Here is a 72089-nt window from a genome sequence, read left to right on the forward strand (position 1 = left end):
GGCAGGATGCTACAGAAATGTCACGTTAACTTTAGAAAAAACTTACTCATCCCTTCTTCCTAGAAGGGAAACTCAACGTATCACTTTCAGCCAAACAAACCTCCTGCGGTCAGAAGCTTTATTGTATTATTCCCCCCTCCCTTTTAGACAGGGAGAATAAAAAAGGTATAGTCTTTAATCAATATCACATTGGAGCTATGTCTACCAAGGTATATTGAGGAGACCTGTAACATTATATAGCATTACACATGATAATGCACTACAATCCAAGAGTGCAGCAGCAGTGTAGTGTAACAGTGTTACTGTGTAACAAAAGAAATCTGGATTCTAGGTCATCCTCCTATCAAGCAATTAATGGGCCAAATATAACCTCCCAACCTTCACTTGGTCATGCTAAACATGGAGAAACACAGGTTTGGAGTATGATGCAGTTCAGTTCTCAAGGCAGCAGAAAGTTTTTATGACATGTAACAAAGATCTTGAGCTGTAAGGTTTTGCTTGACTACTTCATTGTAATGGGCTGTTTTTTTATAACTTATAGTAGGTTCACATACCAACTGGTCGAATTTATCTTCAGTGCAAAGCCAGTGGCTTGCATAGCTTTGCTCCAGGGATAAATTAGGAGCCCTCTGACATGTACTGTCAGCAATAGCACCACAAAATTGTTGATTAAAACGAGAAAGAAAGTGCATTCACTGTGAATAGAGCTGAAATGCAGCAAGTAAGCACAAATAATGCTTGGAAAATAAATCTTACCAGTACAATGGTCCACTGACTACATAAGTTATTCCTGAATAATTTCTTCTTCCTATCTAATAAAAAAAAAAAGCTATCTAGCACTACATATAAATATACTTTTTTTTCCTTACTTCACAATACCAGTCTCTGCAACTGAAAAGGAAAGCAATGTTTTTTCCTTTGGTGGATTACGGAGCAATATACTCTTTTATCCTTACTTGAATTTTGCTATTACTTGGATATTTAATCTGTTCATGCATATTTATCCATTTTTAAAAATCAGCTAATGAAAATTGCCTCTCACCTTGATTAAAAAGACCTTTCGGTATCTAAACTTATACTAATAAATATTAATCTGCATCCCAACAGGAAATCACACCTGCCTTCTAATATTTAATCTGGGTTCCCCCTTCTTTCTCTAATTGTTATTTTGCAGACATTTTATTCTAGGTTGTTGGTTTTTTTTTTATTAGCAGAGATAGCATAGCCCTCAAGCAGACAGCTCAACTTCTCACTGGAAACTCATAGACACTCAGTTTTGTAAACAACTCAAGTCTCACTCATAGCTTCTTAATTGATTTCATTTGTAGACTGTAAATGTTGTTTGCACGTTACTTCAAAAGGACGAATTTAAATGAAGTGACAAAAATAGGCTCAGCACTCTGCAAATTGAGGTCCTTCCTGCTTCCTAGCTAGCTTTTGTTTAAAATCCATTTCTATCCTCTGTTCTTTTTGTGAGGTGTGTATTGAGTTCAAAAGGAATTGAACACTTTTGTGTGGGCTTATAGGAAAGCTTCCGCATTATGAAAGGCTTCCCGTGGAAATACTGCCAGAGGCTAAGTTTTGAAAGAGGAGCTGCCCACTTGGGTAGGAACTATTGCATTTGGTATAATCTATTCAAAACCAAAATTTGCTCTTTGCCTTTCTCATAGGATACTATTTAAAATACAATTTGAAATTTAGAATACAATTTGCAGTGTTTAAAAACATTTAATAAGCAAGTGAACATCTAGAGAAACAAAAATCCTACATTTCCGTAAGTGCATAAAGACCAAAATAGAACAAGTATGAAGAGCAGGAAAGTTAGGCAAGATCAACTATCACCCAGAGGAAAAAAAACCTGGAGAATTAAAGAGGGCCAAGAAAGCATAAATCTCAGTTATTTTGAGCTTCTATGGAACTTTTCTAGGGCAATATTTAATAAAAGTAACCTTTTGTCTATACTAAAATAAAATCTTCAAAAGCAATAGAGTATAATTCCAACACATGAACAAAAGTGAGACCATTCTTTGATCTGATCTTTTTAGTCACCAGAAAGGAGATATATCTCATCTAACTTCTAGAGACTGAGATCCATACTAGCTTGTTTTCCTCCATTTCTAGTCAATAGAGGGAAACAAGTACCTCTAAATAGCAAAATTCACCTAACCTATTTTAGTTATCAACCTTAAAAGGCGATTAATTTCACCCTGAAAAAGTCTGGCTTTTGCCACAGTCTACAAAGAGAGCCTGGAAAACAAATGAGGTATTCAAATCTGTGTTGTTGCTGCCTGAAGTTCGGAGAAATGCATCTATCCCTACATAGAGCCAGCAAGAAACCTAAACACAACCTCCTGTTTTCATTTTTTTCCTGTCATTATCCCTATTTTATGCAGTGAAAAATACTGTTTTATTCTCATCACATCTGTACCAACAAAAAAATACAGCCTATTTGCTGACAAAAGTTATGTTACATGCATTTCTTTTCAGCAAATTTAAAGAGCTGTTCCAGGAAGGGAATGTAAATAGTGAATGATCTTGCCTTTCCCACTCCTCGGCAATGCAAGCAACATCAAAATGAGACAGGAGATTTGAAATTTCACTCAATGCATGCAGCTACTTTTTTAAGAGGCCAGGTGAAGAGGTAGAAAGAAATGAAACCTGAATCCCAGTAGTTCCAAAAAGAAAGGTCAAAATTTTTGAAAGAGGGTGAAGAATGAATGAAACCATTTCCTCTCATTTTATCTTACCAACCATATTTTTCCTTTATCAATGAGGGGGATTTTTTGAACTATATCTATATAAAACATTTTCAAAATGTTCAACATTTGAATACCTTAACAATATAAATTATAATAATCATTCCAAAATGATCAGTACGACAGATCTTTTATGTTTCCATTAATTTTTTACATTGCTGGTGGGATTTTTACCCCATTTATGGACGAGTTCCAGAGACTTCTACCTAGTGCTATGTATATCATTAGCATATTTAGCATATTGTTACACTAACACAGTGATAGTTCAGACAAAAGGTGCCTGTTAGAGATGGCTCTGATACTGATCAGAATTTTTTGTACCTACACAGAGAACAACTCAATGTAGAGAAAGAAAAGTAATAAAAAAACCTAACATTTTCTAAATTTCATTGATGTTTTGGAACATTAAATGCTTTCTAGTCATCTAAAACAACAAAGGTATTTGTTCAGAATAAAAAGAGACTAACCACAAAGCCAACAAAAACCTCTTTAGAATGGTTTAATGGTAATCACATAATTAACAAGAAATAAATAGCATCTTTAAATTAAGTTTTCAATTAATAAAAGAGTAAGTAGGTCCATAGCTCATTCTAAATATGAACAACAAAAGTGCCCTTCTTACCCAATCAATTTTTACTTGTTTCCATCAGTATTCAATATATTTCTCTTGTTTACAAGCTTTGGACTGACTTAAAGTACTTCAAAAGATAGATGAATGAATGAATGAATGAATGAATGACAGATATCAAATTCACTCTAGGATGAAACTTCACTTTCATTCTGCTAGGTAAATTTATTTATTTATTTTCTTTTTCCTCAGCAAATGAGGGTAGGGAGAGTGACAAAAGAATACAGTAGTGTTGGAAATAAAAGAAGAAATCTTAAAGTTATCCCTAGTCCCTATTCTTTTTACAGATTTTTGGACAGTGGATGTAAAAAGCTACAGTGCTTAATGTGGGATCATTTGTTAGGCTAGTCCTTTTTGTTGTTGAATCCCCAGTCAAAATGTTTTCATATTGGTTGAGTTCAGTGGTGTGGTTTCTTTGCCATATGGGTCTATGTTCTGACTGCACTATGTGCAGACTACATATTCATGGTGACATTTCTCTCTCAAGCATTAAAACAAAGGTAATCTGTTACTAGCAGAACTTCCTAACAGTAACACTAAAAGCTAGAATGCTTTAAGATAAATACTAAAGCAAAAAAAAAGAATTAGATACTTAATACTTTTAAATTATCTAATCTTCTAGTCTCACCTACTGAATTAGGATATTGTTCCTAATAATTAGAAGCAAATGGCTAAATTTTAGTATTCAGTAACCTAGAAAAAGAAGCCTACATCAAAAATGTGGGGAATGAAAATCCTGTGTACTTCATCATGAATAGAGTGCAGATTGTTGCTCATGCTGGGAAATTTTACATCATCCTATATTAAGCATCTATACCTGGCTTGAAAAGGCTCCCACGTTATGTGGAATGAACAGCAACAGCAAAACCCTACAGGAAACATATACAGTGGAGTGAGGAAGCAGCCAACAAAATGAATTAGGAAAGCTGGTATCTGATAATGAAATCTTCCCTTGGTAAAAGTTTAGTAGTATTTGCTGCTGGAGCTATTTCCAGGCTTCACAGGGAGATATAAATAATAAGGCCCAGGATGATAGTAAAACAAGGGATTTCTTAGCTGCTGGTAACTTTAGGAAATGCTGCTGACAACATGCATACTGTTCTTACAGTGCTTTACAGCAACAGCTGGTAACAAAAGGGATCAGTTCATGATAAATTTAAAATTAATAAATCAGCTGTTAAAAAATGCTACTTTATACAAAATATACTAACAAGACAATAACTGTAAAGTACATGAACTATTATTGTACATGAACAATTACTACTGTGTGCACATAAGCAATCATCTGTGCAAACAATAGAGTATCACATCTCAAAAACACCTTTATTGATAAAAAATATTTTAAAGAAACTCCTGACAAAGAAAAATGTGTGGCAGTCTTAATCTATTTATAAGGGTAGAACTTGCAATTACAGGGGAGGATGGTGATATGGCCTTTCATTATCAGTTCCAAGTACTTCTCACAAACAAAACTTTCCAATAACTAAAAACTATTTTCAATAGTTATTGAAATTATTGAAATAGTTATTGAATAATTTATTCAAATTATTCACAATATCTTTTATATCACATTGCTATTGGTGGTTGGTTTATGAAAAATACTTGCTAAAATACAACTACCATTTTTTAGAAAAAAGTTAAAGCCTTCTTCAAAAACTCAACAGGCTTCTTATGTTAGAATGTCTTTCAGACAGCCTTTGTGCTAGACAGGTCTATATCCCTTTTTCCCTTGAAAATTTATTAGCAGAATTTATTCCCATCAATTTAGAAGTGAATTTCCCAGACGCTTAACAGAGATCCAGCAAATAAGATTCCATCTGCAACAAGCATGATCCAAACTGTGCGAATTCATGACTTGTTGTCCAGCCTCATGAGCTAAGAAAAAATGGGCTGGTCAGTTGTCTCACCTGAAGTTCAAACCCTACAGAAATATTTGATTAATTGAATGGGAGGAGTAGGTAGAGAGGCCTACAATTGTAACAGGCTAAAGCAATTAGTCTGTCTAGTAACAGAAAAGAGAAGAAACTTAAGTCTGGCATGCATATGCCAGTTCTAGACTGGGAAAGGAAATCTGATCTGAGATACCAGGAAAGACACAAGGGAGAAAGCTACAATCATTCCAGCTGTTGGCTAAGTGCTGGTTAATGGCCCTGATCATCCAAACTGACTAAAATGTATAAAATTATAATCTTAGGGATAAATATGTTTGAAGTAATAGACTCTGAAAATTGATTCAAGAAATGTTTGGGACAATACAAGGAGCTTAATGTCTAATGCATTACCTTCTAAAAGCCTTGTAAAAAGACATAACTTAGGTAAAAATGGTACCTAGGTTATACAAGATGCACAACCTATACCAGGCTCTACTGAAAAGAATGTTTTAAAAATGTGTTGGTTTTTATTTTCTCTCAGGCTGTGCTTTTCTGGTCACATTAACATGTAATTAAAGGGTCACAGCTAAAGAGGTATTGCACTAAAGGGGAAGTCAACATGTGCCTCGAATATCCAAGACAGCCAGGTGCTGACAGATTCGTTAGAATATCTTCCCTTAGAATCCCTCAGAATCAGAATTCTCTCTCTTAAAGATCAAGAGAACATTGTGGGGTTTTTTTAAGGCAGAGGCACCTCTAGACATCCACTGAAGAAGAGAACAGATGATAATTGATGTGTACTGGAGAGCATTATGTGCCAGCAGAGTGATTTATTAGCAATTAAAACTAAAGCAGAAAAGCATCAACTTGATTGTTTTCCTATAGAGGTAGAAAGAAAACTCCATAAACATTAGAAATTGTTACTGCTGATCCCTAGTGGTCTGCAAGAACAAATGGTCATTTTTGTAAGCTACATTTCAATTTAAATTGAAGGAATACAGGAAAACATACAGTGGTTATATAACTGAGCAAATGCTGATCATTTAAAGCCTTTATTTAATTGCTGAAGAGCCCAGCTTGTGATGGGACTTAGAATAACCTTTTCTTTGTTCCTTTAAAAAAGGCTGAAAAAGTAGTAGCAGGCTTATAATGAAAACAACTTCAACCCAAACTACAAGGGGATGCTGCAAAAACACACTCTACAACAACAACAAAAAATTATTAATTTTTTTTCCAAAGGAAAAAAAACTTACATTTTTTTAGCAATGACAGCTTTCAGGTGCAGAATGTGAATGTCTAAATAGTGACACACAAAGCTCCCAGCTTCCTTAAACCATGAAACTGATCTTAATTACACAGATGTTTTAACTAGAAAGTAACAATGAAATTATTTATATCAGTACTAGCCACTTTCTCCCACTTCACCTCAATAAGGCCCCAGACAATTCGCTGAAAGGGATTTACAGTGGTCCATGTAGTCTGGGTTAGATACACAGGGACAATACAATATTCTCCAGAGGTCTAAGCAAGCCAAAAGTATACTGGCAAGCTATAGAAAATCAGGGAACTTTGGTAAAAGGTTTAGTACAACATTCGAGCAACATAAGCACTTCTCACAGTATTAATCTGGACAATTCAACTCAGAAAACTTCAAACCTACATGATCTTACTCAAAGTGTTCCAAGAAGAGGGAATTAGAAGAAGAAAGAAAAACAGAAAACACAAAGAAAAACACATATATCGCTACCAACTCCTGGGTTCCAGAAGGCCCAAGACCAAGGTAGGATCAAGACATATGGGACTCATGTTCAGCCTTTAAAATCCCTGGGCCTTTGCAGGCCCTCCCCCCAGGTGACATTTCTGGTCATTTGGCCACTGAGGAGCTGGGTTAGGAGGGAGTGGAGCCCTGCCTCTGGAGTGCCATGGCTGGCGGCTCTGCTAGGCTGGGATACAGGCCAGGATACAGGCCTGGACACAGGCTCTTGGGGGCTGCTGGGTCAAGGACCGGGCCTGACCCACCCCTGCCCGCCCACACGCTCACACTCATCCCAAAAGTCTGGAGACATCAATCCCTGCAGGCTCTGGCAACCTCCTCCTTCTACCTTCCTATTTAGTACAGCACCCTTCAGTGGCATGTATTTAGAAGTCATAGCTGCCTTCCAGTAGGACACAGGTGAACAGAATTACATTGTCAAAGAAACTCTGAAGACACAGGTAGATATTTTGGTGTTCTCCAAACCAAAGAAAAAATTCCATATGAACTTCATATTGTGGAGGCTGAGGAGCTGTGGTAAGAGTCAACAATGACCTCATATATTCCACTAAACATGACACAATATTATATACTTTTCTAGACTTCACCAACACGATTGCACTAAATTTCTGAGCTAAGGTTCACAGCCCTTGGAGGATGCATGAGATCTTTCTACTGGATCTGCTAGAGTGTTCAGGAAAACAGGGCAACATATAAGTCTCTCAAGGTCCAGCATATCTGTAGAAATAGTTACAATTTTAATCACACATGATAAACAAAAAAAAAAAAAAAAAAAAAAAAAAAAAAAAAAAAAAAAAAGGAAAGAAAAAAAAGAAAAATATAGCAACATACCTTGTTAACTTAAAGCTCCCTTCAGGTATGATTGTCTATGAACAAACTGATAGAGGTTAAAATAGATGGCAAGAAATGCAGTGCTCACTGTAAAACAGGGACAATGAACAACAGCTAAATTGCTGCCCAAAAGGACAATTCTATTCCCATTTCCTCATCAGGTGCTCCAGGACAGCCCCACTCTGTGGCTGTCAGCTGTTTGATTAGCTCATCTATCTCTAGTCCAGATTTGATGAGCTCATCTATCAGTACACTGCTGCTGGGAAACGGCTGCTCTTACCTCTTTGTGTCCTTCCTCCTTTTTTCCTTCAGCCACCTTTTGAACCATCCTTCACATCTTGTAGCAGCCGTAGTGCGTGCTGGATCCTTCGCTGGAATCACTGCATCTACCAACCCAACAGTAAAAGTACTGCATGATTGCTGTTGATCTTGGATCCCCAGATCATTTATCACTGGAGTTTAATGGAAATGCATGGTGAGGAATAGGGAAAATGGATATTGCATTTTTAGTAAAAATGGTCTGTTTAACTTTGGATTTACGTAATGATGATTTTAACTGTACATTCCTTATTAGTGGAGGTGTTTTCTGAAAGTCTGTTTGAGTTGTTGACCTTTGGGATTTTTCTTTCTACTTTAAATATTTTAGTTGAGTGTTTGAGTCTGAAGTTTGATGCATGAATGATAACTTTGCCTCTTCTTCCCTGTTTTGTTATGTTGATATTTGTTTCATTTATGACTAATTAAATTTGAGAAGCACATGTAGCTTGATGTTTCCGGCATGGTTTTTACACAGTCATCTATTGGCTGATCTTTTACCACCAATGACAAGTCATGTTCTGCTGTGAATGTTCATTTGCATTGTAGATTAACTCAGCCTTCATTTTCATTAAACACAAACAACATCCAAATTTTTTAACGTATTTTAGAGATAGATCTTCATGGTTTTGTCAGTTCACAAAGCTTGTTTTCCACTGTTGTCCTAGACCTACATCTTACTTTCATCAGCTTTCTCATTGTGTTGCACCACATACTCAAGTAAATGTAACCATGTCACGTTATCTTGAAGTCCTTGATATTTTCGATAACATACAGCAGAAATCTCTCCAAATTGAAAATCTTACATTATTCCACACTGCTGAATTTGTCTCCTTCTAGAGCTCCTCTACTCACTCTGTCCTGTTAATTATTGATTGTTATTCCTCTGCTTGCTGCTGCACTAGTGATTCTTCAATAGTGTGTTGAAAGAAACATTCAGAAGCCTCATCCTCACAGGCAGCCAGTAGCAGACTGCCAGCCTGTTATATATTTGTATTCACGTTACCACCTGTTCATAGAACTTTCATATTCATTTACTTTCTTGGACATTATCACTTCACCCATTCCTGTACCTTCTGTTCTTTCTGTAGTCTGGATATGAACCATGCATTTCATGCAATTACATTTTGCTGTACTGAACACTCCTTGAAAGGCAGAACAAGAGGTCACAGAAGAAAGAATTGCTCAGTCCTGTCTCCCTTACAGTCATTATCAGTTTGAGATGTTTCTTCCTTAATGTTTTGGCACTAGAAAAGGCCAAATACACATAGTTTCTGGAGATTATTTGGATTCAGAATATGAGAGTAAAGACACCTTTAGCATATACTATTGCTTCTAGGCAGCTAAATGAAAATATTTTAGACCTATGGAATTTGTATAAACTGAAATTCAGAAGCCCCAGAAATCAGTTCTCATGTGAAACAATACAACCAGTGCAGATTTTATTTCCTTGTCGTTTTTACATCTTTCCCATATTTTAATGATTTATATGCTTTATTCAGCATAATCAATAAAAAAAAATCTCGTCTTAAATCCGTATAAAATTTTGCTGCTATAGCAGTTACTGTACTATGTAGACAGTCAGTGGAAGAGCTCACCAGAAAACTGGAGGGAAAATAGTCTGTTTTCTCTTGATATCAGTTAAATATAATGATTAGTGTTAGCAGGTTTTATATGAGGCACATAGTTCAGATAAGCATAATCAATGCCTTCATAAAGAAAAGTATTTCAACCTGTGGTAGCAATGCACCTTCAGCAGGTTTTGGGTGAAATAATATTTAAAGTTTTGTATCAGCCTTGCTTTATCTTCATTTTAATTTGTCCCACATATCCACTCTAAAAGTTTAATAACTTTAAAATACTTATCTGAGAACTAAAGAAAAACAAAGAATTATATGGGGTTTATTCTCAGATCTAGAACTGAAGAGCTCAGATTCACTTATGAGGTGTCCCAAATCTTGTGTGCTTTAAAGAAATCACTTGATCTGTGTATGCAATGTTCCACTTTAGATTATGCGGCTTTCAATCCACTAATATTGTGGGATGGTGTGTTGCAGACATCTTTTGTGAAAAATCCTTTCTTAGGATTTTTCCTTCTGGGAAGCTGCAGTTTCAGCAACAAATGTAAACAATGGTTGTCTGCTGCTGTGGAATGCAACAGGTCCGTCTGTGATTGGCCCATCTTGAATGTTTACAATTAATGGCCAACCACAGACCAGATAGCTTGGACTCTCTGTCCGAGACACAGATCTTTGTTATTCATTCTTTTCTATTCTTAGCTTAGCTTAGTTAGCTTCTAAAAAACCTGTCCTTCTTTTTCTTTTTAGTATAGTGATAATGTAATATATACGTATATCATAAAATAATAAATCAAGACTTCTGATCATGGAGTCAACATTCTTGTCTCTTCCCTCATCCAAGAACCCCTGTGAACACGGTCACAATGGTGAACTTCACTGTCTCATCTAAATACAAACAATAATAAACAAATACACATAATGAACAAAAATATTTTTGGTGTAAGAACTTCTACTGATCTGTAAGGAATGGACAGCAAAAATTAGCCAGCATAAATCCACAACACTGGTGAATTTAGAAGAATTTGTAATGTCTAATATGCAGGTTATAAGACACTTTGGAGATGAAATTGTGTATTTCATGTAAACCTAATTCCCTTTTAATAATGAATACAAGACTCACTGCCTCAGAAGGGTGACAAGAAATTATGTCCCACATGCAGAACAATTTTATCTCAACTCGAACAAGAAAACATCACATTATATATAGGGCTGTATCTCCAATTTATTTTAAATTCTTTCCTCTTGCTCAAGTAACAGGATTCCTCTGACCTGTACATAACAGACAGAGATAATTTTACACAATAGTTTTGGGTAGTGCCACAGAGAGAAGCAAAGAAAATAACACAAAAAATGAATAGTAACCTTTTCTCCAAGAATGAAACTGGGAAGAAAAAAAAAGAGGATTATTTTCCTCACTTGGGAGGGGAAAGAAGGATAGGAAAGCTCAGTTAGCAAGTATACAGTATACTTAATTTGCTAATAAATTTTCTCTTGGGAAAGGAAGTTTCACCTAACTATTGTGTTCATGGAGGTGGGGTATGAATTTCTGTGAAATGTTCTTGAACAGTTACAGTTTTATCTACTATCACAGAGAGTTCTATCTACCAGCTTCATTTTTCCAGTTTAATTTCTGGCACAAAAGAATGTTTTAAAAAGTATTTACCCATTTAACTTTAACTACAAACTCTTTGATTTAAATATTTAATTGTGTGGTATGGAACCCCAGAAGACTGGGATAAAAAAGCAGCATCAGCCTTCAGGGTAAGATCCTGCATATTTATATACAATATGTGTTTTGGCTTATGACTGGAGATGACAGCAAACATCAGCTCAGAAAAATCTATGGAATGACCCACAAGGAGATTTAATCTCCAGTTTTTGGAAGAATAAGCCCCTAGTTTATCCACAAATAATTTGTATCCATTTGGTAATTCACAAGTAGTTCAAAAGTGTTTTGTTTACTGCTAGCTTATTTTATCCCTTATTTTTATCCACCTTGTGTTTTCTTTCAATGAAAACCTGCAGGATGGCTCTGCAGAGGCATCTGGACAGGCTGGATCAATAGGATGAGAACAGCTGCATGAAGTTCAAACAAGGAGGAGCGTTGGGTCCTACACTTGGAATACCACAACCCCAGGCATCGCTGCAGGCTTGGGAAAGAGTGTCTGTTTCTGCTCAGCAGAAAGGGATTTGGAGTGCTAGCTCACAGATGGCTGGATATGAGCCAGCAATGTGTCCGGGTGGCCAAGAAGGCCCAAGAAGGCATCGTGGCCTGTATCAGCAATAGTGTGTCCATCAGGGCAGTGATTGGTGCAGGTTAGGCTGCACCTCAAATCCTGTTTGTAAACCCTCATTGCAAATCAGTTTTGGGCTCCTCATTGCTCTCTGCAGCTACCTGAAAGGAGGTTGTAGGAAGGTGGGAGTCAGTCTCTTCTGCCATGTCTCAAGTGAAAGGGCAAAAAGAAATGGCCTTAAGATGCGCAATGAGAGGTTTAGATTAGTTATTAGGGAAAAAAAAATATTCACAAAAAGACATTGGGCACTGGAATAGGTTGCCCAGGGCAGAGGTGTAGGGTCTCTGGAATTGCTCTAGAGGCAATTGAGGAATTGCTCTAGAGGCAATTGAGAAATTGTTGAGGAATTCATCCAGCGCAGGTGGCTGGGTGAGCAGCTGCAGTGCCAGCTGCAGGTTGAGCCCTGGGTGGCAGGACCCCCAGGCAGGAGGCCATGAACTGGCACCAGCCCTTTGCATAACAAAGGACATGGGGACCTGTGGTGCTGTCTAGGTGACAGAGCACTCAGACACACAGCAAGAGCCAAGGACTACAGACTTTCATATGCTTAGACTGTGAGGGTATAAAAGAACAGGATTTCCTTTGTTCCTTTTTTGTATTAATGATTTCACAAAGCATGAAGAAGAATTCTAAAATTTTGTTGAGAAACATGAGCAACTGAAATTCTCTGTCAATTACTCTCCTTTTCTGCATCTAAGAAGGTTCTTTAACATTAAAGTGATATCTTTAAGTTAGTTTCCTAGCTTATGCTTTAGGATTTCTGAGTTTTAAAAGTTATGTATTGTTAAAATTAAAAAAAAATTATGAGTGAGTAGGAAAAAAGATATTAATTACAGGTTGAACATTCATACAACCGATAAAGATAATATTTAGCATTATTAGTTCAGAGTAAACCTAAGAAGAAAAAAATAAGTTTCTGTAAAGTTAAGTAAGCTTTAAGCATAACAATAAATAAATAAATAAATAAATAAAGTAAAATCTTTACTGTCAAATTTGAAAGCATGAATTTCATATGAACAATTTACAGAGCATCTTGAGATAAAGTGACAAGACAAGTAACCAGTATGATTCTTGGGGCTGTCCTGTGACTGACCAGGAGCTGTACTTTGATAGTCCCTGATGGTCCCTTCCAGCTTGGGCTAGTCAATGGGTCTATGATCTGATCTTTGCCAGTTAATAAATCTCTGCCTATGTAGTCAATTGCCTTATGTGCACATCAACATAATTTTGTGTACAAAAAACAATGATTTTTCTTCTTCCTTGCATCAATTTGCACTTTATAAAAATGAAGCCTAAGGAAAGCATTCTTATAGATTGTAAAGAACAAGAGAAATTACTAATATTACTCATTGAAAAAATTAAATGTCTGAAAATTGAGGAAAATATATCCAGTCTCCTAATATTTTCTATTTCATTTTTGAAGTGGAGGATATTTTCTCACAGTAAATGTCAGTGCAAGTTTTGAGAAAATATTTCATGTAATTATTTGGACTTTTTAATTGAGTCTGATTTACTTACAGACATTTTTCCACTCAAATGGACAAGCAAGATGTTGCTAGCTCAAATATATTTCAAACCAACGGATTTAAAGCAAATGCTGTAGATGATTGATTTAGAACAATCCCAATCTGAAAGCAAAAATATGTGTGATCTTTCAAATCAAATAGGCTTAAGTTTCATATATCTAAAAAGTTCCAAAGGAATTGTTTACAAGAGTTTTTTGCAGAAATTACATTGGAGAAGAAAGCAGAATAATATCATTAGAACAATATTTTTGGAAACAAAACTTGCAAAGAAAATAAGGCAAGATATTCAGTATGAATATTTCATTACATTCAACAGAAAATTCAGTTTTAAAATAAACTGAAACATCAAGATTTTCAGTATTTTCGGGAGGCTGAGTGGAACATGTCCTTTTTGTTTGTGAAAGTTTACAATCAAACAAAGAATATCCATGTACACACAAAGATCCTACCAAAGCCCCAGCCTGGAAAGCTTAACATCAGCTTCAGCTACACTCTGTAAGAATTCACATTTCACAGACATTTTCTTGCCTAAATGTCAGCGGTATGCACACTTATTAAACAAACTGTCAACAACTGAAAAGGGTTTGCTCTCGCTGAATGTCATCTGCAAGTTGTTAGGAGTCTAATCTCACCATCTGACAAATGCTAATGGTTTAGCAAGGCAGCAGATTCGTTCAAAAAAGAAATGTTGCTCATGAACAGAGAAAGCACAAATGACACCTTACAGTAATAACTGTTAATATGACTTGCTTATGCAACAGCAATTTCAATCAGTCTTTATAAATCTGCGTCTGATGCAGACATTTACATTTCCGTTATTTTGCACATCCACCTGTATGAAGATTCCTCAATCATTCATATTCATGTGCACTGAAGAAATAAAGCTTAAAAAAAACCAACAAAAAAAATTATAGTTCCTGAGCTGGAGAAATTAAATCAGTGGGTTTGCTTTTCAACTTTATTTCACATCTTCAGGCAAACAGAAATAAATGACGATTGCTGTCCACTGAAGGGTGAAGAAGGCAAAACACAGCTTTTCACAGCTCCTATTAAATTCAATGTAAATCCCTTGTTATTTTTCTGAGGAAGTCTTGGTAGTTCTCTAACACCTTGGTTCTTTACTTTCCTTCTTCACGGAAGTTTTTTTAAATGAAGGGCTATTTCTTACAAATCTTATGGATAAAACAAACTTGAATGGATTATTATTATTGGAAGAGAGACCCATTACCTGGGGAAGGGATGAAATGGAAGAAAAGGTTATTAGAATCATAAAATAATAAAATGGTTTTTGTTGGAAGGAGCCTTCACAGATAATCTAGTTCCAAGTCACCTGTCATGGGCAGGGATCTCTTTCACTAGATCAGGTTGCTCAAAGCCCCATCAAACCTCACCTGCAACATTTCCGGGAACTGGACATCCACAGCTATATTGGACAACTTGTTCCAGTATCTTACAACCTTACCAGTAGAGAATTTCTTCCTTCAAGTTAAAAATTGTTAGCCCCTTTTCCTATCACTAGTGTTCCTGATAAAAATTCTTCCCCATCTTTCCAGTATTTCCCTTTTGAGTTTGATGTGTAAGGAGTGAAAGTTGAGTCATCTCTGTAGAGCAGTTACAGAAAACTCTGGTTAATTGGTATACATTCTTAATGATACCACTGTGATGGTCAAAAAACACTAAGATCATAAAACTATCTTTAATATGGCAAAAAATGTATTTTCATGAGGAAGAGGAAGTCAGGATAAACTTAGTCACACACAGTTTTACCCTTGAACTCTTTATGATTATTCTATAAGGACATAGGTCACATTCTGGTAGTTTAATTAGGAGAGGGGTAATAAATGCTTTTCATTTTCTGTGGATTGCCAAGTACAGAAATAATTATTTTAAACAGGACTTTGCTATAAATGGAATTCAGTTTTTAACAGATCTTATCCAGGTGGAAGTTAAGGTTCTTACTTAAGCTTTAGAGAGGCATTTATATGCTTAAAATATCATAAGCTTTGCTAATAAAATTTCTATCTGTAACTTATCTTTTCCCATTTTCCTTCATCTACAAATGATCCTACTTTTTTCTTTGCTTTATTGAAATTTTATAGCTTAATTCCACCTGTTTAGGTTGTTTTGCTATTAGCCATCTACCTCCTATATTTTCTATTTTCACTTCTTTGGTTGGTGGATGTTTTTTTCCTTTTTTAAAATAACACTGGAGAGACACAGAAGAGTGTTTTATTTGCTCCCTATGGAGTTAAGAAGACACTTCGCTTGAACAACCAGTAGCCTTTGACCTAGAATCCCTTCTGGCAATTTTCATTTTTTCTTTCTATACTATTAGTCATTTTATAGGCTCAGACTAATCCAAATCAAAACTAAACTGTTTATATTAGCTGAGCAGAGATCACTATAAACTTCCCATCAGAATTTTTCAGTGTGTGCTGTCATCACTGTACCTGCGGACAAGCCTACTAAAGTGTTGCAGAGATGTTCTCTCAGACACAGGGGATTTTTTTCCTATGTTAAAATTTAGTAGCTCCTTGCACTATTTTAGTAAATGGTCAAAGTTGGAAGATGAAGAATAGATTTATTTAACCAAGCAAATGCTATTATTATCTTAGAAAGAGAATTGTTGCAATAAATGAAAGTCTAAGAATAAAATAAAAAATATTTTCATAATTAAATTAAAAGGATTTGTTCATTAAAGAATTAGTGTCTCTAGAATGAGAGAGAATACTAAAATGCAAGTTTCATTTCATGCAAATAACCACAGGCTGTGATCAGGATTACTTTCAGACATTTTAAGTATTTCAAGGTAGTTGTCAGTTTAACAAAATGTATTGAATTTGACAAAAATAACTTCCCAAATTTTATTATTGGTCACAGGATCTTGCTTATTTGTTCCTACAGTTTTTCTGTGAATTTGTTGTCTTTATCGTAAAATAGGTTAGGATCTGTTTTATTTTATTTTAAAAGCTATTTTAGAATTTCACTTCTCTGACAGTCAGAAAATTTCTGATCTATATAACCATGCCACAGATCTTCAATGCATTCATAAAAGTAGTCCTATCCTTCATGACATTCAGGTTAGGAGAGGGATTCAGAATTCTCTTAACTGAAGATAGAAAATTGTAATGGTGTAACTGATAATGTAATGCAAACACTTTCCACTGCAGAAGTCTCTGAGGAATGACAGCTGATAGATTTCTCCACCAAATACTCACTTAGATGATATTTTGGATACATTACAGGAACTAGCAAAAAACCTCACAAAAGTTCAGCTTGAGAAAGCCTCTCAGATCAAGATACCTTGAACTGATTGAATTAATTTTAAGTAACAAGATAGACAAAATTGGAGTTAAACATATGGTTTCATTATTCTTATTCCCATAAAAATATGTAAAAGCATGTATTTTATTAAAATAAGTAAATAATCTTTTCAGAATGACTGCACTGAAAAGTTTAATCTTGAACTGGAGAGTTCTAGAGATTTAACGGTAAAGAAGAATGAAATTATAAACAGTATAGAAGCTTCTGTCCTAAGGAAGGAAGGGGAACATTAAGCAAGGAGGGGCTACCTAGATGAATCATCCCTTTGTAAACACTAGAAAGAAGAGGTGGATGCTTTAGGAAATAATATCTGACAGCAACGAAACTATAAAAAAGGCCTTTCCAACTATATCTGTCCAATAACATTTTTTTAATGTAAGAAATGGTAAAAAAAAATAAACCAAAGGGAAAAACTGAAACTGGTCCATACCGACATACAGACTAAAAACAAGATCAAAAAATAATGTACATTTTCATTAAGTAGGTAAGATATGACAATAATTATTGCCCTAGTAGGAACTATGAAAAAAAAATATGTCCACAGCTGAGTTGGAAGTAATTTATACCTTGCTCCTGAGGGAATGAGGTAGGGGAGAGGGAAAGAGGATCACATTACCACTATTGCAAAATAGTGGTGGCTAAAAAATCCCAGCTCATGTTATGACATCTTAAAAAGCTATGGAACAATCTCTTCTGGAGCATCCAAGAACTGTAAAACAGCAAACATGTTATCTATTCACACAACCAGAAAAAGCGGTAGGCAACTATAGATCTCTGATTGAATGCAAATCTGCGCAGTTTTGCAAGAGTTTGTGAAGCCAGTAATCAAGGGCATGGAGAAAGAAAATGTTATAAAATAAAACACTATTTTTATCAGAGGTTAGAGTTTATGATATCAGACTAACCTAACATCTCTTTTTCATAAGATAATTCACCTCTTAATCAATAAGAATGCAGTAAACATCTAGCTAGATACAAGTAAATCTTTTCATTCAGCACCTCAGGAGAATTTATCCTGTAAAGTGATGAAATGCAGTTATTAATTCAGAACCAGTAAGATGGTGCATTGTGTGTCCTTGGACATGTGCTGGAAGCTGGGGGCTGCAGGGCCAGCCTCAGTGAGGCAAGGCTGGAGCCACAGCCTGCCAGCCAGTGCAGACAGTTCTGTCAGACCCACTGCAGCACACAGCTGAGCCCTCAGACAAGCTGATGGCACCTGTGGGAAAGCATATTTAAGAAGGGATAAAAACACTTCACAGCAGCTGTGAGAGAGGGGGAGAAGAGTGAGGGGGAAAAAAAAAAGAAAAAAAAAGGTGAGAGACTACCCTGCAGACACCAAGGTCACTGAAGGAAGGAGAGGAGATGCTTCAGACACATGTGGACACGTCAGAGGAATCTCTGCTCTTGGAGCAGAGATTCCTCTGCAGCCCCTGGTGAAGACCATGGTGAGGCAGACCAGGGAGTTCCGCAAGGTGGCAGGTATCCATCTGCAGCCTGTGGAGAACCCTCTGCCAAAGCTGGTGGGCATGCCCTGAGGAAGGTACCTGTGGAAAACCCTCACCAGCACAGGTTTTCTGATAGAAACTGTGGCCCTTGGAAGACCCATGCTGGAGCAGGATGAAAAGGACGAAAATGCAGCAGCGGGGAGCTGTTAAGATTCTATTCCTGTTTCCCTGAGCCAGGGAAATAGAGGACATGAGAGTATAGAAATGAAACAGAGTTTGAGAAGAATGGGATGTGGCAAGGGCATTTTAGTTTTTGTTCTTTTTTGCTCAGCATTCCTCTCAGTTTTTCATTGGTGATATATGAAATTAATTGTTCCAAATTGAGATTATTTTGCTTGTGATGGTAATTGATGAATGAACTCTGCTTATATCTCAACAATCTTCTCCATCTAAACTGACAAAGCATAATGGGTAATATCAAAAGGCTAGTTATTACAGTAATGGAGTTGGGAGGCCCAGCTTGACACATACAGCCCTCACCCACCACACCCATTTTCACTAGTTACTTCCTCGTGGTATGCACCTATGACATTGTAGATGAAAAGGTCAGAATATGCAGCCTCTGTTGAAGAGATGATTCAAGTGATATTGTCCTGCACCATAGTATAACAGAGTGGGAGTAAGTAGTAGACATACAGTTTTAAATTGGGTTATTGGGGACCAGTGAAAAGACAGACCTTTTGGTCCTGTTACTTTATTTCCTGCTTTTACTTTCTCCTCTCTCAATGCGCCTTGTTCCTTCTCTGTGATTAATTTCCATCCTCTTTATCCTATTGAGCAGAAAGATTCATGCTAGGGGACAGCACCTTGTCGGAAGACCAAGTTTTCATTATTGAACAGAAAATCTGGGCTTCTATCCGAGTTGTTGTAGTAGCAGTTGCTATGGTGACACATAGGTTGCAAGAGTGGCTCTGATTCTCCCTCACAATTTTTGACTCTATGATAAAGCAGTTGTTGCATCTGTGAATGTTTTTTGATTAGTTTTCTTTAGTGAATCTCTGTGAGGCCTTAAGCTCTTCATTTTCCCTTACCCATTTGTGTGAATAGATTATGTCAGTCCCGACTGAAGCTAAAAATCAAGGCGTGAAGCAGAGGGACTTACTAATTCCTCTCAGATGATTGCTATTGGTAGATTTGGCTGCCAGATAATCAAGGAAAAGGGGAAGTTCAAGAGTAGGTGTGAACAGTCTCCAAACTAAGCTTCATTTTAATTCCCAGCTAACCTTGTTTTATTTGCTTTACACTGAAGGCAGGCAACGGTGACTTCTAAATTTGCCACTTTGGCACTGCATATATGAAAAGGAATCTCAAACTGTTAGTATTTAGAATAACATAAGAAAAGACCAGATGATTATGAAAGTGGTTACTGTATAACCCCATATTAGGTCCCTTGAAAAGCAAGGGGAAAATAGCTATTTCTATCCTTCCCCATTAATACCCCACTATGTTCACACCCACTTTTAGGTTAAGCAGCAGACAAGGGATTTGATCTCCTGTTTGCAACAACTTCATTGTTCAGACATGACAGCCTCACATACTAGAGTGCAGAAAAGAAGTTAATTCCTGTACAAACCAGGTACATGCTCATAGGTGCAGTCCTGAGTAATTATCAAACTAAAAAGCGAAGATAACAGACTTGGTTTTTAATCCCTGTTTATCCTGCTTAGCAATCACGAAAGTAAAAGCAAGTTGTTACATTGCTGCAATGTTTCCAGCCTCATCTAGAACATTTTAAATGCCAGTTTATTACTTCTGTCAACCCTTTTTTCCCTGTAACAGCCAATAAATAGAGCAATGTATTTCCTCAAGTATCTTGTCTAAATAACCTTTACTTAAATACATAAGGAGACACTTTCTCTCTCATTCTCCCATCTCTCTGATTTCTGGCACAATCAGACAACCTGATTTACCCTTTATGTGCTCCTTTTTGCCAGCTTTCAAGCTGTCCTCAACAGGTTATGCAGCCAGTGTCCAAAGGAACTTCTATTTTATGATGCACCAGCTACTCTAAGATCTACTGTACAGTTGAAGAGGTCCACTCTTCTTCCCAAGCCATGTGGTTTTTTTCCAGGGTGCATCAGCCAATGCCTCAATCTTGATCATGAACCAGAAAAACTGGTGAGCGCTTTATTCAAATTCCTGATGATTTCTCTGAGTAGTTAATTTATTTTTATGCATGTCTCAGCATGATCCAGATTGTTCTTTACTTACCTACTTCTTCCTACAGCTCTCCTAACTGCTTACTGAGCAGTTTTATTGATAAGACTTACAAAATCCAATTTAATTTTAATAAGAATTAAACAATTCACAGTGAAAGAAGAAGGGGAAGTCAGATTTTTGTTAAAGCATTTTTTGTCCCATTTTGTGGGACAAAAAATCTGCTCTTACCCTTTATTTTTGTTCTGGTTAAATTACAAAAATACAAAAGATCAAGTTAGAAATGCCATATTTGTATTTGAAAATTAATTTTTCAAATGTTGTTAGCTTTTGTTTTATCTGTTCCTCTGTACATAGATATGGCTCCTGCAAAGTGCTATGATTTCTGTAGAAGAGTTTTGCAGTGGCTAACTTTCTAACAAAGTTTTTCTGACTAGATCATTATATTACACATATTCGTCCTACACCTCCGACTGAAACAAAATAGCAGCTCTAGGTAGAATTGCTTAATTAAATTGCTATTATTTTCTTGTTCTTACTTCCTTTTATAATTCCAAATCATAGTCTTGTGTTAATCTGAATGCTCTTGAAAGTGAAAAATACATAATTGTTCTATAAACCTATTTTCTTTTCTCCACTTAGGTAGTTGTATAGCCTTTAGATTGATGATATGACAGCATCTTTCTAGCTCTACACAGTTATTAGAAAGGAAATTTAACTATAATCTCAGTCAACTTCAGGCTACCACTGAATAGAAATGTGGTCTTGTGTAAAACATGCCTTGCAACAAATTGGATGTGACAAGCAGGGAAGATCAGTAGATTACAGTTCTGAAATTGTAAGAAGAATGGTTATACTCTAACCTATGTTTATTATAGACTCTGCCAGGACAATAGAAAAGTCAAGTGTAATTTTCTATTCTCTTCACTGTCTTTGTCCAGTAGAGGCATTGTTAAAAATATAATTTCTAACAGCATCATGTCAAGTAAATCAGAATATTGTAATAGAAAAGTACCTTGGCCTTTTCACTTCTTTGCAATTTGATTGGCTTGTCATTATGCTCCTTCCTAATATTTGAGTGAAGCCGTAAACAGGTAAAGAGCTGCAGTGCCAGCTAACCATGAAATTGAACAGGTCAATGCATCATGACACTTAACATCCTATTCATTTGTTTTTCTCTTGCAGTACAAGTGCTGAAACAGAAACTGAGAGAGACAGATATTTTTCCCTTTTGTCATTAATTGGAAATAGATAAAATTGTGATTTAGCTTTGCTTCAGATTCAGAACAGTTGATCCCTGATTTCTTTTCACCAAGGAAACTAAATGAATGCAGCAAAACTAAGTATTACTTTTGTTGACCTCTGTGATTAAAAAGTGGACACGCTAAGTTTAGTCAATATTTCTGTCTTCATATAGCACACACAAATTTTATTTATAAACAAAATAGCATTCTATGTAGCACAATCTTCTCTGTGCTCTTCAAAACCAGAGGATTCTTCTTTAATCCATGCTACAGAGTGATTTAATGTACTTCTACTATCTACCCTAATTTTTCATTATCACTTCCAAAGGTGTGATAGGGGTGCTCTAAGAGCATCTCTATAAGATGGAGAGAGCTAATAGACTCTTGATCTCTGAATTTTCACTGATTTAAACATTTAAGCACTGATTTAAGCATGCAGCTTCAATCACAAAGGTGATTACTATTGTTGCCAAAGAATATGAAAGCTTAATCATGGTATATGTTTCATATGTAACAGAAAGCAAGGAATAATGAAAGCTACAAAATGCCTTAGCTAGATATGACTGTGATTGTCTATTGATAAATGTAGATTTGTATATACCTCTTTGATTCGAAGTACAACTTTTAACTGTGTGGGATGATAGAACATAATGAGTTTTCCTCCTCAAATTAGCCAAGGCACAAAACTTAATATTTGTGTTTCCTTTATGTTAGAGAAGAATAAACAATATGGGATCCCTTGTAAAGTGTTCTGGGACAAAGTTAACACTTGAAAAATTTTCAATAAATATCAGTCAGGACAGTGAATTTTTGCTGTTTCAATACTCTGCATCATGTGAAAACACTGAGCCTTTGCCTCTACTAAGTACAGATTTCAAAATGCATGAGAAAACCACAGAAATGTGTTCCACATGTTAAACTATTAATACTTTCAAAATTTAATAAAATATTTTCAAATATATCTTTTCAAGGTTAAGAGAACTGCAATGAACATTTATTTTTCTTATTCCCAGTACTTAATATAATAAGAATGGCTAAGAATGCCTAAATAATCACACATTCCATAAAAGACAGGGTTCTGCTCCTTCCCTTTCAAAATAATTGCAAAATGCTTTTTGACTGAAACAGGCACAGGTACAAATAGAACTCTGGCTAGTTGGAAAGTAGAATTCAATTTACGTTGAGAATTTAGTGAACAGTCTTATGATATTCTAGGTCTACTGCCTTAGTAAACTAAGCTTGCTGCATGAATTGATGCAGACTAATGTGATTCCACAAAAAAAAAAAAAAGGACATTAAAGTAGCCAATGACATTGTTATGAATTTGGTTTAAAATATTGCTCCCAGGAATAGAGCCAGATTTGAAGCTAGAGTGGACTTTTACCTTCTGCTAAATTAGAATATCTTATGTGTGTTCTAAGCAGAATTGCTGACACAACCTAGATCAAAACAGGCTGAAATGCATGGCTTTAATAGAGTTGTGCAATCGCTTCCATTAGCATAAATGCCTTCTGCAACACAAGTAAAACAAAACTCTCCATTTACTGAACACAGCACAGTTTTGTGTGTTTTTATCATCTGTGATTTATGAAAGAATGGATCACATTAAAACCAGCAGGCTTTCAGAAAGAAATGTTTCAGCAAATGACTTCTAAAAATTAAAACCTCTACTCAAACTCAGATTACCAACTCATAGTCATGATTTAATCAAGAACTTAAAAATGCATCTAACAACTTTCACATGATTGGCTATAAAGCACCAACTTTCTTCTGTCTTCTCTTCTATGGACCTTATTCCTTGTGAAGGACTGAAAATGCTTGGCTCATTAAAGCCTACTTAGCAGAGATATGGATGCAGACACAGAGCAGTACCACAAACTTAACCTAACTGGGACTTCAGGTATCATAACTGTAGCCTGAGGGAAGAAAAATAAATGTTCAGCGGTGGAGGTACAAAGGCATATCACTAGGTTGCCACTGCAACCTAAACTAAGGCCCCTTTCCAAAAGCCCAGTTTTGAGAGATGGTAAAAAAATCTAAAACCATTGCTGTTATCCTGGACTCATGGATTGTTATTTGTTCCAGGTAGATTAATTTATTTCTTCTATGAGTCCACCAGCTTTTCCTTCATCTGAAAGCAGGCAGGCTGTGAACCTCTTAATGGTCCCAGAGTTCCCTGAAAGCTGCTTTTGCACTTTGGAGGTTTCATTCTAGCCCCATGTTTCTTTTCCGTAAAGCAAATTTTTTCCTTGCCTCCAACCCTTGCTGCCTGCAAGATGGCTGCAATCTTTTGGACAGAAATACAACTTCAGTAATATATATAGACTGCATTCACTCTTCAAGGCATTTCTGCTCATATTTCTGAGCTTCCAAGACAAGTAACAAATTGAATCTTCCACATGTGGCATAAGGGATACTGTGTTATATCCTTTCAGAAGGAGGACTTTGTTTTCCGACGGGATATTTAAATATCTAAATCTTTTTTCCAGACCTGTCTCTTAATTTATGTCTTCCTTCTCCTCTCTCCCCTTCTCCCCCACTCTTTCCCCTTCTTCTTTCTTTCTTTTGGAGACTAGAAAAATTAACTTTGCTTGTACTGTGCCTTGAACCCAAGTATGCCACCATGTAAACAGCATCTATTATGTTGTTTACAAATAGCATAGCTGTTGTAAAACAGCTGTTGTTTCTACTACCACTATTGATACAGGACAAGAAAACAAATGGATAAAAAAGTACCATATAAGGTAGAAAGAGAAAATTAGCTCATTTGGGCTTTTTCAGTTCCACTGTAGAATAAATATCTACTAAAGAGATTTTACTGATTCTCTTAAAATAATATTTTAAAGCTCCTTATCTGTCTTTTTACTGTGACATGAAAGTTCCAGTGGCACTCCCAGTGTTTTAAGGAGAAGCTGTTTAGTCCAAACTGAATCAAAAAATATTTGTCTTAGAATGCCAGGAAAAAAAAATCATAATCTCTTTTATGTGATACACTGTTGGCTGTTGTTATGTGAAAGAGTTTGCTGTTCCTTTAAAAGGCAGCATCTGCAATTTCTGCAAGTGTTTCAATTCAACTTAATATACTGAAAAACTGTAGCCTTTCTTATAAAAATGAGCTTTGTGATATAACCAGTCTCTTAGGTAACACAAAAGACAAAATTAGCCAATGTCAAAAATTTTACATTGCACATTTTGTGGCATTGATTGCAGAAGACACTACCTTAAGGCAGAAACTGATTACCAGTTTAGAAAGGCAGGACAGTTGTTTTAAGCCTTGATCTTCAGGAAGGTGCAGTGGTGAAAACTGGCATGGTTCTCAGATATGATAACAATGACTTCTAGGACAAATTACAAGATTAGAGTTGAAAATAATTATTTGCGCAACATGGTTAAACTCATTCTGTTTTTCTAAAAATATTTTTAACAGTGAAAAATATGCTCTTGTGGGATATTTGGTTTGTCTGATTTTGGGAATCATATGCCTTTCATCTTCCAGCAATGGTCTATATTTTCAGCTAGCATGATAGTAAAATAAGGAGGATGCCCTTCCTATAAAGACAGCAAGCAAGAAGCAGGGTGTGGAGAAAGTAATGGATAAAGCAGATTTCATAATATAAATTTAATTTTAGCTGTTCATAATAACTCGTCCTTGGCAAATTTAAATGAATTGAGATTAAATGAGGAGTAGCAACTCTCTTCTTCTCTTTTCTTCTGGACAAATTCAGAAAAAAAGTCTGTAAATAAGAACTATACTCATGTTGAGAGTCATGGTGACTTTTCTCAATCACTCTAGGACTTTGAAGGATGGATGTGGAGTTTGGCAGTGCATTGGTTGTAGTGGAAGGAATTATGCTTTTAATCATGCTTAGGAAAAGGAATCTGTATTTAGAAAAGTGGATAAGTTACCTTAAGCCAGCTTTTCACACCTTTTCATTATATTCTGTAGTACAATCCTTCAATTTCTCTTTCTACTTGTGCTTTCTTTTCCTTTCTTACTGTCACTTAGGCTCTGTTAACAACAGAACTGGATCACTGAACACGGTGTAGTGCAAATACAAATGAGACTACCTTCTTAGGATCCTTTCACAAAATCCAGTAGAACTGGCCTGAAGAACTATAAATGGGAGGTCCCCCATCCTTTGCTGATACAAGCCGCTTTCTGAAAAATATCTGGCAAGATGGAAAGCAGAAAGAGAAGTAGACCAATTGAGACATTTGGCTGAGTGACAGATGAGCACAAAGAACAAAAGACTGGGGACAGTTCTGGTGCTCCCAAACCCAGCTGGTCCAGCCTGGGACTGGAGGGATAGGAGAATGTAAGGAAGCAGAGGCTGGTGGCTACAGATCTGTTTGAGATTCCAGAACTGGGAGCTCTGAACACAAAATGTTGCAGCTAGTTTCAAAGTGAAGAGGTTGGTCTCACATAGAGAGGCAGTGGCCGATGAGAGCCTAGGTTCAGGCCAAGTATCCAGCACTTACTTGACTAGAAGTCTGGCAAGACTGTGATTGGTTAGGCAAAGAGTATGCAATGATGATATGTGATGGTTAGAGAATTAATGGATTCTGGCAGGGGGAATTTCAAATCTCCACTGGAAAGAAAAGTATAATAAAACCCCAGCAGTAAGAAGCCCATTTGAATGAACAAGCAGACTAAGGAAAAGGAGCAGAAATAGCTGAGGGGCACTGTGTTGGCTTAACAAAACTACAGGGATGAAAATGGGAAGAAAAAGAATATATAGAGTAAGAGAAAAGACTGGGCCTTTAACAGCAGATAAGACACTTATAGCTGCAGCAGAGATTTTGCCTGAAGAATAGAAACTGGAAAAGAGAAGACAAAAGCAACATGACTCAGAGAAGAAAATTGGTTTGGGAAGGAAGATGATTGGAAGAGGAGAAGAGAAAACAGTAATAGTGTGTCTTTATGGCTGCACATTGTCAGATACAGGATTAGATTAGACACAGGAATTAAAGTGGAAACTTTTAAAAATTTTGTTATAATTCTATTATCATCAAATACATAAAAAACCAGTGACCATTGACAAATTGACCACTGCTGCTGTATCAGCTCCAAAGGTACACTCTAGTGCAACAGATCCAGTGACACTGATAACCAGTGCAGGTGAACAGATATTAAAAGACGTGCACTTACCCATAGCATGGCTGACCTTACATTTGATCCCCTTTGTCTAGAATAATAATGAGCTCAAAAGGAAATAACCCACAGAAATTAAAGATATTTTAAGGTTACTAAATAGGGCAAAAATTGTTGAGATAGTATTTTGAATAACTGTTCATTGCAGTCACTAGGTAGAGGCTGCAATGGGAAAAAATACCAGGAAATGAAATATCTTGTCATAGCTTATATGTTGTAGAGTTAGATTAAGCTTATTAAAACTACATTTAGCTCTGATTTTTACTAAGTTTTAATTGTTCTTCACCAAAATTAAGTCATTTTAATGTAGCTTTCTGAGCAAAATATTTTTTAAAGCAGCTTTTTCTCAAAGTTCTTGATTCTCTTCTTTTTTTAATTTAAATAATCAGGTCATATACCAGCTCTGTTTCTGACGTAGAGAGGTGTCTGGAAAAGCTGAAAGAATCAGATATTTTAGACAGTTCTCTGCTTGTAGGTACCAAGCAGCTGTAAACTCTTGACAGATCCAGCAGAGTCTTTGCCCCTACTGAGAGGATGCAGCATCATCCTGCTGCATCCCCTTTTCAGCTGGATCCTGCATATTGATATCTGCTTGTCGTATTCAAAATAGGAATGGAAAAAGTAATTATGAATAATATATAATACAGTATTAGCCATAACTGCCTGTCAGGGTTTTAAAATATCTACGGAGTGCAAAAGATAATCCTGAAAAACAGGCAGTTCAAGAAAACAGAGAATAAAACCCCAGAGTTTTATTTCATGACTTTTGTCACTTGACCCCGGTTTATAGCTTGGCTGCAAAGATGCTCAGATTACACAGAAGTGAAGAGTACCAATGCATAGATAAGCAGACTGACAAGCAGAGAGAGGCTTTTGCCAGTTTAAAAGGTTACAATGTTTTTGTCACAAACTTAAATATATTCGTACCTGCAACACATGCATATGGACAATTCATTGACTAATCCTCGTTACCACTATGCCATGAAGATGACTGTCATTTAAACATTCTCTTTGATATACTAAATAGAAAATATCACAACTACAAACAATAGTATTCAGGATAATTACTGCAGAACTAGATATTTTTGCATTTTGGTTTTTCTGCAGTGGCCATATATACAAAAATTGCTGAGCTGTGGATGCACATTGATTTTAGTCACGCCAGGTGAAAATTAAAGTATATATCACCCTCTGGAGGCTCTCGTGACTAAAAGAAAAACTTAACCCTTCTTTCTTCCTTTGATGACAGAAACCTATTGGGCAAATTAAGTAGAGTGTAATATATGAAATAATGTATTCATCAATTCATCCAAGAGGACACTGAAGCAAGTAAAATATTACTGGTTTTGTTGTCTTCAGTCAGAATGATGGAGTGGCAATAAGTCATTTTTGTGCATGGACTAGCAAATTTTGTGCGTATTTGCAAGGTGGATATATGATGGGTTTCTTCTTCTGCTTAGACCAAAGTGATTATTTTTGTCCATCTTCAACTGAGGTTATTGCATACAGACGTGCTGGTACTTTCAGCTGTTAATATTTACATACAGTTTTTAGAGCAGCAGAAATACTGTGCTTAGCACTTGCAAAAAGTTCCATTAAAAGGTACATAAAAATAAGATCAAGCAGCCTCTGCTGGTGAGATTGGGAATTAGAACAATAAGACACCTTGCATCTTAACACTGTACTTAACAAAGTAAAATATAAATAAATAGACATGGAGGAATCAACACATTCACAGCTTGTCAACAGCTGACTTCTTTGATAGCATCAATTTACACTTGTAAAATTATTGTAGTCAAAAAAGCCATTCAATGTTCCTATCCGATATGCTGGATATATTGCGTTTCGGACTTTGCTCCTTCCACATCACAAATGAAATAACTAATTTTTGCTTAAGAACCTGAAACTGTGCAGTGGCAAGGGTTGCTGTTGGGGTTTGACAGTGGCTGAAAGCCAAGCACCCAAAAAAAAATAAAATAAAATAAACAAAACCAAACAAAAAAAAAATATCACTCAATCATTCCTCCTCTGCTATAATTGTGTGGAGGAGGTGGGAAAAAATTCTGAAGGGCATACAAATTGGGATAAAAATTAGGAGAAAATATTAAAGGTAAAACAGGCTTAAATTTAAACTATATAAAGAAAATTTAATTACAGAATTAAAAGAGGATAACACAGTTGTCTGCATTCACAATATGGTTTCTGTCACACAGAATTTGACCCACTCATAATCTTTAAAGTATGGCATCCAAGATTTTCATTGCCACTAGATCACAAATATATAAGGAAGGTTCCAGGTCAATCTTTCCAAGACACCCAGAAGTGTTAATACGGTGCCTTAAAAAAACATGCTTTAAAAAGTACATATCTCACCTGTTGAACTTCTGCAGGACTTTAAAATTCAAATAAGGAACAAGGCTGAAAGGTACTAGAGTATCTCAAAATCAAAGAATCATAAAATGGTTTGGGTTGGAAGGGACTTTACAAAACATGTCGTTCCAACCCCACTACCATGGAGAGAGACACCATCCTCTAAAGCAAGAAAAACCCCATACTGCCTGGTCTTGAACAGTTCCAGGGATGGGGAGTCCACAACCTCACTAGACAACCTCTTCCATGCCCCACCACCTCCACAGTAATGAATTTCTTCCTAATATCAAAACTAAACCTACCATCCTTCAGCTAAAGGCCATCACTGCTTATACTGTCACTTCTCACCTCTGTAAGTCCCTGTCCCTCTCTAAGTAGTGGAAGGTACTGTAAGATATCCCCAGAGCCTTCTCTTCTCCAGGCTGAACAGCCCAAATTTTCATCCTGTCTTCAAAGGGGGACTGTTCCTCTGAGCCCTCTGATCACTTTTGTGGCCCTCCTCTGGACTTGTTTCAACAGCTCTATGTCTTTCTTTTGTTAGGTGCCCTGGAGCTGGACACAGTATTCTGGGTGAGGTTTTACAAGAGCTTCCTTCCTTAAAGATAGCTTGTTATGTGCAACTGAAGTGAACTTTTTTTGTACTAACAAAGAGGCTTTATTTTTCAGTGTTGCAAAACATAATGTTATTATACTTCCTTGGCCTTCCCCTTGATATCCAAATGGGTCATTCTTTTATTTCTTCGACTTCGATGAATTTATTCTGAGCTGGCTGTGTTTCAGACCACATCTAACAAAAAAAAGTCTGCAACCATAAACTGTCTAAATTTTATTCCAGTTTTCTCTAAACTGACATTTAAGCTTCTTTTTCATCCTGTGTAATATAAAGGATAGATATGACTGTGAGAAATTATAACCTTTTCCTGATTACGTCCTAAACTAAGCCAAAGCTTTTCTGACAGCTGTTCTAATTTCAAGCAAGAATATAGATTAAAAAATACAGCTTCCACTGTATTTCCTCCTACTTACCAGTCTGTTTTCCAGCACTAGACTGGTCAATCATAAATGACAAGATATTTAAATAATTTCAAAATTCAAAACATATCTCAATGCTTTAGCATGTTATTATTTCAACAGAATGCAAAACCAAGTGAAATAAAAAATAAAAAAATCCCAGAACTACCATAGAAGAAGAAGTAATTCAGTCTGGTTTCCCCTGCTAGGTAAAACTAATCCATTTTTCTGCCTTTCTTAATTTTTTTATATCTCCCATGGATTTCTTTTTGCTCTACTTGTTGTTCTGTATCTTTTGTAAGTACACCTGGAAAATATAGTTCTATGTGTTATCAAAGATTCTTGGAGCAGAAGTATAACTTGAGTCCCAAAATATATGTCAGTGTTTTGGCAACCAAGATCCATGTACCAACTCAGAACTATAGGTCATATCAGATCACATGATGAAATCAGAGGAAAACCACAGAATGACAGTTTCATACCAATTGTTCAATCAGTTCACAAAGGCAAAACTGGAGATGCTAATATTCCAGGTATGGAGAGAAGCAGAGTTGCAAATATTCATAAAGTGTCTTCTTTCTAAAATTATATTTTTTAAAAAGCCAAAAGAGAAAAACAAGTTCTCCAAGTCTACCATGCTGTTTTACCCTTCCTCCTTCTAAAACTGTTTTTTAAATGTAGATATAAATTATGGCAAGATTTTGGATCCAAGCACAATTGTGGTGTTTCAGAGCTATGTTAACAGTGGATCATTTCCTCAAAGATCTCAAGTCCATTTTACCGTTTGGTACATATATCAGCTCCTGAGTGCTTGAATGTAATTTATTCCTTGCAGACACCCTACCAGCATTTTTATTCATATGAATTTTGCTTATGGAGCCATTCTGCATTTTCTGTCCAGCTATCTTTGAAAGCCAAAACTAAAAGAGCAATTTCAGCTAAATGAAAAATTCCCTTGCTGTACAAACAGAAGTTACATTTATTTCCATACTCATTAAAAGGTGAATGTATTATTGCATGGATACATACACTTTTTTTTTTTTGCATTCCACAATACTTAGATCAAAAGTTGGTGAAATATGTGTATGCACTTTGATGTAACCAGAAAAAGTCCATCCTATCTCACCAGATCACACCAAAGCTCTGAGACCAAGTCTTTCACAGCTCTGGTCAAAAGCAAGATTTGGTTTCATCCAAAAGCAAAATTATTGATACAAAACTATCAATACAAATCATAACAGAAATATCTATTGTTCCGTGTTCAGGAAAAAATAATGGATTCTAAAGCATTTAAACATCACTTGAATACTCATTTTCTCTTACATGTATATGGAAAATTTTAAAATAGCTCTTTCCAATTTATTTACACTTGTTGGGATATACTAAGTTTAGGAAATTTTTGGGCCAAGTGACCTCTTCCTATAGCATGTAACCACCTACAAAATATTATTTGGTACCAAAAACATTATAAAATGGTTCTTTTTCATTCCAAATGGAACAAGAAGTAATAGCTGGATTAGGATGAAATTGGATTTTGGAGATGGAAAAAGGAGATTGCCCTTTCTTCCATTCAACCACTGAAACTTCAAGGCTGGTTACTTGTGTAGCTCTGCTTTACACTGAATGCAGCCTCTGCCTGACAAGATTTCAAGCACTCTCTGCAGCAGTAGCAACTCAAGCTGCTGCTGCCTCCTCAAATTTATGTTTCGACTTGGAATAATGCCAAAAGAATGAAATGAAAGTTCATCAGATAAGAACACTTAAACAGAGATAAGCTACATTTTCAGCTTTAAAATCCCTCTCAATCTATTTAGTTTTCCAGAGATGTAACAGAAAAAGAACTTTTCACAGGCAAGGAACAAAGAAAAAATAAAAGTTGGGAATGTCATTCCTCCTCCTCCAGGTAGAAAGGAGAACTTTTCTCTATCAACAGCTCTGTGTACTTCCAAATAAAGAGGCAGTTATCAGTTGTAGGGAAATATTTAGTCTAGCATTGTTGAAAATAGAGATTTTTAAGTTTTTGCTTCTGAAATTGGCACAACCAACATCATTTTATTTGGAAGTTTATAAAATACTTATGCTGTTTATACTGCACTGTTCTATCAGTTCATGATAGAACAGTGCAGTATAAACAGCATAAGTAACTCAGTAGAAAAAAGCATCTTTCATTGTTTGATTCAAAGTTTTTTAAAACAATTTTTGACCTTACAAAGGCTATAATTTGTTTTACTGCTATTCTCAAAGATATTCCCTCAAAGGGAAGAGAATGCATGAATGCATTTGCATGGAGCAATGGAGTTTTATGCTCCAGAAAGAAAACATATTCCTCCATACTCTGAAGGAAAGATATAAAGATCAGTGGATGAGGATAATGATTCCAGTAAGTCTCCTTGAATATTATTACTGGTAGAAATACATCCAGGAATATCTTCTAATTAAGTAATTGCTATTGGAGTCTCAGCCAGCCACTGGAATTAATTCTGAGTACTTAGTAGCCATTAGATAGACCTACAGACAATAGGTTAGCAATTAATAAAATAGAGGATAGAATAATTGCTTTGCCAATAGAAATTACGGGCTTGCTCTTGCTTTATTACGTTTAGTTATCCTTTGCTGTGGTTTCCATTTGCTTTAAGAGAAACGACAAATATCTAAGCTTCTTTTTTCATATGAGAAAATAATTCAAAACAGACTGTATTAGAAAAAGTCTTTGGAGGTATAATTTATATGGAAATGGATTTACTTAGCAACCCAAATATTGAGTCCATAACATCAAAGTGTTAGCATTTAGAAGTATTCAAGGCCAGAATGTAGCCCTAATGAACCTTATCTGGTGAGTGCCATCCCTGCATATGGCAGGGGGCTTGAAATTAGGTGATCTTTAAGGTACTTTCCAACCTAAACCATTCTATGGTTCTATGAGTCCATGAGGTTATGATTTTATTAAATTAATTCTCAAATGATTCAATTTCTACACTTTGACATTTGAGATAACAGTCTATGGTAATTTATCTACACTGTCTAGAGTCAATTTAAACTCTAATCCTGCACCAGTTTATGTGCAATCATATTCAGTACCATGAGCTTTCAGAGAAAATTCAAGGTACAAAGATGTTAAAAGCCTAATATATGATGTACTACCCTGTATTCCTAAAGGCACTGTCCATATACATTAGTATTCCTCTACCAGGGAAAATATTTTCCTCCATCCGCTGTGATATATATGTAAGTTTAATATGATGTCATAAAGAATGAGTGGTCCAATGTTCTTTTCTTTCACAACTCTACAGAAAAAATATGATGAGTCTGGACACAAAAAAATTTCCAGAACAATGTTGACAGGAGAATCAATCAGAATACACTGAACTCTACAACCCTGACCTAGCAAAGCATTTCTGTACCTGCTGTATACGGAACAAACAAGTGATCTCATGGGTTCTACAGGACCTACCAACACTTTAACTCAGAATTTTTTTGCTTGAGTTTTTTTTAGTATGGTATACCACATTTCAACATTAGACAAGAGGTAATGCAAAGCATACCTGCTAAGGCCCTGGAGGCTATTGAACCTAAGCCTGGAAAGGCACGCTTAAATCAGACATATCAAAAGCCATTTTAATTTTAGAATATGTGCAGCAAATATAATGGTTAATTTGGGGAATTTTTTTCTTCATTAAAAAGTATAATAAATTTTTTGTAGGTAGGAACTTGATTTTTTTCCATACAAGATTTCTATGGACAAAATCACTTTATGGAAAGGGAGTTCTAAAGTTTGCTTGAAAACTTGAACTTTTCCAGCCTTCTAATGCTTGCTTGAGTGACAGAATGATATTATTCTGAAGGTTGCACAGTGACTCTTTGATCTTAAAGCTTGTAAAGGCCGTCTCACATGTGCGTGTTCTAATATTCGCTGATAATCTGACTTGAACTTCAAGGCTATAAGACCTTGGATCAGTGATTTGCAATTTAAGTGCCTCAAAAAAAAAAGGAAAAAGAAAAAGAAAACCAGCTTAGACTTATTAAGTGCTGTTGTAAAGCTATTGAAAGCAATTTTTTCTTAAGCAGCTCTGAAGTTCTGGGCAGAAATTTTGCCTACATAAATACATAGAGAATGTCACAAATAACAGTGTGGGCTCCCTTGAGTCACCTTTTCCCTCTGCAAATCCCTAAGAAATCCACACAAAATTTTAAGTTAGACTTAATCAAAAAAATGAAACACTCAAGCAGGTATGACAGAAAAATAGGACAGAAAAAAAAATTTTTTAAGCTGCAACCTTAAGCTCTGCCCCTTTATTGCTATATATGTTTTTACTGCAATACAAATTGTGAACCTTCTGGATGGGATTGTCATAATGCAGTATGCTGTGCAGAGATGTAAAAGGGAAAATACTATTAAAAACTTTTATAGGAAAATGAGATGCTAATACTAAATCCTGGACAAAATATAAATTGTAAAGACACAGCCTGAAATGAGCTGTCATTTGTCTATGTAAATTCCTCTGCCTCAGAAGCCCAGCCTGACTGACAAGGGACCCTCCAAGGCTTGATTGGTCCAACCTGTCATGAGAAATGTCCTCAGTGGAAGGTGACTGCACTAGGGGCCAAGACTGTACCAAGTCATAGGAACAGTATCTTCCACTGAAGAAAATGGAAAATATAGTCTACAATTTGTGCCCTTTACAAATCAATTCATGCCAAAGTTCACTCAGACTGAAGTACTGTTCTATTTTTTTCTCTGATTTTCCATCTCCCTGCTCCGTCTCCTTTGGCCTTCTTCACATTTTACATTCTTTTTCAGTAACTACATGAAATAATTATGCCACTTGATCAGTTTTCATGTAATCACTGTTCCATCTTTATTTCAAAATACAGAGTTTGCATCAGTGATTTTCTCAATTTCTATCATAGGTGTGAGATAAAATACACTTATTTCTTTTCATTCAAGTTTGTGTTTCCTAAAGAGCCACAATATACATATTTGAAGATTGGGCTTGAAAGTACATTATGGAATACAGAAAACAGTATTGGGTTTGCCCAAGGGAAAAGACAAATTATTGCTATCTGGAGATTCGCAGCCTTCAACAACTTTGGTTTCGTTTACCTATATTTCATAGTAACAGTTACCTGTGCAGTGAATGTATATAGCAGTCTTCCAAAAGATACGGATATGCAAAGAAAAATAATTTGGTAATCCTTGTGGACATAATTTAAAACAAATAAACAAACAAACAAAGCTACTACAACCCTTAGAATAATGTGTAACAGAAATCATTACCAATTTAAAACATTTCTGAAACATCAAAAATAGTAGACTAATGTTACAACCTCCAGTTAGCTGGACTGAAAGGATGAATGTTACAAGTGAAAGACATACAATAATGATTTAGTAACTAAATCCATTCTGTGTTTCACTAACACAGAATTAATCAGAAGTTAAAGCCTTGCAATAACAGGATATAACAAAAACAAATTAAAAAAAAAAAAAAAAAAAAGATGTTGAAACTGTGGTTTGGCCTTGAACTATAAGAAGACTTTATGATATGAGATGATTATTTGGCTCCCTCTCACACAAAGCCAACCAACAAGCAAGATACTTTAAGTTTCTAAAGGTACAACTCACACATACCTTTATCTAGTTTTCTTGGATAGCTATACATGGCCTTAAATTATTTTTAGGAACAATAACATCTTGTGATATGCATTTTTCCCGGCAGAAAATCACCTCGGGCCCCAATAGTACCCCAACAAATTAATCCAGAAGTTCAGCCCTGAAACTTGGCCTAGTGCCCCATACTTTTCTTCAGTGGATCTGCAGAGCCAATTCTTCATCCAGAGATCTAAGAAACATAGTCTGTGAGGTTCCCTACATTACTTAAAGTACCATCTAGATTAAAATATCTACTTCATTGAGAAAAATAGGCCCAGATTTGAAGTAACAGAAGAACTGTCCATTTTCTATGCATTTTTTTTAAGGAGACCACACACAAAAAAGACTCCTTGCAGTAAGTAATTGTTGCTGAAAAATATGGTAGGAATGCATTAAATTTAAGGGTACATGACTGAAAATTTTTCAAGTTCATTATAATATGTGGAACTCGACCTTAATTTGTGTTCTCTAGCTAGAAATTACTGTATTGTTCCATCATTGCAGTTTTACAGGCTTCATATAATCTTATAAGCGTGGATGCACCCTTAAATTTTTTTCTTACTTGACTGTCAGTTCCAAGAGATAGTTGCTGGGTTTTGTACTATATTTCTCTTCTTTTTGTTTCCTCCAGCTGTTTGATCTGTCAGTCAAAATTGCACCTTCCATAGGATAAGAAAGGAACGGCTTAAATATGATGAATCTTCACTTCAGAAGAGTTAACAACACACTAGGGAAACAAGATAGATAGATAGATAGATAGATAGATAGATAGATACACAGAAAGACTGGCCTAAGAAAAGAAAAAGGAAAAGGAAAAAAAGGGAAGCAAATGTGGCATTATAATTAACAACCACAAGTCTTCAAAATCTCTGTAAAAACAATAGGAATACGGCATGTGATTAAATGTAGAATTGTACCATAAACTCAGAATGTAATCTCATATTTCAAAATCCATCTAATTTCATTCAGAAATTCATAGATTCAAGTTTAATTTAATTTTATTTACTCATCGTGACACAATAGGAAACAAGCATTTTGCTCTTTTAATAGAGACTTTGCTAATGGGAATAACAGCTGTCTTCCAAGTTTCTGTACTCCAAGGCATCTTAAAAAGATCATACATCTTTTTATGTGTAAAAACAGTTGAAAGCTGTATGTGTAATTAATTTGTGCAGTCAGGTGAAATTAAAATTCAAATGTAATCAAGTGGTTTATACCACTTAATGTTTTGTTATACTATTTTTTGTAGTTTAAAAGCTTAATTTTTATGACAAAGTGCTAGTATAGAAGTGAAATTTTATTATTATAAAATAAATTTATTTTTATCAAAAATTACTTAATAAAAATTATATACATACATGCTTATATCATTTATATGCATACCTATATTTGTTTTGTACCATAGAACTTTACAACATATATGTTAGCCCTCATTTCTAGTTAATGCATTTAAGAAAAGGTCACATTAGACATGGGCTAATTAATTATTCAACACTTGGTTCTATTCTATTTGCTAAGCAAACCAGTGTACAGCACCATAAAGCAAGTGATTAGAAAGGGTTTGTAAAGCATATCCATTGCTAGGTATTTAAACAAATATGTGATACAGGAGATACACTCTAGAAGCAATAGAAAAAAATATACAATACAAGCCATTATGTGTGTCATGTTACCCATACCTAAATTTTGACCTATACCATCCCATTTTTGCATTTTGGTGAAAGACTGGTATCAAAATTGGCATTTATGGGTTACTTTCCCTATATGTCAATCAAGGAAAATAAATTTCTCTGGAAGACATTTGTTAATGTAAACACCTATGCTGTGCTGCTAAGGTTAGCAAACGTGAATATGATGTGCTTCTAGTGACTTCCTAAGAAGTTTTTATGACATTCAGTTTTGCAACTCACTCAGATCAAACTTATGTAGAAAAAATTCTGGGTAGCTCTTTACTAAAAGCAGGCAACTTGCATCTATGGCTCATAAGGCAATATGCTTTAAAATAGACCATACAATTGGTAAGCAGATAGTAGACCTACTTTGATTTCTCTGGTACTACATTTTTCACCATTTATTTTTCATTTCTGTACTTTTTATTTAGCAGAAAAGGCATAAAATAACATCAAACTGACCTAGAGACTTTAATTTTGCAGGTAAGGAAAAGAAAAATATGAAAGCAAAGGAAGAAATGGCAAGTGAATAAAAATGCTTATTTAGTTAATATAGGTTAGGTGATTTAATTTGTAACCATATTTCCTCATTGAAGCATTTTCTTCTTTTTCTATCTAATAAGCTTTCATAAAGCATGTGATATGGCTTTCCATAGCATAATTGCAAAGTTTAATGTACTTCCCAACTGAGCATGACCATTGACAAACTCTTAGATCGTTTTTCTTTTGGAGGCTACATGTGATAATCATCTAACAACATGAAAGAGAAGGCTTATAAGGCATGAAAGACAAGCACTATTAGGGGAAGTTATATACCTTAAATGTCTTGATGATGTGTGAAGGTCATATATGAAACAAATTTACTTAAAACAAATGTGTAACATAGAATCATGGAATGTTAAGGGGTTGGAATGGGCTTTAAAGATCATCTAGTCCCAGCATCCCATCTCAGAGCCTCATCCACTCTGTCTTGGACACTGCCAAGGATGGGACATCCACAGCCTCCCTGGGCAACCCTCACAGTACATTTCTTCTTAATATCAAACCTAAATTTCCCCTCTTTCACTTTGTACCCATTACTCCTTGTCCTATCACTAATGTTCCTTATGAAGTCTCCCACTTCAGCTTCCCTGTGGGCCCCTTCAGATACTTTGAGGTTGCTATGAATTCTCCACATAGGATAAAGGATGTATGGTCTCAGTTTTCTCAGCCTGTCTCTGTAGGGGAGATGCTCCAGTCCTCATCAATTTCCTGGCCTCCTCTTGATTTGCTCCAAGAGTTCCATGTCCTTCTTATTTTGGGAACACCAGAGCTGGAGGCAGCACTCCAGAGCAGAGGGCCAGAATCCCCTCCCTTGACCTGTTGGTCATACCTCTTTTGATGCAGCATGAGATGTTAATACCTCCCCCACCCATATTTCTTTTCCCTATCTCTCTTTCTCTACTCTGTACTGCTGAAGAAAAATCTGTGCTACTGACTTGAGAATTTGTACCTTAATTTGGGCAGTGACATCTCTCTAATAATTTTAATAATCAGATCTTAACACAATCAAATCCATGTCTCTTCAATTTGGAGACAAGGATGTTTTGTAGGACAGTGTCAAATATGTCCACAACTGTTTTGTCACATACATGCACAAAGTGATTTTTTAATTGACGATTCATATTTTTCCAATTCTCATAATTTATTGTTTTCTGAATTCTTATCTTTGTAGATAAATTCTGGGGTTTGGGTGAGCAAAATAATTACAACACAGAATACCCCAGAGTAATAACATTTTTTAATATGAAGAAACATTATCCCTATTTTATAAGAACTAAGAATGAGAGGATAAGAGCCAAATCCACAACAGGCCCATAAAAATTCTGGAACTTCAATTCACATACAAATCTTCACTTCCAGTCAGCTCCAACTCTCTAAAGAACAGATGAACTCTAGTACCTTCGTGTTTACCTTAGGGTTTTCCATGTATTAAAAGTTGTGTCTGTGACCAGTATCTACTTCACCTCAACAGGTTTTGGTTTCTAGCTCCTATGACCAGAAAATATAAACTAGGCTCTGAATCAGTGCTTGTAAAGCAGAGTCTCTGAGGTCTGAAGTCATTAGCCGAGACACATGAGCTATCATTTTTGAGATCACTGCTATTGCAACCTAATTTAAGACAATTAATTGTGAGAAAGCCATTTGCAGAGACTCTCAGACAGAGCTAACAACTCAGTAGGTAGGCATCTTTCAGTCTCCCTCATTTTCTTCCAACACCTAAAGAACTGTAACAAGAAAGTACAATCAAGCTGTATAAAGATGAAACCACAAGAACAGATATCTCTTCAAATACAGCAAATGACTACCAACAGCTATTTATCTGTATATCATTAAATACTTCTAAAGCACCTGAAAATAAAATGAGGTGTAGATTGGACTAGCAGTCTAGTCTTATTTTGTAAAAAGTGTGTTATATTTCTGTCTCCATTTTGATTACCTCCTTCAGAACAAATTGTAACCTGCTATTGGTCTGTATCTTTATTGTTGAGTGCTTGGCTTTTAATTAAGGAAAAATGAACTTTGAAAGTGTCCTGTTTAAGTGAAAGCTTAAAGGATGCTTGTGTTCCCACACTCTGTTTACTCTCAACTGGTGAAATATCAATACATGAGTTACAAGATGAAGAAAAGTCTCTTCACAGGCAAAGCCTTGACCTAACATTCAGACACATAAATTTTGTTGATAGAAGGCAGAGTACACAGATGTTTACTGCTTCCACACTGAGCCAGAAAGGAAATAGTTGATGTGGGTATACCTCCCTGTAACACGTTTCTTTAGGAAAAGAAGTTTCTGCATTTTTTACATTATCTGTCACATTTTCAAAAGCAGCTGTTTGACAGATTTCTAATAAGAGCAGAGCTCTGCAAAAAGAATACATAATATATCGTGCATGCTTACCAAGATTCAGTATTAATCCCAAACTGCTAGCATGGCTTTTCATATATGCAAGGAGGTGTATAAAAGAATACCATACACTCTTGTATGTTCCTAAAAGGCTGCACTTGAACAGATGGTCCAGACTGCATTAAACTCAGTAGGTCTGGAAGGAAAAATGGGATCCATTATCACAGTAGAATGATCATCTACAAAGTGTCTCTGTAGGGTTACCATAGGTTGCACCTTTATTCATTATTTCAACATGGTAGTATGATACATTGATTTTTGAACATGTTCAGTGCTCCCCAAACATCTGTGTAGCTCAGTACTTTTTAATAATAATATACCTTATCACCAGTATAATTAACAGTATTGATGCATAATTTCTAAATTAGTTTTTTCTTTAAATATCAGTAAAGACTGCAGCTGAAATTCCTTTAGGCATAGCTATCAATATTGGATACACCTAGTTAAAGCTGCTTTTTTCTGCAGAGTAGACTGTACATTGTCATTGTGAGAGGGCCTTAAATCCCTTGCTGTTCATGGGAGGGAGAGTTTTTCCTGACATGGCATACCCATCTTCTTCAACTGCTACACATCTTCCCACACAGGCATGAAATCTGCTATATTCATGTGACAGTTGTAGAAAGAATATGATCTATTCACTGGAATATGATAGAAAAATCATCATCTAAAAAGCAATGGATTTCTGCTGGACCTTAATCTGTTCCTTTGTGAGTAGACTTCCATGAGATTTATGGAGAAACATGAATATTTGTGGATTCTTGATTAGATTTGAAAATGTATGATGCTTATACTCCACCTAAAATATCCATGTCACTAAATGTCCCATGGGTCCCAGATTTTCAATAAGGTCACCTCAGAACTGTGTCTTTGTACTGCAGAGCAATCTTTTTAAGTGAAGCCTAGAGCTTATTTTCTTAAGAATTGTAATATCATGGTCTTCCAAAACACAAACTGACATTGCTGAAATATTTATCAGATCTCAAAAATATTAAAAGTCAAAAGCTGCCCACCACTCATCTGTACATAGAGATTCCTACACTGAGTCAGCTTCAGTACTTTGAATGGTGTATGGCTATAAGTAAATACCACTTTGAATATAGTGGCAGTGATTTATGTTTTCTTATAGGGAATCTTATTATTTATTTAAACATATCTTAGGATTCAGGAATTGTACTGAAACTGTTTTAGTTGTATTCATTGTCCTTACAGCACTGAGTACTTCTTATCTATCCAACTCTTCTGTTCTGTAATTAGCCACTCATGGTGAGAAATGACGCGCTTCAATTTAATTAGCTTGAAAAACATTCACATTAATCTGCAGATATTTTTCCAAGCAGGATGCCCACACAGTCTCAGAGATGTTTCAAAGATATATTTTTTCCTTTTTTTTTGTTTGTTTATTTTGTTTCTTTGTTTACTGCATCACAAGGCTGACACAGAATCACAACGGCTAATAGGTATTATTCACTGCAAAAGGATTGTGTTTAATTACTTAATGTCTTTCTGATTTAAGGAATCCATATCAATTATTTAATTAGCATCCTGCTACAATTATTTGAATGCTCGCAAATTAATTAAGAGCTTCTTACCTTTTGTTAGTTCAGCTACATCAAAGGAACATTCTGAGAAAACACAATATTTACATAGTAAAGGCAATCCTATCCTATCTTCAAAATCCATGTTGGAAAGAGAGTAGCGTGTCCTAGACGCTGCCCTGCTGGGTAGTACAGTAGACAGCTTTCTGGCATTCTGAATTGACAGGTTCTCCTTTACAAAACCAGTATTCACAGCAAATTCACTTGGCATTCAGGCGGACATTCTCTGTTTTTCCATGTTTATGCCATAAAAATTAGTCCCCCTGAAAAAAAGAGAGGACTCTGGCATTGTTTGCCAGCAACGGCAACTTATTAATGTACCATGGATTATCATTTCAAACTCTCTGCTTTTCTCTATAAATCTGAACGCAGGTGGTTTTCAGCATCTGACGCACCAAGCTTAAAAGCCAACTAGGAGCAATTTGCAGCAATTCTGTAGCAAAATGGCTCCTACTTTTCTTCAAATGGAGTTGATCTGCTTAACTCTCTGATCCTGCATCATGCAATCTTTAAAACTGCAGACAGTGAACCAGCCATGTCACTGAACACAAATATTACAGAAAATTGGGATTTTGCACTATAAAACTTTCACAAAACTGTACATAAAACCTCTTTCTGTTATTTAGGCTTTCACCATCTGTGTCTGCAGGGGAAGAATTCATACTTAACCATTTCCAAATTTTTGAAATTTTATCTTTTTTCATGAGCTTCCTGGGAAAAAGTACTTAGGATTTGCCAAATCTGCTTTGTGCTATTGTAGTCCAGAAACAACGAGAAGTGGCTTGCTGCCTAAATGCCAGATAAAATTTTTCTTTTCAGTTTAGTGGTACTGACACTTAAAAAGATTTGGCCATTCATTTTGAGCTTTATTTTGGAGATAAATAAATTGTAAATACAAAATTTTAAGTGACCATATTCTTAAATTTTGATTAATCACTGCTGCTGAGAAAGGTCAAGGATAAGGCAAAAATTTTCATTAAAGTGGATTGGGTGATTGAAACCACAGGCTTGATCCCATGGAATGTTTCATTTGAGCTCCTATGGAACCAGTAAAAGGAGAGGACATCTACATTTCTTGAGCACTGCATAAAGAGTTTTACAAAACAATAATCTACATAACAAAAGAGTGTACCTCCTAGAGATGGGAGTTTTGTCACATTTGGTATGAAGACTTTATGACAGACACTAGCTAAGGAATTGTATCCTACATTTATAAGCTTATATAAACATCCCGAACCTGATATTATCCCAGCTTTTTACTCGTCTCATCCATGCCTAAAATTGCTCTGATATCCAGGGAGAACTGCAGTCTCAAGGATTTCCTCCTATTGGTCCTTATTTGGCATAAATTCCATTGTACAGATTGAGTATCTCAGTTTCTCCTAAAGAGAAAGAAATAATTAGGTTATCATTTTTGCTTGGGTTCTTTCAGTTAGAACTGGATCCCTTGGATAGGAAGAAATATGCTGAATGCAGTTTCTCAAACATCACACAGCAGCCAATATACTAACACAGCAGCACAACAAATTGCTTTCCCCCTCCATGTTTCTTTTGTATTTGATGAATATGAGAGCATATTGTGACTGGAAAATAAATATCTCCTGTGAAACACAAGGGATCCCTTTAGCATGTCAGTGGACCATTTCTACTTAAATGAAAGTGAAGGAGATACATACAAGCTAGAAACATACTGTTTATATAAATAGGTAGTACCGTGTGTGGTTAGGTAATTTGTTACAGCTTGACAGGAAAGAGCGGGCTGCTTTGTCTCTAAGTTGATCTAGAACTGTTCTCCACTGTTCAGATACTGGAATCAGGTCAAACATTGTGAAAAGTGATAAGCAGAGGAAAAAACCTGAAATAAGCTATACTGCTGATTAGATGTGATAGTATATCAGAGAGAAGAAATAGCAGCAAAACCAGTGCAGAGTTAATAGAATGAGAAACAGTTTTGAGAATGTATCCCAAGTGTGCAACACTACTAAAAGTAAAAAGAAAAGTTTGGAATAGGGTCAACATTTCTGGTATTTAAATCTTTTGGGGGTTAAGGAAACACACCTTTCCTTTTTGAATAAATGATGTTGTGAAAAGTACTAAGAAAATTTCATTTTTCTAACAGTCATCCAGGATCATCCTTGTGTAAGCTTAGAGACCCTGTTGGTGTACTGAACATAGATCACCATATCAGAGACTTTCAGACTGAATTATCTACAGCTTAAAGATGTTTGTCTTTTTCCCTCAGTCATTCCATTGCTTGGTTTGTTTGGGTTTTTTTTCCTAACAATCGTATATTTCCAGGACACATTTATTTCAGGTTTCTGCTAATGTTACCCTTTCACCACAAAAGCTCTTCTTCCTCTTTCATGGTGAAAGGGTAACATTATCTTTGTCCTTATCTTTAGACATATTTATTTGTATCTGTCACGTGCCTCCCAATCTTTAATTTATAATACAGTACAAACTGAGCTCTTTAAACCTCTGTCATGAACAAGCTCTCCATTCACTTTATCTTTTCTGTAGCTCTTTTCAGGTAATGTTCTAGGCTGAAATCCATTTTTCCTGAATATGACCTGAAATATGCAGTACTCCAGATTTAAGTCTTATCAATACCCTTTTCAAAAACATTGACTTTATTTCATGTCTTCCAGAAGTACCTTTTCTGACTCATTCTAAGGGTGCATTACAGGTTTTATAGTCCCATCACACTGACAATCAGAGATAAGTCTGAACTAGGCTAGACAGTCAGGTTGTTCTCTACAGACATCATTTCTAACTCATCAGGTTACAGCTGAAATGACTGTGATTAGATTGTCAGCACATAATTTTGCACTGTTGCATTTTGTGCCCTATATACTTACAGCACTCTTCTTCATCATTTAGTTTCTATAGCTAAATTACTCTCTGCTACTAGTTATAACAACTTTTAAAGTCTAATTCCGCTGACCTGTAATATGTTCCCATGTGAAGGCTTATCTCTAAGTTTCAGATCTCTAAAAAATGCTTTTTTGGTGATTAAGTAAAACTCAAAGTGAGTAAAAAAACTTAAAAACTTAAGTAAAACTGAGAGGGGGTTTTTTCTAGTTCAGCATTTTAAATGCTTCTTGAGAAGGCGATTTTCTCATATTTTAGCAAATCCTTTCCTACATGTTTTTTTCATCTTTTAGGGAATAGATTTCTGAGAGCTTCAGCACTTATTTGTACAGAAACTCCACTGTTTATGTCTTCCAGTTCCCAAACTCCTAGTCTAGAGCACTTCTTCCAGCTAGTTCCTTTACCTGAGTGATCAGTTTTAATGATAGTTTTTCACTGGTCCTTACCATTTCACTTAAATTGAATCTGTTTTTGATGACTTCATCTAGAATATGTTAGCCAAAGCTCATTCTTCTCTAATACTCTAATTTCATACCAAAAACTAAACCTGGAGTAATAACACTTTTTTGCTGATTATTTGCAAATATTTGGTGAAGAAAGTTGCTAGCAATCTCATCCAGGAATCTCAAACACTATCAATATCAAAATAATATTCTTTCAAACATCTTTCTGGGCAAAAAAGGACATTAACATGACAATTGGTAGCATTTATTCCTGGTGATAGGGCATATCGTGATCAATATCTCTTTCTGAGATCTAGAGCATTTCAAACATCATTCACCATAAATAATCTTGTCACCCTTCCACAATCATGACCAAAAGTGGTTATTTCCTCTGCTCCATCTATCTTCATTTTAATACAGTCTATCACAGCACAAAATTCCAGTGAGTCCTATTTTTCTGATACTCACCTTAGTATTAGTATTTCCTGGCAAATGCCTACCTACCTTATTGTTCCTGCCATCATTTTTGTCTACGTTAGTTCTGCTTACTATGTCACTGTCAACTATAGCTGGCCTGAGTGGTAACATCTCTGTAGAAATATATCCATTATTTCTGATTTCTTCAGCTACTTAACTTCTATACTTTACAGTTCATAGGAGCATATATGCTATCTTTTTGCTTCTTATAACTGCTAGTAGACTCCTATCACAAATATTGAAGCAAATCAATCGTACTGTATCTCAAGATTTGTCAGCCCAACCTCCCAGGTGTCTATAGTCAGGTCTGAGGCACTTGGTTTTCTTCAGGAATGTTTTCAACAGCTCAGCAGCCCAATCCTCCTTACAATAATAATCAATATAATCAAAACAACGTGTGTATTTAAATAAGTAGATGATAATCAATTTTTAAAAGACAGCACCATCCATGTTGTAAGTTGCTGTTAAGTCAAATTCTTAAGATATTTCACTCTTTTAGTCCAGAAACTGTTATGTTGAATGGTCACACAGATTTTTTGCTTCAGCCACCAATCTGAAATAACATTCTTCATTTGTGTTTTTTTTATTCAGGTAAATCTTTTACTGATGAAGAATAGAGTAATTCAGGAGTTTCCCTATACAATAATATATATATATATATATATATATAGACATATAGGTCCTGATTCATTCCATATAACATAAGACTTTGCCTATATCAGCAAATTCTCCATACTGGTTATTGCTATTTACTGTAAGGACTCTGTGCAAGGCCTGATATGGAAGCCATACATGATACAAGGCACTAATTTTCTTGTATTCTTTACAGTGAACACACAGCACTTCACTGGATGGCCAGTGAATCAAACCCAGCCAACATGGAGGGGGTAGGTCATGTTTGACGGACCTGATCTGTTTTTATGACTGGGTGACCTGCCTGGTGGGTGCAGGAAAGGCTGTGGATGTTGTGTACCTGGACTTCAGCAAGGCCTTTGACACTGTCTCCCAGAGCACACTCCTGGGAAAGCTGGCAGCACGGCTTGGACAGGAGCACTCCTTGCTGGGTTAGGAAATGGCTGGATGGCCGGGCCCAGAGAGTTCTGGTGAATGGTGCTGCATCCAGCTGGGGCCAGTCACAGGGGTGTCCCTCAGGGGTCTGTGCTGGGGCCAGTTCTGTTCAATACTTTTATTGATAAAATGGATGAGGGTGTTGAGACTTTCATGGTAAATTTGCAGACAACATTAAGCTGGGAGCTTGTGTTGATCTGTTGGAAGGTAGGAGGGCTCTGCAGAGAGACCTGGAATGGTTGGATGGATGGGTAGAGTCCAATAAGTTGACTTTTAATAAGTCCAAGTGCCGAGTCCTGCATTTTGGCCACAATAACCCCCTGCAGCGTTATAGGCTGGGGATGGTGTGGCTGGACAGTGCCCAGGCAGAAAGGGACCCAGGGGTGCTGGTTCACAGCCAGCTGAACATGAGCCAGCAGTGTGCCCTGGGGGCCAAGAAGGCCAAGGGCATCCTGGCCTGTGTCAGGAATAGTGTGGCCAGCAGGAGCAGGGAGGTGATTCTTCCCCTGTACTGGCACTGGTGAGGCCACACCTTGAGTGCTGTGTCCAACTCTGGGCCCTCAGTTTGGGAAGGACATTGAGACAGTTGAGTGCATCCAGAGGAGGCAACGAGGCTGGTGAGGGGCTTGGAACACAAACCCTGTGAGGAATGACTGAGGGAGCTGGGGGTGTTTAGCCTGGAGAAAAGGAGACTCGGGGGTGACCTTATCGCTCTCTACAACTCCCTGAAAGGTGGCTGTAGTCAGGTGGGGTTGGTCTCTTTCTCCAGACAGCAACTGACAGAACCAGGGGACACAGTCTCAAGCTGCACCAAGGGAAATATAGGTTGGATATTAGGAAAAAGATTTTTACAGAAAGGACGATAAAGTATTGGAATGGCCTGCCCAGGGAGGTGGTGGAGTCACCATCCCTGCATGTGTTTAAAAAAAGACTGGATGTGGCACTCAGTGACTCAGTGCCATGGTCTAGCTGAGATGTTAGGGCATGGGTTGGGCTCGATGGTCTTGAAGGTCTCTTCCAACCTAGTAATTCTGTGTGACTCTGTGACTCTGTGATTTGTGTCCCTCACAAATCATGTAACTGACTACTGATTTTAGTACGTTTTGTTAGTCTTTATAAAATTACATAAATAGCCATCCATTTTTCCTTATATTTCTGGTATTTTAAAATTTTGCTTAATAATTCCAAATGTGTTGTAGAACAGAACCTGTAAAGTAGAAAACATTCAAGTACAGTCAGTAGCAAGAGGTACTTATCTACAAAATTCTAGCAGGTATAAAATGGAACTAACAGTAGGTGAACTCTATATACTAAATAAATACATACATATATAGTAACCTGGTTTCCTAAAACTTTTGATTACTTTGGTATTTATGTACAGATGTTCAGTATTGTTCTTCCTGAAATTTCAAAGCAGTATATTCCAAAAAGTAAAACGTACAATAGAGAGAAAAGCAGATATCAATTCCAGTGCAATGTGACACTGTCCAATAATTTTCCTAATGGTCATGGGAAAATGGCATCCAATATATATTTACTACACTGATAGTGAAAATTTATCCTTTTAGCTGCCCTGATCATTTTTCATAGAGACAACCCTCATCTTTAAGACAGGATTTTCAAATAACTTATGTTAAATACTTATGTCCATTTCCAATAAGTATATATTTCAGTAGAGGTTATATTCTTTTTAAGAGTTCTTAACACTGACTTTCTAAAGGGCTTCTGTTTTCTTCCAGTAGAATTTGTAAAGAATTATGTATTCATTATTTGTAAGATAATCATGCATATTGGCCATTGACGCAGGAAAGAATCCCAATGTGCTAACACTGAACATAGATATCATTAATTAACCACCACAATGGCTTACAACTGAATAAGAAAGTCAGCTGTCTCAATAGTTTCAAGTACACAAGGACTATATACAAAAGGGAGGCTGTTCTCATTTCTGTATTTCTTTCATTATTCACGTGGGCTGAGAAAAAACTACTATAAGCTCGCCACAGGAAAATATTTTGAAACAAATCGACAAACAACTAAATTCAGTAGTTTGTGATGTTAAAATTTTTACCTTTTTATTTTTACTTATATTTTCTTACTTATATTAGCAAGAAGGCATGACAAACAGTTTAAAATTTATGAAAATTATGACTTTTGTTCCATAATAGGTTAGCTGTGAAGTAACACAGACAAAAATGAATGAATCATCCTTTATCAAAATGGTTTTGTGTATACCTACATGAACTATTCAACATAAAGTATTTTTCCACTTGTTTCCCCTGAAGAAAAAGTGTGCTATTTCTAAGCTCCTAGCTTTACAATTTCTAGTATATAATAACATCATAACAAATGGCAATGCTATCCATTCAATTAGGCACTCAAAAAGTGTAGAAGAACTATTATAAAATAAGTAATCAAATTCATTGGTAACAATCACACAAATAAATATAGTCAATTTTATGCTGAGAATAATGTCCTGCCTAGTGAGAAGGGTCACAAGGGAAATTTCCACAGCTGGAAATGCAGCTATTTTGAATTTCATTAATTGATATCAGATTAAAGTAACTTTATTGTGCCAAACCAGATGATGCCAAGATAATAATGAATGTCAAGGAAGAGAAGTGATGGCAGCAAATCCTAATGAAGAATCACAGTCAAACATGTTTTCAGTATCCTAGATAGGAACACAAAATAGCATAGAAACTATATGAAATACAATTATTCAGAGCACATTGTTACAGTAAATGCACTTTTAAACCATCACATAAGAGATCTTTCAAAGAAAATGCAGTATTCACTGGAGGAAGAAACAGGATAAATAATGAACTGAACTGCTTTTTTTGCCCTGTGCACTGCATGTTTTGAAGTCCTCTGATAAACATTTTGCTCAGCTGCTGTGCCAATAGCAATGCCAAAATAGTCAGAAGTGGTTGTAGTCCCTCCCTCTCTCTTGGTAGGTAACTCTTTGTTCTTCTTTTCTAATGGAATGACACGGAAGACTTACAGATCTTCTTATTGGCAGAACATCAAAGATAATGATTTTGAGATCCAGATCTCACTGGACAGATGTCACAGTGCATGATTTTTTATTTTTCATCTCTTCATTTCCATACAACTGCTGTTGTGTTCCACAGGACTCTATAACACACACACCAAAATGTGTTACTGAAGGTTGAGAAGCTTTGTGTTAGTTGATTTAGGCAATTACCACCATGATTCAGAAATATGTCTAGCTGTTAAAAGAGTGTAGCACATCACTGAAAGAATCCTTACATGACATACCTAGGACTTCATGCATGTCCCATGCTTGAAATAGATGGGTTTTGGATCATTTGTCCACCTAGTCATCTACATTTCTGCAATCTTGTTTATGCATCAGAACTGGATATAATAGCTCAAGTTAATTCTGAAAGAATGCAAGCTAATTTCAATAGCAGTGGTAAAATACCTTTTAATAGAATATTGCTGCTAATTTATACAGCCATAAAACTATGGTTGTCATACAATGGTGATAACAATTGTCATTACCATGCCACTTGTAACAACCAGTTATATCACAGCTGGCCTTCTTCACTGACTTCCAACATACTGTGTTCCACCATGTTTCAATGTGAGTGGTCTTTGCAGCAGCAGCTGCATTTAAATCTAGAAATAACCATATCCAAGTGCAAATCCTGAGCCATTGAAATTCAGTCCTTCCTGTCCAAAAGCCTGATTTCAACACATTTTTTGTATCTACCAACTTGTCTAGAGATGCTTCTGATAGTTTGCTAATTCACCACTTAATTTTATGAAGCCAAGATTTTTCATGAATACCCATTGCCAACAGTAATTATGACAACTCTTTGACCAAATATCAAGTTCACATTTGCTCTTACACTCAACCAAAGCTTCTCCTTTTATGTTGATACCCAGGGAGCTCTTACTAATGTGATCATTTTTCTGCTCCAGTGGTTCCAGAACTGGACACAGAACTTAGATGCACTCTCACCAGACCTGAGTTGAATGACTGGATAATTTCCTGTATATTGCACTGGCAACGTTCTTCTGGATGCAGCCCAGAACAACATTGGCCTTTTTGGCCACCAGGGCACACTGCTGGCTCTTGGACAGCTCCTTGTCCACCAGGACCCCCAGGTCCTTCCCCGCAGAGCTGCTTTCCAGCAGCTCAACCCCCAGCCTGCATTGGTGCGTTGTAACTGGCATTATTCCTCCCCAGGCACAGACCTTGCAGACTTGCTTTTGTTGAACTTCAGCCTGTCCAGCTCATGCTGACAGTCAACACAGACATCTGCTGTAGCAGACACTGCTTCAGGTTTTGAATCATCAGCAAGTTTGGTGATTACACTCAGGTGACCATTAGCCAGGTCACTGACCACCTGGGAATACAGCTGTAGGCCTTCAATTTATCACAACCCCCTGAGCCTTGCCATGCAGCTAGTTCTCAAGCCACCTCTCTGTCACTCCTTTAACCCACATTTCCTGAGCTCACCTGTGGGATGTTATGGAAGACAAGTGTCCAAAGCTTTGCTGAAGTTAAGACAACATCCTACTGCTCTTCCCCCATCTACACAGTCATTCTAGCCTAGAAGTCTATCAGGTTGGTCAAGCAAGTTTTCCCCTTGGTGAATCCACATTGACTACTCCTGATAATCTCCTTTTTCTCCCTAAGTAAATGACATCCAGGATAAGCTGTCCCATCACATTTTGAGGGATGCAGGTGAGACTGGCCTGTAATTTTCTGGATTCTTCTTCTTGCCATTTTTGAATACTAGAATGACATAACTCCAATCTGCAGGCAGCTCTCCTGTTCTCCGGACCTTTAAAAACTTATGGAAAATGGCTTGTCAATAACATCCGCCAGCTTCCTCAGCCCTTGTGTGTGCATCCCATCAGGGCCCATGGATTTGTGGCTGTCAGGTTTGCCTGTATGATCTCCCAGTTGATCCTTCTTCATCACGGGAAGGTCTTCCTTTCTCCAGACTCTCTCTTGTATCTAGGGGCTGAGGTTCCTACAGGCCAGACTTAGCAGAAAAGGTTGAAGCAAAGAAGGCATTTAGTAACACTCTCTCTGTTTGTCACTAGGGCACACACCTCATTCAGCACTGAGCCACATCTTCCTGATTCTTTCATTTGCTACTGATGTACTTGAAGACAACTTGTGATCGCTGACATCCCTTGCCAGATTTAATTCCAAATGGACCTTCACCCCTTTTATCACATCCCTGCATACTCTAAAAACATTCCTATATTTTTCTCAAGTGGCCTGTCTCTTTTTCCATATTTTGTAAAATTGCTTCTTCAGTTTGAGTTTTGTCAGAACCTCCTTGCTCATCCATGCAGATCTCTTGCCTTCTTCACTTGATTTCTTGCTCACAAGGGTGCAGTGATCTTGAGCTTGGAGGAAATTATGTTTGAATACTCACTATCATAGGCGCTCCTGCCCTCTATATCCCTAAGGACTAGGGATCTTACAAATAGGTTCTTGAGGAGGCCAAATTAAGTTCTTCCCAAGTCCAGGATTGTAATCCTACTTATTATCCTGTTTCCACTGAGTAAGATCCTGAAGTCACTATATCATAATCACTTCAGCCAAGGCTGTCCCAGTCTCCACATCCCACACCAGTCCTTCTTTGTCTGCTGTTTCAAGGTTCAGCAGCACCTCTTTTGTTGCTGGCTTCTACACCACCAAATGCTCTGGATGTATATATAAATATATATATGTGCTCTCAAATGTATATAAGCATACAGAATGCCTTAAGACAGGAAGAAATTAAGATATAAAACTAATTGCCAAAAAGTCACCATGAATATGCCAAGCAAGTTTTTGAATGCTTGGCTTGTACTCAAGCATTCAATCACAGACTATTTTCTAGTCTTGTTTATATTTTTTTTTTTTTTAATTCTGGCTATCGCACAGATTTGCAGGTATTTCTAAATCTTGTTTTATCCCTCAAAATTATTTTTGTCACCTTTATGCTTGAAATTAATCTGAAACTATCAAAATCTTTCCCAAAAGGAGTTTTAAATTCAGTTATTACATTATGAAAACACCGTATCTTTGCAGCAATAATCATTGCCTCAGCAATAAAAGAAGACACACCAGAGACGCCAAAGGTTGTACACATGCAGCAATACTCTTTCATATCACTTAAAAAAACCACCAAACAAACAAAATCCCCAAAAACACAGACAATAGACTTAATTTAGGGTCAGTGAGTCTTTTTAGAATTTTTTTAAGATTCTTTCAAATTTTTTAATTGTTGTTTGAGTTTTTTAAGAAGTCTTGAAAAATAGATGTGACTGGATTAACCCAACTTGAAAACAGTGAACGTGATGACTTCGATCAGGGGGACAAAAATGAGCTACTTCACACACAAAACACATATTAAAAACAGCTGCTATCATGTAAAGCATCCACTTACAGTCAGCAAGCAGTTTTTACCATAATTAATTTGAATGAGTGTTATGACTATGTAAAAATGTAGCTTGGTAACTCTTTTACTTTTATCAAGCATTTCAGGAGAAGTGAGAAGAGAATGTAAAACTTTTCCTATAAATTTATAAAAGACAGCTTCCTGTTGCTTTGTCTATCACTGTTGTGTATTTAGAGTTACAATATATGAAGTGTATATATTATTTGGAATCATCAGGGTTCTCCTGCACATGTTCTATTTTTCTAAGTAGGTCAAATCTGGTTTTTGCAGTTTAAACACTTTCCCTTTATATGGAAAAATCAATATTGATTTTAAATCAGGAAAAATAATATTTCTATGCACAAAATAGTGCTGAACATAGACATTTTGATTTAAAAAGAAAAAAAACCTGCCTAAATGAAAATAGCCAGTAAGTGAAGTATTTTATCCAAAATTATGTACTTAAATTTACCATTAGCCTTAGGTCTTGAGCAATATAGTACTAATGATAGAATACTGATTGTCTATAACGCACTTTAAATAAGTGGAGCAAGACCTTTACCAAATCCAAGTCTTGCAGAGTAATAGGGAGAAAAGTGCATTTTTCTAGCCTGTAGAAAAGAAAAAATTCCTTTCTTTGAGGTTTCAAACCTTTCCAAAAGGGGAGTGAGTGTCAAAGACTTGGATTTATACAGCCACCAGCTCACACCTCTATTTGCTTGCACTCATACTAACACATTAGAGGATTTAACTGGCAACACCAAATAGCTTTCTAACCATAGCATTGCTCATCTCTCCCAAATTGGAAAAACAATCCCAGAAAACATGCTTATAGATTTCCCTGAGGAAAAAAGCATAGATGGGGAAAACAGAGAAATCAAGGCACTCCTTTGATTCCTGCCTATTGCACACAACTGAGAATCATGTTGAACAAACATTGAGCGTTGTTTTTGTTTGGCTTTTTGCTTGTTTGTTTTTAATGGAAGTTCAAATGTGTGCAGTGATCTCTGCCTGAAGCAGTTACTCATTTGTATTCCTGTCCAATAAAAGAGTAGCAATACCTCTAGAGGCAAATGTAACTGAAGTTGCTAGAATGGTCCAGGATGAGAACAAAAAATTAGATGCAAGCCCAAATAAAGACTCAAAACAACAGCACAGTCATTCAATTTTTCTTTTTCTGACTGTGCACAGCAGTGTAGCCAAAGAAGCTCGATCCAAAACCATTTCAAGCAGAGCTGTTTCAGAAGAAAAAAAGGCTATCAGAAGGAAAGGCCGCAGCCACAAATGTAAAGTATGCTAGCTCTCTTTCATTTCCGAAAGGTCTCTGTGGAGTTTCTTACCCAAGTGTTTCTGTGTCAAGACTTGCTCCTTTCTGGCTGGAATCCTGCTGCATTTGTGTTTTTAAAATAATTTTGGATGAAAAGTTTTTGAGACACAGGATGTTGTCTTTCACTGTTTTCCAATCAGATTGTCAATAATAAATTTTCTGAATAAATTTTTCAAGCCAGAGCACTCCCAGCAATAACAAAGGTGAGGTGTGAACACATTTGTTACACTCCTGCTTTTCAAACTTCAAAACCTTTGCACCAATTTCAGTACCATGAACAATTTTTTTAAAAAAAAATTAAATAAATAAAATAAAACAAAGTAAAATTAAATACACCAAAAAAACCCCACTCCACACTAAAAGAATTTTTATTGAAACATCTCATTGTTCCTTTTTTAAACTGAAAAAAATGCAACAAGGCAAGACCAAAGTAAGCCTCTTACTAAAAGTATTGTGCTAATAGCAGTGAGTTACAAAATCAATTTCTGGTCAAGAAAAAAAATTGAAATAATGGGTTGAAAAATAGACATTGGTACAATGAACAGAATTATTCTGTCTTCGTTAATAAAAATTGTGTCCCTGCATTCCTGACTCTGCCAGTTGCAGTCCACACATAACCTAGAAAAACACAGAAGTAAAACAGAAAAAAGGCAAAAAGTAAGTCAGGGAATAGCTGAACAGGGAAGCCTATTTATACATAGATTCTACCCCTATTTCTTCTCTGACACAATCTGTCTTCCAACTTCATAAAACCTTTAGAGGATTAATTCCAGCAGTACCTACCATGCCACAAATGTATTCCTCAGCAGGCTGCACTGTCCTAGAATGATCAGCCCTGCCAGAGAAGTTAATTTTTTTGCATATACCTCTGTCATAAAAATCAGAAACTGAGTTGTTCCAGACCATGGAACTCTGTAGTGAATATGTTGCAGGAGATATCTGATCTGCAAGATTTCAACAAAGAAAAGTAAATATTCTTATTAAAGAAAATGAAAAAGATATGCCTGTTAGGCTGCTGTGGGCATGCTATGCCTGAGATACCCACAAAATCCCTCCTCTGCTCCAGGGATGTGCCCGGACTTCATTGATTCATTGATTCTCAAGTATTTCAATCTACAGTAGCTATTGATGGACGGAATGATGGGGAAATCTAAAGGTCTCCATAGTTTCTTCCCTCTGCAGAAAATGTGAAGTCAGTTGCTTGTAAACTCAGTGTCTTTGGGTGCACAAAGATTTTGTATGGGTCATAAAATGGGAAATAATAATGTTTTTCCTTTTTCTCTGTTACCTCTAGTTATCTAAAGGCTGGCATATTTTTCTTATGTTCCACCCACACCTGGGGAGGATTTTAGACGTACCCTGCTCTCTGCACTGCCAAAGCCCTCTCTTTAAATGTAAGATGGCTTGCTAGCAGAACAGAGTATTAGAAGTTGAGTTTGAGGGCAACTAATAATGCTTGTAATAGACATGATCTCTAAAGTGAGTAAAATGGCAATTAAGTTTATGAAATGTGTAAAGCGCCAAATACATTTTAGCACAAAAAGACATTCAGAAAGATAACTTTTATTACTGTGCAGATCTCTAACGGGTCCATCAATTATAGTTTTTGAATATTGTTGAGTGATAAATCACCATAAATGAGGGAAAACCTTTGTGGCATTTTTATCATGAATGATTACACAAGGAATGCTCTTGGGTTTACCTCCTGCCTGTGGTTTCACAGCTGAATTCTGCACTCTAAATTAACCTCTGAGCTAGTTTCTGACACCTTGCTTCACCTTCTGCTGCCCAGGGAGGAAAAATAACAAAAAACCGCAATCAAATAATGCTGGTTGAGGACAAACTGGTATGTCTCCAGTACAAAGGAGATCTGAAATAATTTCCACCATGTGTGTGTGGTTTCCATTCCTCATATTAGACTGCTTCCTCAGGTGCAACTGGCATAGCACTCAGCCCCTCAAAGACCTGTCTTTTTCTTAAACTCAAAGCAACAGTGCCAAGCTACTCTGCATTGGAAAAATAACATCAGCCTATTACAGGATGAGACTGGTCACCTCACATACATGGACAAAGCAGAGGGGTTAATGCCTTCTCTGCCTCTGTCTTCAACACAGATGACAGACCAGTGGCCTCAGCTGAAGGACCCTGACTACAAGCATGATCATTCCCCAGCTGACTCTGAAATTGTGGGATATTTGCTGGTCCAGCTGGATCCTATATGGTTAAGGGCATTGATGGGATTCTCAAAGAGCTGGCTAATGCCATTGCAAAACCTCTCTCAAAGATTTTTGAGTTGCCTTGGGAATCCAGACAGGTCTCTGAAGCTAACTCAAAGCTAGCAAACATTTTCCTGATTTTCAAGAAGGGCAAGAAGGAGGAGCTCAGAAATGGAAGGCCTGTCAGCCTTGCTCCAGTGGAGAAGATTATTCTGGGGATGCTGAAAAACACCTGAAAGACAACATAGTCATTGGTCACAGCCAGCACAGCTCATGAGAGGGAAGTCCTGCTTATCAATCTGGTTTCCTTTCATGACTAGGTAACCCACCCAGCTGACCAAGGGAAGCCAGTAAAGTTTTTGATACTGTCTCTCACAGGATCCTTCTGGACCTAATGTGCAGCCCACAGCTGGATAAACACATCATGGGATGGGTGAGCAGCTGGTCAGGCACAAAGGGTTACAGTGAATGGGGTGACATCAGACTGGGGACCTGTCACTGCTGGGGTTCCACAGGGCCCCATCCTCAGCCCTCTGCTCTTCAACATCTTCATAAGTGACCTGGACACGGAACTGGAAGGGATACTGAGCAAGTTTGCAGATGATACAAAAATGGGAGGAGCTGCTGACTCCCTCCAGGGCAGGGAGAGGCCCTGCAGAGAGACCTTCACAAATTGGGGGTCTGGGCAATCACCAGCCATATGAAGCTCAGCAGGGGAAAGTGCTGGAATCTGCATCTGGGATGGGGCAACCCTGGATGTATGGACAGACTGGGAATGAGGTGCTGTAAGCAGAGCCATGGAAAGGGACCTGGGGGTCCTGGCAAGTTGAACATGGGTCAGCAGCGCCCTGGCAGCCAGGAGGGCCAACCCTGTCCTGGGGGGCATCAGGCACAGCATCACAGCTGGGCAAGGGAGGGGATTGTCCTGCTCTGCTCTGAGCTGGGGCAGCCTCACCTCAAGTGCTGGGGGCTGGTTTAGGCACCACAATATGGGATAGATATTAAGCTATTAGAAAGGGTCAAAAAAGATGGAGGGGAAGCTATATGAAGAATGGCTGAGGTCACTTGGTCTGTTCTGCATGAAGACTGAGGACAGACCTCACTGCAGTTACAACTTCCTCATGAGTGGAAGAGGAGGGGCAGGCACCAATTTCTTCTTTGTGGTGGCCTGTGACAGAACCCCAGAAAATGGTCTGAAGTTCTCTTGGGGGAGGTTTAGGTTGGATATTAGAAAAAGGTTCTTCACTCAGAGGGTGGTTAAGCACTAGAACAAGATCCCTAAGAAAAAAGTCACAGCACCAAGTCTGACAGAGTTCAAGAAGGATTTGGGAAATTACCTCAGGCACATGGTGTGACCCTTGAGTATGGTGCTGTGCATGAGCAGAAGCTGGACTCGATCACCCTTGCAGATTTCTTTCAACTCATCTTATTCTGTGATTCTGTGATTCTGCATTTTGCCTGGGAAAATTAGAATCTGGATTGAGCCAAAGATTGTGAGTGGAAGACTGTTTAGAAATTTTTCCTTGCTTCCACTTATATCTTTCTTCTACTTTGTATACTTTGTGTACTAAAAGCAACCAATAACAAGTCCACCAAGAAAGTAATGTAGTAGCACCAAGTAGTTCTTTTCATCCTCAGGACAGAATTCAAAAGATTCTTTTTATTACCAGACTTTACCACCTGACTAGGCCATTTTGCAGTCTTGAAGAGAACCCTAACACTGAAACATTAAAGCTATATGGTGGTTTTTCAATGCCTGAAACTGATTCACAGAAGAGATCAGCATTCCTGTATACCTCTGCCACCAGAGACTCAGCCATTTGGACAAACATAGACTATTGTTATTGCTTTCTTTAAAAACAGACTTTTCCTTCTTGCACTGTACACAGCGGTTGCTGTACTTCAGATTCACTGTCTGACTAGAAACAATCCTCTGATTTTACATGACACATTAATCCCAGAAAGTCCTTGTACCACTGCAGGGCATATTCACTGAGTTGTCTTGGGCAGGGTCTGAAGTCAGGGCAGCAATGAGTGTACCCCAGTTTCCATGTGGACACACAAACTGCCTCTCTCCGAAGCTCTCTGCAAATGCTGGCTGTGAGCTGCAGAGCCTTCACCAAACGTGGGTACTGGGAGCAATGTACCCAGTGCCTGCCCGGGGGGAGCACACTGGAATCATTCCAGAGACACAATAATGCTTACAAACAATGACTCCAGCATTTCCAGGAAAACGATTCCCAGGTTTCTTGAACACTTATCACATTGTTTCTATCTGTTTGGGGGAATATATGCAAACATTGTACTCTGATTTGGTAACCTGTTTTTCCTCATATTTCCTGAAATCAAAATTCTGATTATTTTTTCCCGACTAGAATCTGAAGGCAATTTCACAAATATTAGAGCACTTTTGAGGAAATTAGGAACTTCCAGCTGTGGGAAGGGGAGAGGCAAATGTAGACTTTTTCCCATGACATCAGAATACTTGGGGATAAAAAAAAAAAATTCATTACCCCAGTATAAATTAAAAACAGAAATTGACTGTTCAGGTGATCAGAAAAAGGATACACTTGTAGAGTAAATCCTCTCATATTTACCATGCTTAGTTCGAAGTTTAGAGTTTCAACCAAAACTTGGATTTTAGCAGCTATGGTACAGGCAATAGCCTGCTTTTATTAAATGTTTCCACCAGTTCTCAAAACAGAATTTGGGGTGTTAGTGCTTCAGGATGACTAAAGCACATGAAAGCCAGAGCAACCCTGTTAGGTAGAAAAGCAAATTACTCTTTTTGGAAGGCGTAAAAACTGACTTTATATGCACATGTGCGCGCACACACACACATAAAGTGTTTTATTTATATATTCATTAATGTATATATTTATCTATCTAATTGCAAGTCTTTGTCATTTTGTTCTGAATTTAATAGAGACAAAGACAGAATTTTAAAAAGTAAGCAAAATACAATGTGAAGACATTTTTACTGAAGAGAAACAGCAAAGTTCTTTCTAGTCCTAGAGCTGCTGCAAGTGCCATATGGGAACCTTTATTGTTCTTAGCATCCTCAGTTAAAGTGTGGATTGCAGTAATAAGTAACAGCTGCATGGGAGGTGAATCGGGAAGTCGGAGAGGAAGTTTTTAATATTTTCTGGGAATGTTGACTGTACCAGAGAAGGCTAAAGCAATGCTCCTAGATGCTGGGAGGCCTGCAGTGGCTGCAGTGGGAGGATACTTGCTCTTGTAATTAAAAAGGTGTAGCAGAGGGAATCTTTCTATCATTCCCCCATGGAGAAATATTGCCTTTGAAAGATGTATGGTTGCCAGGAGCCAGGGCTCCAGCAGTACAAAAATTTTCCTTTCCCAGCGTGACTCAGCATTAAGAGCATCATAATTGAGTACTCACAGTATTAAAAGGCAAGAAAAAAGTTCATCTGTGATCTGATCCAAAGCACATTGATGTTAATGGAAAAAATCCCACTGATTCCAATGAGATTATGGTCAGACAACAGCATATTTAGACAAAATTTTAAAAAAATCTTTAGTTGTGGAATTGCTATTTTCAACAACCAAAGGCAGGTCAGGGAATTATGTAAGGGTGAATTTGTGTATAAATTACCTTCTCAGTCCAGAGACAGTAAGAGTAATAGAATATTTTAGTTTTCTAGTGTTTATATTTTCCTAGTGTTTACGTTCATTCAAATACAAGCTAATGGAAAAAATAGCAGAGTCTTGTAAAAGTGATCTCTTTAGCTGATAAGAGAACCATCAAGTGACTTAAAAGCACAGAACTCTTGTAGAGGGAAGTAGAGAATCTCTCATGGGACAAAGAGTGGGAAGCAAAAAAGGACTGTTGATATACAGACACAGAAATGAGAGGTCAATGAGTATACAGGAAGATGAGAGTAGATAAGTTTTTATTAGAGAAAGAAAAAAGAGAAAAGAAAGAAAATTCTACAGAAATAAAAGTCCATTTGACATGCTTAGAGGGGAAAAAACAAAGATACCATGGGATTTTTTCCTTACATATACTTAGACTGTATAGGAGAGAAAAAAGGAGAGAAAACAGTGTCAGCTGAAGCAGCTGCACAACACTTTCATCAGAGCAGTGAGATCACCAAATCTGGGAAAAAACTTAGCAGGGAAAACACCTCTAGATGATGTGCTATGGATAAGATTATAGGAAGATTTTGTAATATTAAAGCAAAACCTCTGGTGATAAACAAGAACATGGGATGAGCCATTATACTCAAAACTGGGTTTAGATTCCCTCATAATAAAGGGTATAGTATACCTGAAGTTACTGTCAAAGGTTTGTTGTGCAGTGAGATTTTGCATTGCTTTATTACAGTTATTAATTATCTATCTAATATGTTTTCTTCCTCAAATACAAAGGGCACAAGGCTGAATCTTGAGTCAAACCTGGTGACATAGTTTTCAAAACCAAAGGCCTTGGCTGGGTCTATTCTAAATGGTTTAAGTATATGTCTTGCAGTTTACAATATTTTCACCTATTCTTGACTTGGTTTGACGGAATTTTTTAGAAGGTGAGAGTTTAATCACTCAGCCTTACTTAAGAGCAGTGCAAGAATGCAGCTAGTGATATCTCAGCAGGATTTCCTAAGGGGAAGTCAAAACTTCATATCTTTGCTAAAAGGAAACTGTAGGTTGATCTGTCAGCAGAATGTACTAGATCTAAGCCTTTGATGGACCTCAATTTCTAAGATCTATGAGCTTGATCTACAGTAACTACACCCACCAAACCACCAACACAACTTTGACAAATGCAAACAACCGACCCCTCCACACTCAATTTCCCATCTGGTGCTCAGAAAGGAAGTTATCATTAGATCACGGTTACTGGGTCGCTGCAGATCTGTCTGATAATACACTCTACAGAAGCTTTCCAGCCTTAGTGCAGGCCAAATTTATTCCCTTTACACTAACTCTTGCCTACTTTTCATTGTCAAAGAAACATTAGATGGCATAGAAAGAGTACCATAATAAATGAAAGCATGCTGTACGTATACTATATCTGTATCATCACATTTGCATTTACGTCCCTATGCTGAAGAATAAGAATAAAAATATCATATCTCACTTTTGAGAAATAGTCATTTCTCATTAAGACTCCAATGGTGATAATGATTACCAGAAAGTTCAACAGATTCACGACTGAACTGACAGTGGATCTTCTAAAAAGGAAGACTATTGCATACTGAACCATCTCTTTTTCCAGGTGAACTACAAGTAGTAGGATGAAGTGCAGTTGTCCAATATGGAGGTGAAAAATATGTGAATGACCATTACCAGACCTGCATCCAAGTGATGAGTACAGCTAAGAGAGGGAAGTTTATATTTTGGTTATGTTCTGAGAATAGAATTTTAAAAAGCTTCATGTATGTTTACAGCACCCTCTCTCTTTCCATTTATAACAAAGTGCTGATGCTCCCAGAAACACCACTCAAATGTAGACCACCTTATTAATTATGGGTGGTCCATATCCATTATTATAATTTTCCTTTTGGAAAACTAGAAACAGCATAAGAGCAGATAATCACTCATGAAATTAAGGATGTAAAGATCAGCATGCATACATTTTTTCTGGGAGGTGGTAACACTGGCTAGAGTTCTTACACAAGTTTGTAGCGCATCTTCAATATTTCCTGAGTTAAAGGGCAGATCAGCACTCCAGCAGAGGAGGAGTTTTCTAAACAATAAATAGCAGGAAAAATCCTTATTAAACATGCTTTTGTATCATGGGTAATTATAATAAGAGTTTTCACTGTTAGTCTCTCAGAGTCTTTGTTGTGTGAATGGGAAAAGAAAAAATCTTAAGGATTTCTACACATGTAATCATAAAGGAACAGAATTTATTCTAGTGCAATTACTAAATGGTTGCCTTGTTTACCCTTAATATTCTCTCTTCCTCTTCAATCAAGACAGAGCAAAGAAATTTAGTCCTGAAGTAACATCTCTTTTTTTGTGGAAGTTTGATTTCCTCCTATGAGCAGGTTTCCCCGTGTCTAACAGAGCAAAGTGGAGAAAACAACTGTTTCAACTTTAACCCAAATACCATCCCAGAGATATTGCAGCAGCTTATACTTAAGTCATAACTTCCCAGTGCAAGAATCTCCCCTCAAATTCTTTATAAAATTTAAGGACTAGAATAATATTACCTTAAAAAATCCAATCTTTAATCTGTTCCTTGATCTGTGTTCTCATTCTTACATTAGCCTGTATTTAACTTCTGGCTTCAAGTTTGTGATTTATTTATGTATTCTGAGAAAAAATTGATATCATTCTAAAATTGGCTCATTGAAAATAGTAAGCATATTATTTTTATTATTATTCAGGAAGGCTTAAAGAGCTAGATAACGTGAAATTTTAAAGTTTCTCTCTATTATTTAGAGAGTGTATGAAAACAAATCTTCAGCTTATATTAGTTCTGTTATATTCATTAAGTTTTCCTACATTTGGTTCTTTATAAAAGTAATATTCATTTTAAAAAAAAATTAAAGCAAAACCTAAGGATCTGTATGGAAAGAGTTGTAATAGTTTGACATGACAGATAAAAAATTATTTTTCTAAATAAAATAAAGACTGTATGTACCAAGATTTTTTAATGCCCTCATACAATAATCTAAAAGCCTCTATTTTTTTCTCCTTAGACAAACCAAATACACCAAAGGAGACCCCACAATATTATATTTATGCTGTGAAATATACTCAGCATAACTAGGTAGAGCCACTACAGAATTTTCCTAATGGCTGAGATCTCAAAAAAATCACAATTGCAACTGACACTAATTGGGGCCCTTACTGGCAGCCTGAACAAAGAGACCATGGCTTAGTCAAACATAGCTACTGATCCTTAACCCTGGAGGAAGTCTCTCTGGGTCATTGTTCCTATACATCATTTGAACTGCATGGTCAGGCTTGTTTTACAAGACAACCAGTGCCTGTTTTACATCTGTACTTTCAGTATGTTTCTGTCTTTCCCTTGCTTCTTAAAAAGCATCTGTTTACTACACTGATAATGTAGGTGTGCCCTAATCACCAAATTGTACAGAAAGGGGAAAAGAATGGGAATTTTGATAGCACAGCATATGGAAACTTTTAATACTGTGCATACTCTAAAAAGCAAACAAATACTTTGCTATAAATTAGAAGATGAAGAGGAGATTAGTGTGGTGCAATAAATCATAGATGACAGAGAGCCAAGGGGAGAAAACTCTTCACCGGCTGACTGGGAGATACCTGTCAAGTTACTGAAGTCTGATTCTGTCAAATGATCTGCAAAGCCCTGTTATCCTTTAAGTCTCTGTAACTGTAATTTAGGATGGAACACATCAGCCCCAAGGATGCAAATTATGTTCTCTTTCAAACACTAGGATGCCACCCACAAGTGATTGCACAATTCTATCAGTAAAATGCTTTAATCTAATTCAGAGCATCTTTGTGGATATTTTTCCCCACCTTCTTCTAAATCCAGGTAAAGAGAACAATCTTAGGAAACAAATTCCTCACATTAAATACAGCCCACTGAAATAAATCTGTTTGAGAGAGCTGGAAGAATATGATCTGGCATAGCAAATCTCATAATTTGCTATGTCACAGTGAGATCAGATGTTGTTTGAGATAAATCAACATAGACTCTACCAAATTAAGCCTGCTTCTGATCAACAAGAAGGATAAGGTTTACCTCCTCAGACTCTGTATTCCCCAGCTATACAGGGGATCCTGCTGTGGACCAGCTCTGTGGGTCAGTACAAAACCCACATCACCCTGAGATGAGTCCACCATTCCTTATCCTACAGACAAGTCTCAAGTTTCAAGGTCAACCTAAATTTCTGTGCCCAAGTTCAAAGCAATTGATAAAACATTTACTTAATACAGTGAGAAATGTGCTAATAAGTACATTCTGCTTCTCATTATCTAAAAATATTTAATGATGTCATCACAATTATCTTAGATATGCAATGGATTCTACAAGGAATTTCAAATAATTGCTTTTGCAGTTATCCTTGTATTGGAGTTCATTTAAGCATAATTTCTCTTAAAATATTTACAAAAAAGTGGAAAGAATTTTCTTGGTTCAGCAGCTTAAAAATACATTAAACCTTCATAGATTAGCACATAACTTTAAATAACAAAAATGTTGCATCTGTAAATGATGTGTGTTCTTATCCTTCTCAGGTTTTAGGGCAGGGCTTCAGTATCCTTGGTTTAGGTTTTTTCTGTTATGTTTTCGTTTTCTTTTTTGCTTTTTTTTCTCTTACTTTTTATTTTCTCTTTTTTGGGGGGGTGGGGTTTGGGTTGGTTTTGTTTTGTTTTTTGGGGGACTGGGAGCTTGTGGGTTTTGGGGTTCTTTCTTTTTTTTTTCCCTTTTATTTAAACAACACTTGCTCCATCTAGTGGCAGTTTCTCAAGGGAGAAAGAAAAAAAACCATAGTAACTCATATATGCATATAAAATGCATACAGAAATAAAAAGCTCATCTCAAAATCAGGAAAGTTTTCACTCAGATAATTTGGCTTGTTTAAGAGCTTTTCCCTTTAGCAACACTTTTACACAGAAAGAAGTAAAAGGTTTATGAAAACATTTTATCCTTACCACAAAATAAAAATGTAAACTATTATGCAGTAAAAATCCATTTTAGCTTCTTGTATATCATCAAATAGGTGAAAACAAATATTTAATTTTTTAACTCCACAAAGACTTACTACATATTTAATATGCTAATTAGTATCCTTTAGTGATGAATTCCATCAACAAAATGCCTTACCTTGCTGACCGTCCAGCTCTGCTTGGTGGTGCATTTATTGGTGGTGTCTATGCAGCTAGGCCTGTTACCTGATAAAATTGTTTCACATACACAAGGGAAAGGTTATTCTTAAACTAATTACTCTGGCTGCATGGTGAGAAAAACCTCTTCTGGCCCGGCTTTGTCTCACAACAATCTCTGGATAAGCAGCTGCGAGCAGCTGCAAGAAGATCTGTAAATTATTTTCTGATGGCAATAACTGAAGTGCTAATGGCTGGAGATTACTGTTTCGGCAATTTTTTTTTTTTTTTAAGTAATTTCCATATTTGTTACAAGATGTATTTTTCCCCATGTGATAAAAGCAGTCTTTCTCACAAAAATGTAAGGGCTCAGGGCACAGTTGATTTTTTTATATATAGGTATTTACCATCACAGTGTGCCCTAAAGAAACACAGGATTCAGATTAGCATATCCGTGCTCTTTTTGGTCCATTTTTATCCTCTTATTCCTTCCCCTGAAAACATGAGGAAGTATTGCCTCCAATTCTGAGCTTGAAATCAGATTAATCCATTATATATTTTTTGGCAAATTGGATTGGTCACTAAATTTCTCCATATCTGTTTTCCCATCTCTAATATTTACTAGTCATTGTAAAAATTAATTTTAGAACAACAATTGAAGCTAACTGATATCTCCTGTACTTTTCCCAAAGGAACCTAGGAAGCAAGTTTAACTAATTCAAAGGTGTAAAAAAATTGAGAAAGGCTAACTATTTCACATAAAATGGGTTTTTATTTAAGCTGGTTTCAAACAATGCCATTTTAATTTGACTTGTTCATAAAACAAACTACATGAAGGTGACTCAGTTGAACAGATAGATTATTTAAGAAAGTTGCCATAGAATATAATTTAAAATATACTGTTTTACAGGCACATTCATGCCTTTCCCTGACCACTCCAAAGGAAAGCAAAATGTGCCTTTCTGCTTTCACACGATGCCATGGGCATCAAGTTAAGGATGCAAGAACCCCAAACCCACACTGCAGTGAATATCTGACCAGCCAGCTCTGTTCAGGTGAGTGCCATTTTCTCTGCCATGAACTGCTGTTTGCCAGGTGCAAGACCTAACAACTGTTGGTATAACATGCTGCCCCTCTGAATACTGCTACACTTGTTAAAGTGAATGATTTAAAAGTTTAGCCAACTTTTTAATCCAGCTTTAGTTACTCTAAGCACATTCAGCCAAAACCGTTGTGCTTGATTGCCTTGGGGATGTCACACTTATTGTACGTTCACTGAATTACTAGAAATTCAAGCCTCCTGCAATCACTACAGGCAATAAGAGTTCTTCATTTGCCATCTGTAACCACTGCAAATTTGTCTACAAACCCTCACACTTTCTCTTTTACTAGGTAACTGAATAATTCAAAAACACAAAGATACAAAAAGAGAAACAACAGTCAGAAATTGTAACCAGCGCTATTCTTCAAGTCTCCAGCTAAAATGAATAAAATAGTTTGAGGGTTGACACTATTTCTTTTTCTTCTTTCTTGATAGCTGAAAAGGAAGGTTTAAGATGAAAAAATTGATATTTAATTCAAAACAATTGAAGAAAACAGAAAAGCTGGATATAAAGGATCTCTTTTCTAATCACAAAATTGTTTGAATTAAGATATTGCCTTCACCTCATGATGAAAAGATTTGGTATTTAGTTTCCCATGGCTATAAAATGGAAGAATGTTCCAAACAGCCAGCTACCATGTGGTCTCTGCTGGAGCTTGCAAATCTATTCACTAGTAAAAAACCTGCAAACAGAGCATTCTGCCTGTAAATAAAATAGGGAATGGATACAAGCAGACAAACACATTTTCTTCCATCACAATCCATATTTTAAGACACAGAAGACATTTGAAAAGGACAAGAAGAGTCGCCTCACAATAATGTTGCATTAATTGGGACAGTCTTCTAAGATGCAGAGTTTTGGATACACATATGTGTTCTGAAATTAGTAGAAGATACACAGACGACTCTAAGGAAGTGGGGGCAGTGTCCTTCTCAAATGTATATTAGTCATCTCCATTATTAATTCCAGTCCCAATATCTATCAAATATACTGGACTATGGTAGGGGATAGCACTGTTGGGAGGTGGAGGGATTTTTAAATTCCAAATATCTGCAAACTGGCTGAAAAGCATGCCTTTGGCAAATAAGTTGTTTGTCTTTTTATGATTGATATCATAAAGATTTATGCTAACAATTAAGGATTCTGTTGCTTTGAAAGACACTTAATGGAAACATTTCAAATTGTTCAGTGACACGGTATTCAAAGGACCCTTTGGGAGCTGCTAGTGACCTCTACCTCAGGGAAAAGGATTTAATTGCTGAAATAACAGCATCTTGGTCTATTTTCCTGCCCAACTCCATTTTTAAACAAGAAAGAGGTTGTGCTTGTGTAGTGCAAATAAGTCAAATAGAAGAAATAATTGGGTTAGGGGCATTGAGCTGTATAGGAACTTGTGCAGGTATATGCCAAAAAATGGGACAACTAAACATTTCTACAATTACTGATTTTGGCGTTTATTTTTGTTTTGGGGTTTTTACTTACATCCACAAAGCAAGTTTAAAAAAAAGTCAATTTTACCTAAGATAAATTAAAATTTGCTTTATCTGACATTTAGGTTACACTGGTTATTAAAACTATTATCCCCGATGATAATTGAGAAAAAATGCAATCTGTCCACAATCATTATTATATTTACCTTAGGCTCACCCTCCTCCAAATTTTAGGAGCACAGTCTATGTGAAATTAAGCAATGCCAAAATGGTTCACCATTCTGTGCAGTTGTCCAGTAGCCCAATTAGTCACCACTTACACTGGAATGTTTTGACTGGATTAGTTGATCAGGCTGAGCTGAAAAGGACTCAGCCTTTATGAGAAGCGAAAGTAGTAGGGATAACTGCAGCCTTGCAAATTGAATAGATGATTACTCATTAGCTCTATAAAGAGACAAATGTTCTCTTACATTAATCTCAAGGAAGTATGTCATATTCCCAAATCTAGCCCCAGCTGGCACCAAATTCAATACAATTCTGCTTTGCATTGCTTTGTACCAGATTATACAAGGGGGTTTTGTGTATAAGAGATATACCTGAAGCCATTTTTAAAAAAAGGAAAATGTTGCCACTAAGAGAATTAAGGCCATGATCTGCTCCTATCTCTCAGATGAATCTCCTAGAGCACTTTTTCTTCAGGCAAGAGTGGCAATTGTCCTTTACATTCCCAGTATCTAAAGCTGTGCAGTCTTCCCATTAACTTACAACCTACACTTCACTGTATTCCCATACCCACACAACAAAGAGAAGAGTTTATTTATAGCCCTACTTACTATCTCTTTTGCTTCAGGATGTACGAATACAATTACTCAGTCCTTGACTGAAAAAGTAATTTTTACCTTTCTTTCAGTTACAAAACTTGCAGTTTCTAAATCCAGCTGTCTCAAAAGTGGCTGTCTTAATTTCCCACTTGCATGTCAGCAAATTTCTGCATGCACAAAGGCAGACTTCCCCTTCTCAATTCAGAATGCAATTTTCAATTACCTTCTCATGGCTTCCAGCTACAATCTGGGTTTTCTGACTGCACATAACCCCTGACCTGTTGTGATAAGAATCACTCCCATCTCAGAAAATGACAGTCTCTCATTATCACTATATTTTTAAACTTCACTTTAACACCTCTTCTCCCCTTTGATATATTTGTGGATATCTTTCCTATTCTGGCCTCATGGGTGAAGGATTTCATTTGTGTGCTGAATAAAGGTGTTTTTGCATTCAGAAATTCATGCTGCATAACCAGCTTGTCTGTTTCTTTACGCACACACTTTGACAACTTGAGTGCATTGGGTCCTAAGTTTTAATTTTGAGCATCTTAAAGCATTAAAAAGTTTGCAATTATTTTTCTACTCAAAAAAAAAAATTAGTAATACTAAAAGATCCTCTATTGTATCTTTTTTCTCTCTTTTTAAAGTTAGATTTGACAGATGACTGACATAAGTTCCCTGGCTATATTAAAACAAAGCAAGTTGCCTGAGTGCCTTCTTCAGCAGCTCAACAGTGATGCAAGAGAAACTGGAGATCAACATTAGTCTTTAAGTTGCCCTACACCTGGACAGAATCAGCATAAATATTACTTTTCTTAACCTGTCAGAAATACGGCCAAAGTGTTTTTCACGTCTGATATCAGTTGTATCACAAAGCTCATCGCTGTGCCAGAAACTATTATTACCAGAGTTTTATATGCTCACTGAAGGGGTTAAAGACAAACATAAAGACTAACATTTAAAGAAACATCTCTCAAACATTCTGTAACGAACCACTTGGATGCTGGGGCTAAAATTTGTCTTAATCAAGCTTTAGTTTTCAAACTAAAGGAGAACCATTTTTAACTGTAGAGAAAGGGTGGGGAGGGGGAGGTTTGTGCTGATCTCTTTCCCACCCCATGACCCACTATTGTACAGCTGCAAAACTCAGAAAATTTACTCAGAAACTTTGTGTAGAAACTTTGTCCAGGCACACCTGGACAGACAGACAGACACACACACACACACACACACACACACACTCACCTGCCCTTTTGATGTCAACAAACTTCCAGAATCTTCTGGAAGATTGAGCTTGTCCAAAACTCCTTAAAGAGGATGTACTGGGGAATTTCCTGGAAGAATCAAGAAAATCAATTTTCCATGCATCCATGGGCCCCTACCCCTGACAGTGCAGGATGTTGTTTCATGACTACAGGCCATGATCACACATATATCACTGGAGCCATGGGTAGTGATTATCTATCTATCTATCTATCTATCTATCTATCTATCTATCTATCTATCTATCTATCTATCTATCTATCCATCTATCTAATCTATCCATCTATCTAATCTCTTCTCATATCTCTCTATTTCTCCTTTTTCCTTTGCAATTTTCCTCTCATAGGATGATCATAACTCCAGAATGGCTGTAGACCCCTTTTCCAATCCTCACAGTTTTTTCCAGTTAGATTTCAAAGCATTTTCTCAAATAAAATTCATTTTAATATCATTTAGCTAGAGTAATTTGTTTTAACCCATCCCAAAGAATCTGTTAACAATGAACTCAGTTTCCCTGCTTCAGAGATGGGTCACAGCCACCCTTTGGATCTTCTGTACATATTTACAGACCTTAGCACAACAAAAAGACAGGTGAACAAAATATTCAGATTTCAGAATGATGAATGGTCTAAATTTTGTAAAAGATGCATAAAAATATACAACCCCTTGCTTGGGAGATGAAATATTTTGTCATGCATTAAATAAGAGGAAGGAAAGGAAAAAGCTATCAAATTTTTAAATTGTAGTAATTTAACCGTGTGTTTTCCTCAGTTTATATGAGATACCATGTTTTGAGGGGTCTGGAAACCTATGAGATTTGAATTCATCTCAAAAAGGTGCTATGAGGAACTCCAGGAACAGCCTTAGTCAGGTCAGGTGTAAGTTAAATACAATGTCAGCCTATATGGAGTAACACTGTGGTAACACATTATGCTCCTATATTGAAATCAATGGTTCACAAAGTCATTTAAAAAAATACTTTTAAAACATGACCTGTAATGAGCTGTTGTATACTAATGACTCAGCAGGTTGCAGAGGCCAAGAATTTAAGTGTTAGTGAAATGAATGAAAAGGGATTATGCATTAATTTGAATATCACAAATAACCCGTGCCATAAATGTAGGCCTTTTGCCAAGCACTAGCTTGCAGTAACAAGGATTAGTCAATTTAGAGGGTTTCTTAATAAATTATATAAGTAACAGTGGGTAAAGCTACAACCACCCAACACAGGATGTTTCACAGTGTGAGAATGCACCACAGACTATTTAATGTACCACTTCCCTGCTGAGTGACAGAGTTAAAGGGGCTATAACATAGAAAGGAAGTATGCTACAGAGGAGAGTGAGCATATTACTTTGCAAAACCAATTTTTCCATGTATTATTAAATTCCCAGGTCACATCTCTCAGTCCTACAAATATGCCTGCATGTTGGTGGTCAAACCAAGATTGCTTTTCTTTGTTGACTGGTCAGACACATCATTTTGATCCTTCTGTTCTCCCAGCTCCACCTGTTGTTGTTTTTGGATCACCTTTCACAGAAAGGCTCTTAGTGTTCAGTTCAGGAGTACAACAGTCCAAAGTATCTACAGGAATCCCAATTTATAATTTATAAAAGTTTTTCCTAAAAAATAGACAAACACAGACACAGAAGAGCAGACACTGAAACAATTGCTTC

This window comes from Agelaius phoeniceus, chromosome Z (assembly GCF_051311805.1).
Source record: "Agelaius phoeniceus isolate bAgePho1 chromosome Z, bAgePho1.hap1, whole genome shotgun sequence".
NCBI classification, from domain to species: Eukaryota; Metazoa; Chordata; class Aves; order Passeriformes; family Icteridae; genus Agelaius; species Agelaius phoeniceus.